Raw genomic sequence first — 72,089 nt, 5'->3', positions numbered from 1 at the left:
TTACTAAAATAATCAATTTTATCGTTTCAATTCAGTTTTTTGGTTATAGCCAAAAAATGCATACTCCTACTAATATCACTAATCCCCCCACCATAAGGAAACCCTTAGACAAAAGCTATCATGAATTTCATAACAAGTCTAAATGCTACCAGAACTTTAGCCATATCACTCGCCGAAATGACCAACTTCATGAGAGAATGGGGGCGTTTTGCCAAGACTTGTCAAGTAAAAATGAAAGTACCATTTCTATGAGGTTTGGGAAATATTTCGCAAATCAGGGTGAATCTTGCCTAAGTGGATGGAATTTTGCAACATACCGACAATATGACTCTCAAAAAGGTTACTGAGAGTATGGGTAGTAGTATTATGCATTAAAACAATTAAAAGAACAAAGGTGGGAATCACATAGCTCCTTGCATGTATGTCGTTCGTTACAAGAAAAAACACAAATTGGTAATGGATTTTTGTAACGAATTTTGCAACCAATTTTTGATTTTGCTGCAACTTTGGAATAAAATTACATAAAGCAACACTTTAGCAATGAAAACAAAATTCCTTTGCTAAATTTGTTGCTATTAGCAATGGATTTACATTCGTTGCTAAAATTTATTGCAAATCGCTATTGTAAAAATATTTAAATATAAATTTACTAACAAATTTAAAATCCGTTACTAATTTTGTAACAAATTTGTTTCTAATAGTAATAGAGTTTCTGATTCATTGCCATTTTCATAAAATTAAAAAAAAATAATTATATAAATTTTGTCAACAACCATTAAAATTGTTTTGTCAAATTAGCAATAGATTCTAAGTTGCTAATTTTATGAGGGAAAAATCCTACCATTAAAATCTCAAAAGTATATATGATTATAATTAACAACGGATTTGAAATCGGAATCCGTTACTAATAACACTGGAGTTTTTAATCCGTTGCTATTTTTGTGAAATTAAAAAAAATATATATATATATATATATATATATATATATAAATTTTGTTAACTATCATTAAAATTGTCTCTTAGTAATAGATTTCCGAATCCATTACTATTTTTTTAGAGGAAAAATAAATTTTGGAGTTTAAATTTAGCAACGGATTTTAAATCTGTTACTAAATCCATTGCTAATTCGCTTATATATTTCTTTATACCCTTCATTCCCATTCTTCATATCATTCATTCACTTTTTTTTTCCCTCTCCATTACAATCTTTTTTTCTCTCTTCTTTTATTTTCTTCCCAATTCTACAATTTTTTCTTCCTTTTCATTTATTCTTTTCACTTTATATTGATTTTTTATTCCTTTTCATTTATTCTCTTCACTTTATATTATTTTTTATCATCAATTTCTTCCCTTTTATTTCATTTTCTTCCCATATTTCTAATTTTTCTTTATCTTCTTTCATTTTCTTCTCACATCTCTAATTATTTTTCTTCCTTTTCTTTCATTTCCTTCCTTTTTATTTCATTTTCTATCATTAATTTCTTCCATGTTCTTTCATTTTCTGCCCTTTTCTTCCTAATTCTCTCATCATTTTCTCATTTTTCCTATCATTTTCTTTACTTTTATTATTCACCTTTTATTTTCCATTTTCATTAATATAATTTTCCTTCAATTCATTTTTTCACCATAATTTTTTTGAAATAATACCTTTTACTCTCATTATAATGTATCTATAATAAATATTAATGACAATTTAGGTATCAATTAAAATTTTATAAATTGGTTACAATATTAAAATAAAAAATTTATAATATTAAATAGCAATCATATTAGCAACGAATTATAAATTGGTTGCAATTAGTGATGAAAATCCATTGCTAAATCGGTTGTAAATAGCAATCGATTATTTTTTTTTGCGAATTTTTATATTTTTTAAGTTAATTAAATTGGCAACAGAAAATGTTGTCCATTGTTAATTATCCATTGATAAATCTGTAACTAATTGTAATGAAAGTTAAAATCCGTTGCTAAGTGAATTAGCAACAAGCCTCGCTATAATAGACCAAAATCAGTTGTAAATTCGTTGCTAAATCATTTAGCAATGGATTTTTATGAATTAGAAATCGAAAAAATCTCGAAAAAATCCATTGTTAATCTGCGTTTTTCTTGTAGTGAATAGGGCAACAGTTGGTATTTTAGTTTTGTCGAACTTCCCACACATGAAAGACAATAGGTTACATGGTTCTTTGATATTTTTAAAATTTAATTGATTTTAATTATTTTACACATTAATTATGCATTTTAAGAAATTCAAATAAATAAAAACACATATTTATATTGTTAATCTATATTCTATATAAATGTATGATAGGGGAGGAACATTAGCTTTACCCAAATTATCCTTTATTCTTAAAATTAATAATTACATTTTATTATTTAAATTAATTTTAAAGTTTGTATAAATTTAAAATTCTTAATTTTAGAATTCACATAAGTTTAAGATTCTTCATAACTAAATTTAATTAGCTATTAAAAATTAATATATTTAAGACAAGTGTTAAAATTTCAATTCTAATAGTATTAAATAATAATAATAGTTTCAATTCTTTTTTTTATTTAGTTTTATTAAATAATAGATAGATTTAATAGTATAGCAAAAAATATCTATGAACAATAAAAAAAAAACTAATTTCATTTTATTTTAATTGGCTAATAAAAAATAAATTAATCAATATATTTAGTGTTATTTTATAATTATAATTCTAATACAATTATAAGTCTAAATCTTTAAAAGTTTAGAATTTAATACAATTACTTTGTTTGTTTCAATTCGATCTTGAATGTCCTTTTGTATGAATTGATAGCCCATATGTTAAATTTTGCTTCGAGATATTTTAACAAAAAGAAGTGAATGAGTGTTACAAACTCATTTTGGAGCTATCATTAATGTATGTTGGAATTGTGGTGATTACTTTTTGGGTTTCTTATACGTATAAACAAAGGATGATTCCATAGTTGGCTTGCCATTAATTTGCTGATTTTGTGAATGGTCTGCATTGTAATAATCTCTTATTGGGACAATGACCCTATCAAGAACTGCTATTCTAAAATTGATGATTATTATATAGTTTCTGTAACACCCCCGTTTGCATAGCTTGGTAGATTTCACTGTTCTGGTGACCGGTGTCGATCTGGACAATTAAGGGGATTAGAACCACACTTAAGACAACTAGAGAAGCTATAAATACAAATACTTAGTAATGTTCAATTAGTTAAGTATAAACAAGAAAAATAGAACATAAGAAGTTAAACGAGCCGAGAGTCACAGCGATGGGTGACCTTCTCGGGAATGACTGCGAAGTCGATTTAAACCCAAATTTCAAACTGTAAAATGTGACGCTGCAGTCCTTAGGATTCTTATGAACACAGTGGAAAAGAGAAAATCACAAAAAAAGAACTGTTAAGCCAGTCAAATAATTAGGTCAGTGAGCCGAAAGAAATATGGAATTAATTGAAAACCGGGATGAACCGGCGAAGGGCAATTTGGTCAATTGACCCCGAGAGCTGACTCCTGACCTAACTGTCAAATAAAATCGAAGAAAAGAAAATTTCAGAATCGAGAATTAAATTAAAGAACTAATAGAAAAAAAAAGAGAAAATAAAAAAGTTAAAAAGGTGTAGGAAGATGACATCATGCATGATATCATGCATGATGCCATAAGTCATATAATTAAGAAATTAATTAAATGGATTTTTGAGTCTTCCATAAGGATAAAAACAAAAGAAAAGAAAAGAAAAAAAAAGTAAAAAGCCTCATCTTCCTCACCATTTACGTTTCTCTCTCCCTCACCATTGTAAACCTCCATTAAAGCTTGCTTCAAGCTTTGAAACCACCATTAAACCCCAAATCCTCCCATACTTGCTTCACAAAAACTTGATTTAATCACTTGAGAGGAAGATTGGTCATCAAAGAATTGAAGAAAATTGAGAGGAAGTGAAAGTTCAAAGACACCTAACAAGGTAAGTAATGCAAACTTCAAGTTTTTAGTTTAATTAGTGTATGTATAGCATCAAGAGCTTAGAAATAAACTTAAAATAAAAAAAATATGTGTGAGGGACTAAACTAAAATTCGTCCAGCAGGGAGGGGAGAGTGATTTGCATGAGTTTGATTGAGTTAAACATGTTAAGATGCTTGAATAAGTTGAAAGATTGTGTTTATATGCTTTGAATTAGTTAATTACAATGGATTAGAGTGGTTAGGATTTGAGACCTAGGGTTTTGAGGCAAAAGTTTGGATAAATTTGTAAATGGTGTCTTTGACCTAATGTGAAGTGAAAAATGGTCATTGGTGACCAAATGAGGTGTGTTAGAAGTGTTGGAATTAAAAGCCAATTCGGATTGGATAAGGTCATGTGCTGGCAGCATGACCAAAATTTCCTTTGAGGGACCAAAAATGAAATTTTACAAGTCCAATGGATATGGGACCAATTGGGGATGAAAATAGGCACTAAATGACACAATTTTCATTCAGGAAGCCTGCCCAAAAAGTGACTAAAACCTAGTGAACAAAGTGACCGAAGTTGAGAAATCGCAGGCTGCCCTACATAACTTGACCAAATGAATAGTGTTTATTCATTTGGTCATAACTCGAGCTAGGCAGGTCAAAATGACCTGAAATTTTACCAGTAGTTAGATGAGATATAGATATAAAACTTTCATGAAGAACACAAACCCAAATTATGCCATTAACCTAATCAAATTAGTGAGCAAATATGACTCACTGAATCTGCAGAACTGCAGATTACCATATGAACAGTAAAGTTTCAATGGCTATAACTCTCTCTAGAAAACTCCGATTTAGGCGATTCTTGAACCGATGGAAACCTAAGACATAGTATAACATTTCATGTGAAGAAAATTAGACCAAATTATGGACTTAACTTGATCAAATTGCTAAACAAAGTTTGATCAACAAATCTGCAGAACCAAAATTCTGCAGCATGAACAGTAAACGTAATTTGCTTATAACTTGAGCTACAAAACTCCAATTGGGGTGATTCAAAAAGGAGAATAAACTGGAGACAATAAGAAACATTTTCTATGAAGATAAGTTTTGAAACCACAGTGTCATGACCATATATTTGAACACCTCACTAGCACAACTAGTGGGGGTAATTAGTTTCGAATTTTGATTCCTTCTCTGGAGAAGTGTTAAGGTGTGCCAGTAGAAGAGGATGTGAATGGATATCCATATATTTGAGTTAGCTAGCCTTGTGATGTGATTTCTCTTTAGCCTCGGGCTATTGAGATTCTATTTGTTTCGAATGGCATGATCTAACTATGGGTTTTATGAAATGTGATTTGATATTTCAAAATGAAATTGTTTGGAATTAAAACCTCATAAATTATGTTTTGTGTTTAACTCGCATGCTCAGTTCAAATTTTGAATAAATGTGATTTAAGTTTTGCATAAAGATTATTTTAGTATGTTGTGCACCATTAAGTCCTAGTACTCAACGATCGATAGCTTTTATTGCTGTCGCAGATTTAGAGACTAGAGGAGCAGCAGACTGAGCTGCTGAAGATTGAGGATCATTCATCTTGAAGTCTTCGGGTATAATTTATACCCTAACTGTAAATATTTATTTTGATGTATATATTGCACATAAATGTATGGACATGTAAAAATGGGTCTTAAGCAGTTTGTATAAAATTTGTATAAAATTGTAATATAAATTATAGTTTGAAATTCTCTTAATGTAAATTTTGTAATGATGTATCTAAATTGTTTTGTTTCTAATGAAATATGAATGGAACTATTTTATTTAATTTGAATGAAATGGATTGCTAGTATTTTGATGATCATTGGATAGTGGATTTGAAATTTGAAAGTTGATAAATGTGTTGAGAAATTGATTGAGATTGAGTATGAAATTGAAGCAATTGTTGAGAAAAATTTTTAGAAGTGCTTTTTACAGGTATTTGAAGAACTGTTTTCTCAAAATACAGAGGAAACTCTGTCAAAATTTTTATAAAGTTTGCGTAAAAATAAAATGGGCCAAAAATATTAACTAGTTTTAATTTTAACTAAATATTTTAAGTACTTATTAGAAAATGCTCACCACTTATCAAAAGTAAGAAAATTATTTTAAAATCCCTTGTAGGGTACTTAATGAGTTATCGGTAGGTGAAGTTCGGTAGTTCATTAGGTATTCTACGGGATCATGTTATGCCTTACAGAGGAGTAAGGTGTGACAATTTCCTTATTCATAGATATTAGCATAATGCACAATGTACAATAATTATTTGGTCTCTAATTTTGCCGTCAATATTAGACGCTACTTTTAGTTACGAAATTGCATCGTTAGTAAAGAATCCGTCAATAATCGATTGATTATTTTATCGGTATAAATTGGTTTAAATTTTATTTCTCTTGACTTGCCTTTTTTGTTGGTCAAACGTTAGTAAGTCATCAATAAATTACTAACAAAATTCTGCAGTCGATAATTTTTGTAATTATTTTTAAAATTTCTTATTGTGTTCTCGTAATTAAATCATATATGTATAAGAATTTCATAGTTAATAATATAAATTCTTCAAATTTTCTATAATTTACAAATATATGTAATTTTTTCTATATTAAGAAAAAAAAATAAATGATAAATTTGATATAAAAAATAATATATTTCAAGTAACAAAAATTTCATAAAATTAAATAAAGAAAATTAAAAAAAAAATTGGGACTTAATAGAATTTTCATATATTATATAATATATGAAAAATTATATATAAAAATTTAAATAACAAATTTACAGCCGATAAAACAACCCTCAATGCAAGTAAAAAGAAAATAATATATATTAAATATTTATTATTTAAATTTATTAATATAAATAATTAATTAAATATAAAAAGTGTATTTTTATAATAATATTTATAAGTTTTTTAAATATTATATTTCAAATCATTATAAGATTATTAAAATGTAAATTATTAATAAAAGATTTTATATAAATTATTAATTAAAATATAAAAACTAAATGAGTTTTAATATTCAAATAATATAATCAAATTTGAAATTGATGTGTATTTTATGATAAATTTTAATTGAATTCGTGAATACTGAAATTATTAATTAAATTTGAGTGAGATCATTTTTATGAATACTCCCAGTGTTATCATTCCAAATTTCAAATTTTATTAGGAATAACCAATTTATCGGTTCAATTATGAACTAGATTAACTAAAATAATGAATGTCTAAAATATAGGAAGCAAATCAAACTGAATTACATAAAAAAAAAACTTAATAAAAATAATTCCAATTCAGTTCATTGATTTTTCAATACATATTATCACGACCCAACTTATGGGCCGGACTGGCACTAGGACCTGAGCCAGCATGAAGCCCCCGAGGCCCATATTAAGCCTTACTGTTCCCAAATCCATAACCAATGCTCAAAAACTTAGGCCCAACATGTAAATAAAACAAAATAAAATAAAATATTTTTATTCGAGTCAACCAACCAGATAATCTTCAAAAACTGAAGACAGGGGAGCCCCGCTTAATCCTGATACCATTACTAATAAATTGTTTAAATATCAAACAAATCTTTATTTATTAATCTCAAGAATTTAAATTAAAATGATTTCTAACAAGATCCATATTACTACTAACACATGCGGAGTTCTAGATTTCAAATTTAGAAAAAAATATAAAACAATTAAATAACCGACGTTAAACTTGCAAGGAAGAAAGCAGGTTATTCGGTAAAAGAACTCCTCCTGTAGCCTGAAAAAATAGGTGAACATGAGTGAGCTTCAACTCAGAAGAGGGTAAAATACCAATTTTAAGTATAATTTCTATAGCTATCTAAATCTAATGTATCCTAAAGAGTGGAATGCAATACTTTCATAGTTTTCATACAAATCATATCATACAGCAAAAAGGTAAATTTGGAGCACTCACATACCCAATAATATTTAAACAGTACATATATGGGAGCTGATCCCCTATATAGCTCTCTTAATCCAACATCTACCAGCGAATATCTCTCAAGCCGGACTTTCACTTGATAAACCAAATGCAAGGGCTAGCGAGATCATTTCGGAGTCGTGCCTACCCCAACTTATCTATAAAGGACCGGGTCCCAGCAAGTGTCTCTCAAGCCGCATCTACTCGTCCTATCCATATCCAACACCACACACCACACGCATGCCAATGAACACACATTGCTCCAAATTAACATAAATAACATCCATGGCACTTAATCAATTAAGAATGCAATATAAAATGTGCCTAGTATTTAACTACATAGATATATATTTATAAGTGATGCATGGGCATACCTAAACACATAATAATATTGAAATTACAATTAAAATTAATATTTTACTCACAGTACACCAGAGACGACTGTAGAGATTAGGTGAAGGAAGATGGTTGACCCTGATTACCTACATAATTTTATTGTGAATTTATTAGTGCTAATTAAAATTAAAATAAATTTAAAGAGGCAAACACATTCTAATTTATGCTGAAAATTCGGCACAGTCTCACTTAAAACCTACCTAACCTGCAAAAGGGTTCAAAAGAACTTCTATATTCACAAGTCTCACAACCACAACTCAATCACATCACAAAGCCCCTCTTGGGCCTACCCAAACAGTCAACAATCATAATTTAGAAAATTATTATTTAGTCCCTGTAACTGACCCTTTTTGCGAAAACTATCCAAATGAGCTCTAAAAATTCTAAAATTTTGTCCCGCGGTCATTAGCAATATTATTAAGTTGATACAAAAGGAATTATAATTTTTTAACCACCCACAAATATTTTATGGACTTTTTTTTATCCTCAACCTTGTATTAAGCAAAAATGAACTACTTGGAGTTTGAGTATACCTATGCCAAATCTGACCCTGGAACGTGTCCAGAATATCTGAAAATACTAGAATCGACTATAATATTGACTAGGTTTCGGGACGGGCCGTCAGGTAGCCGGGTCTGCTGAAAATTCAGTCCCGGGCATCGATGAGCTATTATCGATCCTTCGCACCTACATGATGCCCAAAAATTTTCAATAATTATCATAAAATTATTTCTAAATTTTTCAGAGTTGAAAAAGCTCGAAATTCTCACTAAGCGATCTGGACCATTCGATTATCGTCTTTTTCAAATGATGTCTGATCGGAGCGATACCGGTCTTATCTCAAAGATTTCGCCATCCTGAGTCCATCGGTGGTCTCGGATTTCCGATCCGATGGTCGGATCGCCGGGAAAATGGCCGAAATATTCGCTACCCAACATTTTCTCTCTCCTCCTCATCTTGCCGGAAAACTCCATAGATTCCGACGTGCTTGGCCTAGAAGTGGGGTCCTTAGCATCCAGGAAGGTTCGCTAGCTTCCTCCACCTCCGTCCATCGGCGCAGTGGCCAGAGTTGGCCTCGAACTCACTTAAGCGCTCTCTCTCTCTCTCTCTCTCTCTCTCTCGTTGACCTGCGCTGCCACCACCTCTCGCTGTTTGGAGCAGCTCTGGTGGCCAATGGGTGGTTGTCTTGTCAACCGGCTTGGGCCCTTACCGGAGAAGAAGGGAAAGAAAAGAATAGGGAGGGGGGGATCGGGAAAGGATGCGTGAAGGGAGGGGGGGGTGGGTGAAGGACGGAGCTGATGAAGTTTATTTTGTTTATATATATATATATATATATATATATATATATATATATATTACTTTTTGGGTATAATTTAATAGGTTTAAAATTCATTTCAATTGAGTTCTAAATAAAATTTTGTGTATAATTAGACAACAAAGAAAATAATAATAATGAATATAGTATTAATAATTATTATAATACTTATAAAATTAATAATAATTTAATTAAACTATATTATGATAATTGATTTAATATTAATGTATAAAACTAACCATTTCAATTAAAATTGGACTATTTAGTAATTATAAATTAGGTAGATACTATTAAATTAATATTTTAATACCATATATAAAAATATAAAATTTATATTTTAAAATTCAGGTCATTACAATCTTCCTCCCTTAAGAAAAATTCGTCCTCAATTTTTTGAATAAACTGGGAATAAAGAAAAGAAGATTATTAGTACAAGTGCGAGCATTACTCATCCATCTAAAACTAAGCCATTATATTTGAGTACTCATTGATCTTTTCCTGATATCTCTAGTACACATGATTGCTCCCAATGCACTCAGATATGGTATGTAGGAATACTAGTCTTGACTCCTTTCTATTACCAATTTCTGGGGCAAATATGTGACTCTGCCTACTTTACAAAGTCTCTTGAAGTGCCCATATGAAATAACTACTTTTACACGTACCTTACTTAAAATTATTACTGATTTTATTAGCCATTGAAGCTTTAGCTAGTTCTCTTTAATATTCAAAACGTTCGCACAGCCTTAACTTCATGATACTACAAGCTTCCAATTTACTTCACATCACTAATGAGGTCCTTATACTAACTCCTTTCTATCTCATAAGTCATCAGCTATGTAAACTTCCATCCGAGTGTTAAGCATTTCTTACTCCATCTATCGATATCAACAATTGAACTGGTCTCTCCTCTAACATGACAAGAGTCTATGTATTCTTAAGCTATCCAATTGACATGACTTATCATATCCTCTTCCTTTCTTGAAAAGAGAGATCCTTGACTTCCATTTGAACTTCTTACTATCTGACATGCGTCCTAACACATTGGTGCTTAGATCGAGGTTCCCCTACTCCCTTAACCTACCTTTTTACAATAACTTACCATAGATATTTCTTAGTGTCTCTCTCATACCATTCCTCTTTGTCTTTCCTTGCCTTGTACCTTTCCCTTGACACTCTTGTCATGACCCGATCCCATTAGCATTAATGGTACCCTGTTTACTTTTTAACCTTAACTTGATTGCTAACACTGTTACTTCAAGAATTTTAACTCTGCAATTAGTTTCCACCAGGATAATCACCATAGATGATTCTCTTTGTGCTTCCTTGCTAACATGACTATCAAAATATTATTATTATTCCCTCTACAATCCTTGAGCCTATAAGTTCCACCTGAAATGATGGGGTAGTGGTGGATGCGTGTTCTGCCACAATTCCCAACTAGATACTTAGTTGATTCTCCTTGATCTCCACATATATTGCTTACAGCTTTCTAAACTTTAGCCTCAAATTTATCCATTAATAGCAATTTCATCCACTAAAACTCATCCATAAATAGTAATTCCTCCAGCTTATAGTTCAGAAGGATTGCAAGCCCTTGTATCTAACTTGATTTAACTCCTGTCACTACTCTGATCTTCCTTTCATACTTAACATTAAGTATGCACTTACCGTCTTTCTCAAACCAAGAGATTGTGTATGGATTGGTGCCTACCAAACTCTCAAATAACTAGGTCTCTTTGACTCAGTTTCTGTTCCTTATATAACCCTCTAGAACCAAAAGCACAAGCTAAACTTGAAGAGAAAGAAAAATATCCTCTTATAGTCAATTACACCCGATTGTCCATATAATAACATTTACTTATGTTTCTTGGTCTTTCTCTTCAAATTTCATCATCTCCTAGCACAATTATGCTCTACCTATAAGGTATCATCTGCACGAACCCTTTATCGTACCATTGTCCTTTCTGACATAATATTTTATAATTTATTAACTTTACTTATACTCGATCTATGATTTATACCTATCATCATTTATACTGTGCCCTTAACTTTTGTTGAATCCTGAAAGATTTCTCTCACTAACAGATTCTTCCAGCACTAATTCGACCCTTACCTATGGTCATTAATTTGATCCTTGAACTTTTTAATGATTTATAACCACCTATACTTGTCACTTTTCGTTCTACCTCTACTATTGTCCTATCATTATTGCTTCACTACAAAGTGATTCTGTTGATCACACTAAAGACGTTTGCCTGACATTCATAACGAATCTCTAACTACCTTCTCACTATCTCAAAAGTCTAACCTAAAGCCTATGTGTCATTATCTATCATTCTTTCCTCTCATCATATCTAATTGATTCATTAGATTGACTTTTATTCAACTTACTACTTACTAACTTCTTTTCTCTGACTGATTAGATAATTCATAATACCATTACACACCTCCTAGCTTTTGCTCATTATTATTGTATCCCTCGCCCAATCTTCTTGATACTGCTAAAAAGTTAAAGGAATCTTGCCCCATTGCTATCCACTTCACTTTAGGAATAGGGAATAGATAGAGTATGATCCAATCATGCAATTCCAAGCTCTATATTATAACCCCTGGCACTACCTCAACTACATCATGCCATGAGTATCACATTACTAGATTCCATACCTCCATCCTTGTCATTCACCTTGCCAAGAATAACACTTAGCCTACCCTATATCTTAACTTTGTTCCTTTTATTCTGCGTTCTTCAGGTTGTCCTTTCATTTATTTCTTTTATCTAACTCAAAATAGAACTTAACTATTCTATCTCTGGTTTTATTCTTCTTCCTAACATGACAGTTGTACTTGCTAACTGTATCTTTCAAAGTCTCTACCAGGTTATCACATATTTTTGCTACTCATATTTGGTCCTTTGACCACTCTAGCTAGTACTTCCACTGACATTTTGATTATGTTGCATCAGCAATCAATTGTCCAAATTTTCATTCTGCACTTTCTCTATCCACTTACTTTCTGTGATTCATCTTCGCTAATTTATTACTCTTAAAACTATTATAATTAGATTATACTATTGTTTTGAACAATATGAAGTCAGAAAGAAACTCAAGAAATTGCAGTCATACATTTATAGTGTGATTTATATTCCTATCCTTTAGCCTATATAATACCCTTATTACCTTGAGAACTGATTCTGCAGAAATTTTATTTTTTCCATGTTTACTCAATTAGCCAAAACTTAAGATACTAGGCACCCAAACCCGTCATTCAATACAAGGGCTTTACATCCATCATGATCTAATCATTTATGGTTCCTATAATGGAACTTGTATCCTCTCCAGGATACCCAAACTAAATACTCTCTACCACACTCTACAGTCCCATCTAGGACTCTATTTTGTTGGTCACCATCATTAGTAATAAAACCCAATCTCTCTTGAAAGAATAAGACCACTTTACATCATAATTAATTGTGAAAAAGATACTACATCTACCACCCTACCACAACCACGTCTGGTTATCTGCTCTCGTATCATACTGTAAACCCCTTAAAGCATCGTTTCACAGGCTATGAACATCATCCATAGCATTCTGTCTCCTTTAGGGGAGAAAAATCGTACCCTGCGCCTTGTTGCTACACAAAGAAGATATTGTTTTTCATTAAACTTTAGGCAAAAAGCCCATTGCAATGCCAAAACTATCTAAGACCTCATATAAAAGACCAAATGGCCTCACCCTATAGGTGTTACCTTTAATTTATGACTATACTAAAACCTCTAGTCTTTCAGCAATTCCTGATGTAACTGTAGCTCATTTTAGGGTAACTGAGTCACTGAATTTAGCTACCTTACAACTGAGACCCTTCGATATTCTAGCTCTAGAGTTTTAAATCTCTACCTAGGATTTTCAAACTCTTTTGTAGTAATAGAACCCTGTTCTGGCATTACTGTACCAAAATAGAGACTATCTGCAAACATCCTCCGCATGTGCACTATGAGGAAGCATGCAGCTCTACACAATAATCTCATATAAGTACTGTAATCTGCAGCTTACAGCACAAATATCGAGAACATTGCATAGTTACTACGGTACATTCCACACACTAGATTTCCTGAATCTCTTATCTCTCTTGAGTTCACTAATACTATACATTTACTTTGATGGGGTATCCACTGATGACTACTAGTAGTGGTACCCTTGCTCCCATCTAAAGCAACTATATTACCAAAAATCACCTTTATGTCCTTGTGCCTTGCACCACGTAGGCACAATACTTAAACCCATACTGACAGAAATATAGCATTTCTTGGAGTACGTATCCTCATAGCATACCTCAACATGTCTGCTAACTCTATTTCACATTTCTATGTACTCTACGAAAATCAAGACATTAACTGAGGCACTCTTATATTGCCTGAGGTATAACGCAGAATCTAGAAACAAGGATTTACAAAAGAAGACGAAACAGGATCCTATGCTCCGCATGTGACCTCCTAACAAGTCTTCTTTTTACACTCCCAATTACATTATTTCCCATGAATCTAAAGCCTAAGCTCTGATACCACATTTTTCACGACCCAACCTATGAGCCGGACCGGCACTAGGACCTGGGCCAGCATAAAGCACTCGAGGCCCGTAGTAAGCCTTACTATTCCCAAATTCATAACCAAGGCTCAAAAACTTAGGCCAAACATGTAAATAAAATTAAATAAAATAAAATATTTTTATTCAGGTCAACCCAACCAGATGACCTTTAAAAACTGAAGTCAGGGGAGTCCCGCTCAACCCTGATACCATCACTTATAAATTATTTAAATATCATACAAATCTTCATTTATTAATCTCCAGAATTTAAATTAATACGATTTCTAACAAGGTCCATATTACTACTAACACATGCAGAGTTCTAGATTTCAAATTTAGAAAAAAATATAAAACAATTAAATAACCGATGTTAAACCTACAAGAAAGAAAACAAGTTGCTCTGTAAAAGAACTCCTCCTGTAGCCTGAAAAAATAGGTGAACAGGAGTGAGCGTTTGACTCAAAGAGTAAAATACCAATTTTAAGTGCAATTTCTATAGCTATCTAAATCTAATGCATCCTAAAGAGTGGAATGCAACACCTTCATAGTTTTCATACGAATCACATTATGACAGCAAAAAGGTAAATTTGGAACACTCACACACCCAATAATGTTCAAACAGTACATATATAGGAGCTGATCCCCTATACAACTCTCTTAATCCAACCTCTACCAACAAGTGTCTCTCAAGCCGGACTTTTGCTTGATAAACCAAATGCGAGTGCCATCGAGATCATCTCAAGCCGTGCCTACCCTGACTTATCCATGAAGGACCGGGTCTCAGCGAGTGTCTCTCAAGCCGCGTCTACCTATCCTATCCATATCCAACACCACACACCACATGCACACCAACGCACGCGCACTGCTCCAAATTACCATAAACAACATCCATGGCACTTCATCAATTAAGAATGCAATATAAAATGTGCCTAGTGTTTAATTACATAGATACATATTTATAAGTGATGCATGAGCATGCCTGAACACATAATAATATTGAAATTATAATTAAAATTAATATTTTACTCACAGTACACCAGAGACGACTGTAGAGATTGGGTGAAGGAAGCTGGTTGACCCTGATTACCTACATAATTTTATTGTGAATTTATTAGTGCTAATTCAAATAAAAATAAATTTAAAGAGGCAAACACATTCTAATTCATGCCGAAATTTCGGCACAATCTCCCCTATACTTAGGACCTACCCAACCTGCAAAAGGGTTCAAAAAACACTTCTATATTCACAAGTCTCACAACCACAACTCAATCACATCACAAGGCTCCTCTTGGGCCAACCCAAACAGTCAACAACCATAATTTAGAAAATTATTATTTAGTCCCTGTAACTAACTCTTTTTGCGAAAACTATCCAAATGAGCTCTAAAAATTCTAAAATTTTATCCTGCGGTCATTAGCAATATTATTAAGTTGATACAAAAGGAATTATAATTTTTTAACTACCCACAAATATTTTATGGATTTTTTTTTATCCTCAACCCTGTATTAAGCAAAAATGAATTACTTGGAGTTTGAGTTTACCTATGTCAAATCTAACACCTGGAACGTGTCCAGAGTGTCTGAAAATGCTAGAATCAACTGTAATATTGACTAGATTTCAGGATGAGCCATCAGGTAGCCAGGTCTGCCGAAAATTCAGTCCCGGGCGTCGATGAGCTATTATCGATCCGATCACACCTACATGATGCCCAAAAATTTTCAATAATTATCATAAAATTATTTCTTAATTTTTCAGAGTTGAAAAAACTTGAAATTCTCACTAAGCGATATGGACCGTTCAATGATCGTCTTTTTCGAACTGTGTCTAATCGGTGTGGGACCAATCTTATCTCAAAGATTTCACCGTCCTGAGTCCATTGGTGGTCTCGGATTTCCGATCCGACAGTCAAATAGCCGAGAAAATGGTCAGAATGCTCGCTACCCAACATTTTCTCTCTCCTCCTGATCTTACCGGAAAGCTCCATGGATTTCGGCTTGCTTGGCAGGGAACTGGGGTCCTTATCATCCAGGAAGGTTCACCGGCTTCCTCCACCTCCATCCGACAGTGTAGTGGCCAGAGTTGGCCTCCAACTCACTTAAGCGCTCTCTCTCTCTCTCTCTCTCTCTTCAACTTATGCTGCTGCCACCTCTCGCCGTCTGGAGTAGCTCCGGTGGCCAATGGGTGGTTGTCCTGTTAACCGGCTTAGGCCCTTGCCAGAGAAGAAGGGAAAGAAAAGAATAGGGAGGGGGAGATCGGGAAAGGATGCGTGAAGGGGGGAGGGGGGGGAGGACGCAACTGATGAAGTTTATTTTGTTTTGTTTTGTTTTATATATATAAAAAAAAATATATAATACTTTTTTGGTATAATTTAATAGGTTCAAAATTCATTTCAATTGGGTTCTAAATAAAATTTTGTGTATAATTAGACAACAAAGAAAATAATAATAATGAATACAGTATTAATAATTATTATAATACTTATAAAATTAATAACAATTTAATTAAACTATATTATGATAATTTATTTAATATTAATGTATAAAACTAACAATTTTAATTAAAATTGGACTATTTAGTAATTATAAATTAGGTAGATATTCTTAAATTAATATTTTAATACCATATATAAAAATATAAAATTTGTATTTTAAAATTCAGGTCATTACACATATTATACAAGTAAGAGTTATCAGATGTCAATATCGAAGTGAGATGGAAAAAAAAAAAATCAACATGCAAAAGCAATACACACAGTTTCCATTAAAGAGTTCTCACACACCTATAAACAATCAACAATAAACACAATATATAAGCATGAGCTGAATTGATTTTAAAATTTGAAAAATTTATAAAAATTAATTTTATAACTCAATTTTTTAATTAAATTAATCAATTTAAATTTAAAATTAATTATAAATTTATAAAAAAACTGAATTGATAAATTAAAAAATATATTAATCTAGCTTAATTTTTTTTTATTTAAAATCATTTAGTACTCAATCATATGCTTTCCATGCATTTGAGTTTCTGGAGTTGCCGTTGTATTTGGGCTATACTAAGCCTAATTATTTTTTTACATATATCTATTTCTTAAGCAATAGGATAACCATTTTTTTTTTATCTGCAATTGCATTAATAAGAGGGCAAAATTACATAATATGGGCCTAAAAACAAAAGCAAATAGAGAAAATGAAGTCCAAAGTCAAGTTCACAATCTATACACAAAGGCAACCTAGTCCAAAACTCCCATTCAAAAACTCTAAAATTGAAGAAGACTACCACCGCTATTGTTCTAACTACATCAATCTAGACTGCTGATAGGATGGAAAGTCACAAAAGTCTAAAAATCCCAAAGAGAACTTGCACAAGCACTAAAAGACCATTGGGGCTCAAACCCCAATTGGCACCTAACCTCCAGTCTCCTCCAGATCAAAACCGCTGGCATGAGCTAAAGAGTGACGTAGATATGAATCTAATTTAAGAAATGTTGAATTCTACCTACACATTTCCATTAAAAAAAAAAAAATATTGCATTACCATACATGTCATATTGCTGTATAAATTCAATTTATCACTTACTATTTACTACTTACTATTTTTATTAAAACTATTATACTTTATGCAATTATGGGTTCAATTAAGAATTTTTTTATAAAAATAATTTGTATATCAAATGAAATGTTAATTTGATTTAAATCAACACAATGAATTTAAAAAGTACAAGTTGCTTAAGAGTTTTGATCAATAAGTGAATATAGAAAGAGAAAATAGGACATTAGAATGGACTGCAAAGATAAGATGATACCATGAAATTAAAAATTTATTTTATATAAATTGGCTTGATTCAATTGATATTTTTTTTAGTATCAAAGCCAAAACAAAATTGAATTGTTGAAAAAATAATAAAAAAATGTTGAAAATTAAAATAATTAATTTTAATAGGAAAAACCAAATTTTATCCATTCGGTTTGATTTTTCAACTTAAACTGGATAATATCCTTAGTATTAATTAGCCCCATAAGTTTATAGTAATTTTTCAAAAAATATCATCTCTTTAATTTATGGTCTTTGATAAATCCGTCAAATCACCGTTAATTTGATGAATTACAGCAACATCACTATTAATTTGACAAATCTCAATAAATGATATGAATTTCTCCCTATAAATTTATTACTAATGAGGCATCACTTGTATTTGCAGCCCTAAATTTGTTAGAGAATTAGCAATGTTAGAGAATCAGTCTGATAAGAAGCCTACTGCTTCAGCCACTAAAGTGAGAGAAGCAAAGAAAAGAAGGGTGACACTAAATTCACCGTCAAGATCAATCTTAGAGGTGAGAAGCATTTCATCATCATCAAAATCAGTCCCTCATGATCTTATATTTGGTATATTCACAAGACTTCCAGTCAAATCTCTTATTCGATTCAAGTGTATAGCCAAATTTTACTCCACTACCATAACTAACCCATCATTTGCACTTGTGCATCAACCCTATCTCGAGCCAAAACCAAGCCTCCTCTTCACTTGCTCCACCAAACATCAGTCAACACAGATCTTCTTTGCGGTGAGTCAAAATGGTAATCGAGCCACTCATTTATTAACTATCCCTCCTCGTTTTTCTCGTTATACCACACAATCAGTTAATGGTATATTGTGCATGGATTTTGGCATTTGTGCAACAATTTGCAATCCTAGCACAAGGCAAGCCATTAGTCTCCCATTCCCCTTTCCAAAGAACTCATTCATTGCTTCCACCACCAACTTTTATGTAAACTTTTTGGGGTTCAATCCTAATGATAAGCAGTACAAGGTCTTGAACTCATGGGGGAATTATAAAATGGGTACTACGGAATATATGGTTTTCACATTAGGGACAAAGAAATGGCGACGAGTGCATGGTGGCCCTAATTACTTTGCTCAAAGGGAAAGCATTTGCATAAGTGGGATTATCTTCTTTAGGAGTTGGATGAGCTTAGGAACCATTAATCAAGTGGCGGCTCTAGTTTCTTTTGATGTCCAAACTGAAAGTTTTCGAGTGATCAATCTTCCTAGAGGTGCACCACACAATGTAGATACATCTTGTTTGATTCAACTGGAAGGGCGTTTGGTTATAATTGATTACCGACTTGATCGTGAGCATTATTGTTTGTGGCTACTAGAGGACTACTGTAATGAGATTTGGGCCAAGCGTTACATCACCTTTCCATCATATTTGGAGAAAAGAATAACTGGACTCAACTTTGTTGTTTCAGGAACCATTGATACAGGTGAGATTACAATGGCAGCTCAATGCTTATCCACACCATTTTCACCCTTTACTGTGTTTTACTATAATCCATCAAGAGGTAATTTTAGGAGAGTCGGAATATTTGGTCTGCCTAATTATAATGCTTTTAATATGTCTTGCAATTATGTCACAGTCACTAATTATGTCGAGAATATCTTGCCTTTATGTCAACAAGCTAGCTAGTTATTCTTTTGCAGCAAGAAACTGATCTGGCTTGAAGGATGGGGTGGCTAGCTGCTTGGCTCCTATATGTTTTCCAAATAGTATGTATTATTTAATTGCAACTTAAGAATAATGTATGTGGAATTGCTTTGGTGTTCATAGATTAGCTATGTATACTTTGTGAGGTTGTGATGTTATAATACTTAATCTACAAACTTGTTTAATAATTGTCTTTCTTTCGCTTTTAACGAATCATATAAAAATCTTGAGAAAGAAAAAATCATACTTATCTAAAATCTATGAGCTAACTACTAAGCTTTGGTGTTCCTAATGGGGCTACTAAAAGCAATCCACTTGAAATACCCATAGAGCTGCTTAGTTATTGTTTTACAAATAGGTGGGCTCTTATTGGATTATGAAATGGATGAGACACTAAAAACACAGTTCATAACTCTGCCTTAACCCTTTGTTTGGATGGCAAATAGATGCTATTTATATTTACAAATAAATGAGAAAAATGAAGGTAAATTATATTTCACAATTTCCTTCGTACGTAAAATATTTCTCACCAATTTAGAGGTAAATGGCAAGAATTAGATACTGCTATATATCTATATTTATAAACTATATACATATACACAAATAAAAATGTATCTATAGCGACAACTGTATATATTTATCGTTAATAATATAAATTAGTAATAAAAATCTATCGCTAATTACCTTATCAACAATGTATTTGTTGCTAAAACTTTTAGCAGTAATAAGCTATTTTTTACAATGTCATCGGTAATCATTTTTAGTGACAATTTATTTATCGCTAATACTTTTAATAGCAAGAAGATATTCTATACAAATTCATCACTAATAAATTTTAGTGATTAGTTATCTATCATTAATACTTTCAACAATAAGAAGCAATTCAATACAAATTTATCGCTAATAATGTATAGTGACAATTTATCCATCTCTAAATCTATAAATAATTTCAATTTTAATATTACTATATTAATATAAATTAAAATTTTAATATTATTTTAAAAGTAATTACACTTGCACTAAAAATCCTATTATAATTCTATATTCTTAATTTTATAAGTAATATTAATTCATTAAAAATTATTTAGTTTATTACAATAAATTTAATAAATAACATTAAACATCTAATCTCACTTATACTAATTTATTATTTTAATTATAATATTAAATTATAAAATTACTATCAAAAAATAACTATATTTAATTAACATAATTGTAAAATTATTATTAAAAGTTAGCTATTTAATCAAATAAAAAATTTATATTTATAATAATATATGTAAAATTCTAATCCTATTCAATGTCAAATATTTACTTGTTATAAATTAGTATCCTTTTATTTTTTTAAAAAAATAGTAACAAATAATTTTCACATCTACATACCCTATATTCATGCAATAAGGCTCAAGATTAATTAATTTTGATTTATAATTTTTTTTTTCTTTCTTCACTACATTTTTGTGTTTTTTTTTTTTTTCTAATGGGAAAATCTATTAACAAGCATTCCGCTAAAAAGATCTTCTCATATCTTCAGGCGGTAGTTCATAAAGAAAGAGAAACTTTTAGGCAGTACATAGGAAAGTACTACAATTTTTTTTTTTTTTTTGTTCCTTTCCAATATAATATTTATTATCTTTTTTTATTCAAAAAGCTTAATTGGTTTGTGAAAAACAAAAGAGAGAAAAAAAAAATTTAACCTTTGGTTTAATTTTTATTCTCAATAATTTATTGATTGCAAAATAATGATAGTATATCTTTCTTATTTAATATTTTACATGATATAAAAAGGGATATTTCTGATCTTAACTATTAATATATCTAAAGAGAATTAATGTGAAACTTATTTAGGTATAATTTTCTTTTTTTTTTTTTTTGACAACATGAGTTAAAATAAAATTAAAAACGTTTGGAGAGATTTGAGAAGCGCACTGCTTCTTATTCCGGCCAAGTTGGCATGCATATGACAAAACTCTTTAAAAAAAAACAATTAATGGCTCACGTCAAATCAATGTTTCTCATATTATAATTATTTATTAGGCAAGTTTAAAACATAAATTATCTTGATGTGACCAAGAATATAGTTATCAATCAATTGATCTAATAAATTAACGAATTAATTCTCACATTGATTTAAATTTATAATTAAATTAAATAAAAAATTAACTTAATGCAATTCAATCGATTTAACGATTGAATTAATAAACTGATATATTAATAAAATTAATATATATATTTTTTAATATTGATAAAAAAAATTGAATTCAAAATTTTATAAAAAAATTTTAAAATAAAAACTAATTAAATTAACTTATTATTTATGTGTTTGCAATTTGAACATATTTATTATTCTATAACAATATAATAATTTTAATAAAATAACTTATTTATTTATTTTTTAACATATACTACATATTTCATAAATATTATAAATATTAAAAAATAATTATACATTTATAAAAAAATTTTATGTATTATATTAATTGAATACTTTTATACAAAATTTAAAAGCACTATTAAAATTTATATAAATATAACTTAATAAATGTTAGAAATTTGATTTTAAATAATTAAAATTAAATTAATTAATTATATTTATTTATATTTATATTAATAAGAATCATATTTAATTAATTTTTAATAATATCAATCAAATTTAGTAAGACTTTTCCCAATAAAAAGAAAGACAAGTCATTTCCCACGCAAGCGTCTCCGTTTGGCATTATAATTTAATTCTACATTTTAAAAAACGTAATTTTACATTTTATTAAGAAAACATTTTTCGAAAAGCTGTTTAACAGTTTTAAAGTTTCTATAGTTACAAAATGTCAAATTCAAATTAAAATAAATTTTTAATAACTTAATATTTTTCTCAACAACTCAAAAACAGCAGCACCAAAAAGACCCCCCTTCTAGAGCTCTGCTTCAACATAACATACCTTGTTAGCTATTGGGATCAGGGTCTCGGTTCAATGCCACCCAGATAAAGTGAATCAAAGCCTCACGATAGTTTCTGCAACAGGTGGATATTGTATCATTTTCCTTTCTTTTTCCATCAAAAAAGCCCAATCAAATATGAGCATACCATGCTAAAAATTTAACAGATTAATCCCCCAAATGTGCATATCCATGCAGATAAACAAAGCTAGCAACTAGTGGTACTACATAAGAAAATTCATGACCTTCAGTCATTATTCTCATCTTGTAACCCATATTCCTCAACCCTTCCAATCTCACCAGGCTTTAGTTTGGCAGCAAGCGATCTGCAGCGACCCAGAATAACTATATCAAGTAACTTTCTCCTGACATCATATACAGGATCCGGATCAATCAAGCGACCCCTCTCATATGCTTCCCTAAGGAAGACAGTATGTCTCTTTCCTTTGGTAGACAAATAAAATATGCCTGGATGATCCAAGAACAAATCCCTTATGTTCAAATCAATCCCAAAACATTTCCTAAAATGGCTAATCTTCTCCGCTTCCACCATCTTTTCCACTGTCAAACTCAAAAATTCATGTACAATCGCAACTGACCGTTTCTCCAATCCCATCAGTCCTGCCTTAGACCTCTTCTTTTCTCCCAACTCCTCATAGGGTCCTACATATGGCAATCTCTGCCATTCCTTGACCTTAGCCCTGAAACTCTTGCTCAACCACATTCCAGGAGGGTACTGATGTTTGAAACTAAATTGCATTTCTGTTCGATCAACACTGCAATCATCCTTACAACACTCGGTCACTCTCCAATTTTCAACAGCTGCTGTGAAATGGTTGTTAGGAATTTCATCAACCAGTTTCAGGACATGTGTATTGGGTTCAGGGGCATCATACAATCTAAAAAGTTGTGGGTTTCTGGATATCACTGAGTCTTCAAAATCATCAGGAAGCCCCAGCTCCCTCCAAACCTTAAAGATAGCACGAAGTGGCAAAGACTTGGATGTGGACATTGATAACAGCCGTACCAACCTATTGACAACAACAGGCAAGGAAGCATTAACAGCCTCTGCTTCTTGGCGAGAAATTTCGAGAGCAGCATCAGTTAATTTGCAAAAAGATTGAGACAAGGTGGGATTGTGGAATATGTGGAAAATGTGAGGGTATCTACGAAGGAAAGAGGCTGCACCACGGTTGAGGTGAAGCTTCTGGGAAAGTCTAGAAAGGAAATCAAGGGAAACTGATGGACTATTGGTGGGGTTTGCGAGAATGAGGTCTTGAATGGCAATTACTTTAATAAGGTTTTTGTATTTCTCCATTAGTTTCTCAAATGAAGGGTCTCTAGCTCTTGATGCTACATACTGAGCTGAGGTTGTTTTCGATCGGGTGGTAATAAATGCGGTACATGGGTGCTCTAAAATAGATTTAATTACCTGGGTTCTCATTCTCACTCACAAATTAGCTCTGTTTTGGCACTGGATCCTTTTGTCAACCTACAATGAACATGTAAAAGGCCTCAACACCAGGAAGGAAATAATGTTTCCAGAGGGAGGTGCCTCACCTCAACCCAGCAGCAAGTTCAAGCAAGCCTGGTACCATTCAGTGCAAAGAGTATCAGCTGCCTCGTGTGTGTATATATATATATATATATATATATATGCTGCTAATTTATAATTTATATATATATATATGCTGCTAATTTATAATTTAAAATAAGCACTGATAAATGAAGACATTGACCATCTACATATTGAATTGAAGGCATATAAAAAGAATATTAGATTACAGACTCTCTAGCTTTATTGAGCAATAAGTATGGTCAACAAAACAATTTAGTTACAAAATGTGAACTTAACGCTTTAGCTGCAAGTTTTATGAGATTCTAAATATTACAGATTTGACCAAGTATTGATATATACTACTTGATCTCATGCACAATAATGCTAACCTTGCATTTTTGCTTACTCCATTCCCATGATTTGCTTACTGATTGATGCCAATTTTACTTGTTAGAGTTTGTCTTTTGAAACTGTCGGGACCTGAATACAACAAAGAAATAGGAAACAGAACAATTAAGGTAAGGAAAAAATAACTCTCTTTTCTACAATGTATTGTTGGATTTTTTTTTCTTGATGGTTCATTACCAATGAATTAGGGATTTATATAGAAACTCTTTCATTGTTTGTGAAATTATTGATGCAATCCATAAATTTACAACATAATAATAGGGATGAGAGCTGAATGCTAAGGTCATCTGTTACATGTTCTTAGTAATTTCTTGACCTGGAGTTTTTTGAAAGCCAATGTACCACACAGCAGCTCCACCCTGCAACACCAATTCAACCATCCCAGTTAGAAATGCAAGATGCCAGACCAAATTGCTTAACTATATTAAACAGAAGCATGAGTTAATTGGCATCAGATTACAGAATTGAATGCAACGCATCAGAGTTGAACTATATTACAGAGCAACTGCTTTCCTCATAGGTCCAAAGCATCAGATTTCAAAACGTCACAAAACTGAATTGAATGCAAATAATGCAGCAAAGATGAAGCACTACAAGATACCAAATTGGCATTACAATATTATTCGGAGGACAACATATTTATATGAAAGAAATGCAAGAATAATGTAAAAGCTAATTTCTCCAACATTTAACAGAAAAGCAGAACTCAGAAAGCCGGCAAAACTACTCCAAGAAAAAAGAAAAAAACATGGAAATCAAGACCAAGTATTCAAATCCACAGGATAAATTGATGGGAGTCTGTGATCCTAAGATAAGACTAGCATCACTGAGAAATCCAATATAAGGGTATATGTACAAGAACAAGTATTCAATTCCACAGGATAAATTGATAGGAATCCGTGACCCTAACATAAGACTAGCATCATTGAGAAAGCCAATATCTGTAAAAGATCAAGTATTCAATTCCATGGGATAAATTGTAGGAGTATGTGATCCTAAAATAAGACTAGCATCATTGAGAAATCCAATATAAGGGTATCTGTACAATTTCAGAATGTAATCAACCTTTCTTATGAAAGCACTCACTGAATCCTGAACTTGATTAAAATGTGAAACATTGAAGAGATCACCCAAAAAAAAAAAATTCACAATGAGTTATCATGGATAAGTGACTTGCAGGAGTCAACATTCAGGAATTCATCAGTAGGGAGCCACAGCTTCTAGAATCACTTTGTCTGATCAGTGTCAAGAAACCAAACAACCTAAAAGCTAGAACTTGTAGATAAGTAATTGATGCTATCACTCCTAGCAGCTTCATCTAGCTATGGAGACAGATAAATATGAAAACAAACTTTCTAAATCATCCCATTTTATATATGTCAATCAGATAATGACTTCTTCTAAACTAGGGCAGACAAAAATTAAGAAAATTCCCACAGCCTTACAAGTTACAAAATCACGTTTCTTATCATCAAATAAGAGCATTTAGCCTAACAAAACAAGAATTGTGCAAGAGAACTCAACCCAATGAGGCATAATCAAGCTGGAATCCTTATACAAGGGAACTCAAGTACTCAACTATGCAAAGACTACGCTAACAAATATAACAGAGCATCATATGCAAAACTAATACACCAGGTTTTCCTCTTACTGGAAAAAATCTTTATATGATCTCTAAGGTGTAAGTAAAGCTGCCCTAGCACACAGATTTATAGTGAAATTAATTACAATCCACATAAAGTCCCTTCCCTGCTTTCCTAAAAATCAAATACGACCAATAATCTAATTAGCAACGTAAGAATTGTACACAGAGTGTAAGATTAGATGGAGCGACGGCAAGAGAGACAGTGAGACGCTGATTGACAGAGAGGGGATAGCGACGGGGAGCGAGAGGGGTAGCTATGGGGAGCAGAGAGAAGTAGCGACAAGAGAGGTTTTGCTATTAAATTAATTTCAAAGAGCGTTTTAAATATAAATGAATTGAATCATCTCAATTGCCACATGCCCACATCATTATCATAATCAAGAGATGGTTATTAAGCTACAAATACCAACAGTCCATCACAATAATTGGAGAATTCATGTTGAGATAATCAAATATGTAGCACACAGAGAAGAGAGGAGAGAATTCATTTCAATCTGCTAAATATAATAGTACCAACAACACATCCCCAGAAAGCTTAAACATTAGGAGAAAAAAAAAAAGAGCTTAACCTTCACTCCTTTAATCAACGAGAAGAGGAGAGCACTGCAGGTGCAGGAGAAGATAGGCCCACAGCCATTGATGCACTAGTTGAAATGAATAGGCTTGAAGTTGCTCGAGAACATGGACTAGTTGATTTGCCAGACTTCACACTTCCAATGAGCACTTGGCGGTTAATTCCTCAATATGCCTTGTTCGGAGTTGCTGATGTGCTTACCATGATTGGTCTGCAAGAACTTTTCTATGATCAACCGGAGCAGAAATGGCTGTCGACAGAGCAGATAAAGACAGTGTAATGCCCAGATTTTGTGAGGCTGAACTGAGCTGGGCAATGGAAGACGGGGGCGGCGCCGATGCTTCAGATTGGAAATGAAAGAATGGGCTCGCCTATGTAGAGTTGCAGGCCTGGGTCTTGGCTAAAATGTAAAGCTATTCAAGTTTCGATTGGGTTTTTTTTTTTTTTTTTTTTTCCTATCAAAATAAAATTTATATTGATATTTAATTTAATTTTAATCATTATCTTTAATATGATTTTCATATAATTAATTTATATATTTTTTAATTAATAATTTATAAAAAAAATTATTTTTTATTAATTTTCTATTTTAAAATTTTAATAATTTCATAAATTTAAATAAAACAAATATTATTTTTTAAATTTAAATTCATCTCAAATCTAATAATATATCATCCAAACTCTTATTAATTGAATTCCGTTAAATTAATTATCCAAAAATATATAATTTTTTTACTATTATTTTCCCATTTCCTTTCATTTTCATTTTCAATGTGATCCTCCAGGCAATCGAGGAGATATATTAGCTCTTTGATTTGGTATATAGTCTTGAACTTCACCTTTTTTTTACTATTATTTTTGTAATTATATTATGAATTTTATATCTAGATGGCTTATTGAACCTTTTATGAGTTCTTTCTTTATTTAATGATGATTTCATGACGATACCAGCTGCTAAGGGTCCGAAAGGTCCTGAACACGATTGTTAATCATAATTAAAATATGAATCATTTTAAAATAATTAATAATTATCACCCATATATGCTTTATTTTCTTTTTCTTTTTTTAAAGTAACCATAATATTGTCAAAAACCCATGACATATGAAAAATGAAATATATGGTAATAACAAGTTATTTTTCTGTAAAGAATTTATGGACCCAGCCAAAAATTAATTATTTACTCAATGATAAATCATATTTGACTAGAATTAATTTCCATTAGAAAAATACATAAGGGAATTCAAGTCAAAATAACAATTTTTTTTTGAAAATATCAATATCAATTTAATTAGAAAGTGAAATTGCTTATAAGAATTCTAATCCCTGAAAAAAATCATAGGGAATGTTGCATTTGATTAGATTGGAAAAGCAAACTTAGTACAATTGTTAAATTTTTAATGGGTAATATTTATTAGGCTTTTCAAATTTAATTCAATAAGTAAAGCTGGATAGCTAAGAATTTAATATTTAATTACAATCAGACTTATGTATAATTATTAAATAAATATTAAATATATTATAAATTAATAATTTCCTTAAAATAATAATATATTATTGTAATTAATAATTTAGTATATTTTATACTTAATTATTAAAATAAATTTATTTAAATTTCAATATATAAATATCTTTTGAAAAACAATTTAAAATTTTTAATTAGAATTTTAAGTAATATTATTTCATAATAAAAATATTTAAAATAAAATTTTTATAATAGTAAATTTATTCATACAAATGCAAATAAGTCTAAATATATTAAAATTTTATAGAAAATTTTGTTACACCTTTTTGTGATATAAAAGATAATAAGATAAACAAATTTCAATCATTCATATTAACACACTAATAACATATTCGTGACATAAAAATCAATATATTAATTACATTGGAATAATTTTTTTATAAAAATCTATATATAAATTATTAAAATATATATGCATGAATATAAGACACATGTAATCATAACATAAATAAAATAAGAAAAATAAACATAAAATATTTATATAATTCGATTGTACAAGGTTCATTATAATAAAAAAAAGTAAGTTATAAGCTCTCGAACTCTCTAATATGATAAATTTTTTAAATCTCACTCTAATAAACAAAATTTACAATATTTATTTCAATTCATCTTTTCAATTTAAATGGTATTGTAGACTTTTTAAATTGGATTATAATTCCTACAAAATAACAAATATATCCCAATACAAAAAGCCACATCCTAACATGAACTTTTATGATAAACAAAAAATGGATTTTGTCTAGTTATAGTTTGTCTTTTCACTTTCGTCTTTTCACTATATCTTTGAGCCATAAATTTCTTAATTAGAAGAAGATTTCAATTTGAGTTCATTACTTGATGGGTACTATATTAGTAAAAACATTTTTTTTATTTCAGTAAGTTGCTTGGAAAGGCTCCCATATTATAATATATTGAGCTAGCTTGAGTGGTTTGCCTTTCTTTGCATTGAACGAATTCATGAGTCTATTAGGTGCTGTGTCATCCAAGAAAATGATGGCTTTAGGAAGTTCCAATCATCCATGAAAATAGTCTGACGACAGTCTATGAAAATTTCGTGCTTTTGCTATTTAGACTAATCCATTATTGGGTTGAAGAAGATTCATGGAAGTTGCAGTTTATAATACTTTATGTAGATTAAAATCATAAGAATTGATCGCAGATGGAGATTTGCAATAAAGTGCACTCTTCCCCTAAGGGTTTGTTTGGATGGGGTGAGAGAAGTGTAATCAATGGAAGGATAAGAAATGGAAAGGATAAGGAGAGTTATAATAAAAAAAAATCTCATTTATGGGAAAGGGTGAATTGATGGAAAGGTAAAAGAAGGTAATGTATATTCTTTATGTTGAAAAGAGGTAAATGAGGGATAAATTTAAAGGGTGTATAAATAGAAATATTCATAATTTTCAGTCTCTCCCTCCTTACCTCTCTTTGTAAGAAAAATTGGAATTTGAGAGATAAGAGAGGGCTTACTCTTATCCTTACCCTCCATTAACTCACTTTTCTCCTTCTAAACAGGGAAAAATAATTACTTACCCCTCTTTACATTTATTTATCCATCCCTCACCTTCATCCAAACAAACTCTAAGATATTGGTCCCTGATGTAAAAAAATACTCAAGATCATTGAAAAGGAACAGGGAAATTTCAAGTTACTTGCTAAAATGGCTAGTTGAACCTCTGCCAGAACAAATTATAAAAACACAACAAACTCAAACCTAGTAGATCAAACACAAAACAACCTCCTCTAGCTCCAAGCATTTTCTTGAATCCTTTAATTATCCCAGAAAAACACCTTGTAAATCATCACTGAGCCAAAGAGGAAATGGCTGAAGGTTCAGTGGTCTTTCTGCTCAATAAGCTTACAGAAATTCTCCAAAACGAGGGGAACCTTTTGTCGAAAGTTCGAGCTGAGGCTGAGTACATCAACGATGAACTAGAGTTCATGAAGGCCTTTCTAAGAGTTGCAGAGACGTTGGAGGATAGCGATCCTCAACTCAAAGTGTTTGCGAAGAAAGTGAGATATGTCGTTTATGACCTTGAAGATGCTCTTGATGATTTCAAGTTGCATCTCATTTCTGATCATGGATATGGATTCCGTGCTTCTCTTCAAAAAATTACTCACTTGGTTAAGAGTTTAAAAGCTCGGCATCAAATTGCTATAAAAATGCAACGGATCAAATTGCGAGTGATTGGTATCTCGGAGACACATCGGAGATACTTGATCAAAAATAATATTATGGGACAAGGGTCGAGCTCCTGCAGTGAAAGGCAGCCATCCAGAAGAAGGGATATTCTTCAACTTGAAGAAGCCAATCCAGTGGGCATTGAACACCACAAAATGAAGCTTATCGAGTGGCTTTTCGAAGACAAATCTGAACGTGAAGTGGTTTCTGTGGTTGGTATGGGAGGTCTGGGTAAGTCTACCCTGGTGAAAAAAGTCTATGACAACAAAGAAGTGAAGAAACACTTTGAATTTCGTGCTTGGATCACACTGTCTCTATCTTTCACATCAGAAGACCTCCTTAAAGATATCATTCAGCAACTCTCCCATGTTCTCAGGTTATCAGATCCTCAAGGTGTGGACACCATGGACAATGATAAGCTCAGGACTGTAATCAGTGAATTCCTTCAGGAACGGAGGTACCTAATAGTCCTAGATAATGTGTCCAATGCTAAAGCCTGGGACGATTTTGAGCATGTATTGCCAAACAATAGCTGTGGCAGCCGAATTCTGCTCACAACAAGGAATCATGATGTTGCCTTTCTTGCATCCCCTGATAAAGCCTACAATTTGAATCCATTGTCTCAGGAAAAGTCTTGGACCTTGTTTTGCAGAAAGATATTTCAAAACAACCCTTGCCCTCTGTACTTGAAGGATGTTTTGGAAAAAATCCTCAGCAGATGTCAGGGATTGCCACTTGCAATTGTGTCTATTGCTGGTGTTCTTGCAACAAAGGACAAAGCTAGAATAGATGAATGGGAAATGGTTCGACGTAGTCTTGGTGCTGCACTAGAAGACAATGACCGATTGAAGAGTATACTGTCACTGAGCTACAATGATTTGCCTCACTATCTCAAGTATTGTTTGCTGTATTTCAGCATCTTTCCTGTGGGTAGTCCAATTGTCTGTAGGAGGCTTGTCCGATTATGGATAGCAGAGGGATTCGTGAAAGATAAGGAAGGAATGACATTAGAAGAAGTTGCAGAAGCCTACCTGAATGAGCTCATAAAAAGAAGCTTGGTCCAAGTGGTAGAGGCCACTAGTGATGGAAGAGTCAAAACATGCCGTGTCCATGATATTCTGCTAGAAATGATAATTTTGAAGTCGAGAGACCAAGATTTCGCAGCAATAGCTAATGAACACAGCATGATGTGGCCTGGAAATTTTCGCCGGTTATCGGTACATAATGCCATGCCTAGCTTACAACAAGGCCTAACTGCCTCTCGACCACGTTCACTGCTCATGTTTTGGGGGTCAGAATCTTTACCTGAATCCCTTGTGTTGAATTCCTCTCGTCGTTTTAGACTGCTTAATGTCTTGGATCTGGAAGGCACACCTTTAAAGAAATTTCCAAATGAAGTTGTTAGCCTTTACCTTCTAAAATATCTTAGTCTGAGGAATACCAAGGTGAATTCCATTCCAAGCTCTATTGCCAAGCTTCAGATTCTGGAAACCTTGGATTTGAAGCATACCAAGGTTACAGAAATGCCTGCTGAAATTCTGAAGCTCCAAAAACTTCGCCACCTGCTAGTGTATCGCCATGAAATTGAGTCTGATGATCAGCAGATTCCAACCAAATATGGCTTCAAGGTACCAGCTCAAATTGGAAGTCTACAGTCTGTACAAAAGCTTTGCTTTCTGGAGGCAAATCAAGGCAATAATCTTTTGATGGAACTAGGAAAATTGAGTCAGCTAAGGAGGTTAGGCATTGTAAAGTTAAGGAAAGAAGATGGGAAGGCTTTGTGCTCTTCCATTGAAAAGCTGAGAAACCTTCAGGCAGTATCAATTACTTCGGTAGAAGAGAACGAGATCATTGATATGGAGAACTTATCTTCTCCTCCTCGATTTCTTCAGCGATTATACTTGACAGGACGTTTGGAGAGGTTACCAGAATGGTTATCTTCACTTGATAGTTTGGTGAAGGTTGTGTTAAAATGGAGTGTATTAAGTGAAGATCCCCTACCATTGCTCCAGCATTTGCCCAATCTTGCGCATCTTGAATTTGTGCAGGTTTATGATGGAGAGCTTTTGTGCTTTCAAGCCAATGGGTTTCAAAGGCTAAAGTTTTTGGGTCTAAACAAATTACATAGACTCAACACAGTAACTATTGAGAATGGAGCAATGCCTTGTCTTGAGAAGCTGATTGTTCAGAGCTGCAAATCATTGTTGAGGGTGCCATTAGGAATTGAACACTTGACTGATCTTAAAGTATTGGAATTTTTCAACATGCCTTTAGAATTAATCATGGCACTGCATCCCAATGGTGGAGAAGATGGAGACTATTGGAAGGTTGAGCGTGTGCCGGAGGTTTACTTCACCTACTGGTATGATGGTAAATGGGATATTATCTCTCTGGAGAGTTTCAAAGAGTCCAGAAATTCTGCTCAGTCTGGCTCAAGCGTTATTCAGCGTCCTCGGCACATCTGGAAATAAAACAGTCTTCGGCTTTAGTAGTTTTGGATGATTATTCATTTGTAATAAAGGAGCCACTGGGTTCCTTTTTCCTTGTTTCATTTCTCAGTTACCCTTATACAAGTTGTATCTTAAATATTAGTCATGAACAGTTATACAGCGTGTATCAGTTTTTGGCAAAATTAAGTCTTAGCAAGCACTTAATCACTATATACTACTAATCCAATAGCTTCCCAGGCTCTAATCTATTGGCAAGCAAGCCATGTCTTCCCAGAATAATACCAGAGAAGATTTCCCCCAAAATCATATGCTAGACTAGGAGCAATATATGCTCACAGAGAAAAACAGACTCTGCAACCCTATAAACTATCAATCAAAATTACTTTCAATCTTCATAAAAATTTCAATACTCTTAAGATCTTGGTTTTTGGTCCATTAAAGAGATTTACAATTAGAACATAAATAATACTACATTGTTGCATTGCTATTTTGCTCCAGAATTCCAAATTCATTTCATTTCAGAATAGAATCACCACAGATATTTCTCCTAAAAGTATAATAAATTATTTCTAATTGAAAAATTCTATGTTAATTACTTCAGTATCATAAAAATAGCAAATTTCAGAATTTACAGCAATAATGACAATAATAATAACATTATCTTAGATTTGTGTGATTGCATTGTTTGATTCTCTGCTCCTAGTCAATTTTTTTTTTTTTCGCATTTCAAAGCAATAAGTTTAATGTGCCAAATAACTAATGATCTATATTCCATAATCAAATCCCTAAGGGTGCATCTGCTGAACTTAAATCATCAAAAATTAATTAAAATTTCCCAAATTCAAAACAATATGAGAGGTATAGTAAAACAAGAAAAGACCCAAGAAAACTGAAATTAAGACTGATAAGAGTATATGAATTCTTACAAAATTCTTCTTCTTGATGTAAGTTTCTTGACTTCATTCCAGTCTCTGATGCAAACTAAGGAATTATTGAACTAGGAGAAGAGAAATGCACAGAGAGAAGAAACGAGAAACAGAGAATAGAGAAAATCAGTTCATCCATCAATCTTCAACAATATTTCTCTTCCTCTATACTCAAAGAATCGGTTACACTGGAACTGAATAACAACCTCTCTAACTACTTCACAGCTCAGCTAATACAATTATGACAAGCTAACTAACAACTTTGGCCCCATTTCTTCTGCAACCAAACCATCCTTCTCATCCACGGTTCCTGCTTATTGCTGATACGACCACGTTTTTATCTTCTCTTTCTTTTACTCAATACTTCTTCTGCGCTGCGTTTCACTTACCTTCTACGCTGCGTTTCACCTATCCTCTACGCTGCGTTTCACCTAGCTGTTCGGTTGGTTCTGTTCAAGTTTGTATCATTATCATCCCACCCATGAATCACATGCCCCTCATGTATAAAAATCCCCGCTCGCATGCTAACCTTTCTGTTTCAAACTCCAAGCCCAGTCAACGTCCACTACTCCCACCACCTAACCGTCACCTCATCGGCCATGAATCACACCTCAATCCCACCCCCACGACCCTTCCCTCCTCCCTTCGGATCATGCTAGCCGCCATTTCGTGGCTCCGCTCGCGCCGGATTCGCTGCCTCTTTCTCATCCTGTGTTCCCCTATTCTTCTCCCTTTCCTCTGTGCTTCCTTCCCTCTTCTCTGCGCCGTCGAGCTCTGCATCCGTACTTGCCGCCGCAGCCGGAGGAAAAAGGAAGGAAACGATGAGAAACAGCTGCGGCGATGCGAGGAGGGATTCTGCGATTGCGATCGATTAGTGGAAGAGGAAAAGGAAGTTGGGCTTTTGCAGAGGTATTTGGAAGATCAGTTAAGGTTAGTTGGATCTATGTATGAATGCGGTGATGAATTTGATTGTCCAGAAGAGGAAGATACTGCTGATTTCAAGACTCCTCTTTTGGGGTAGTGACTACTGAACCTAAACTTTTCTTTCCCATTTACTTTTTGATTGTGTAACTGAAACCTGTGATTGGGGGTTTTTGTTGATCTACTAGGATTTGTACTGAAATTTTCATTCTTTTTAAAAATTATTACACTTCCATACTTTTTCTCTGATTAGAATTGGAATTTTTATTGATGGTCTCAATCCCAGGACTGAATTAGTCTGATCTGTATTTCAATCCCTGCAAAATTGATAGATTTTTTTTTTGTGAGAAGCTGAGGGACTTCTATTTGAAACTTTGCGGAGTGTGAAACGCCAAGGCAGGCTAACAATTTCCAATCATAGATTCTGGACGGTGGACAGCACAATCCGGTTGGATTTGGACACTGGAATATGCTATGGGCTCCATTTGTGGGCTCACATCTTCACTTTTTTTCTGCTTTTTGCCCTTTTTCAACCACACTATATTATGAGATAATAATTTCTTATTCAAAGTCCCCCATAAAACAAATAAATACATTAATATATTTTATTTAAATTTAAAATATAAATTTGTGGATAAATTTATTATATATAAATATATAAAACTTATGGTGGATATAGTTTCCAGTTCCCGTTTCCCCATGGCATTTTTTGTCCTCCGCATAAAATTAATTCTTTTCTTTATTAAACAGTAATTGCATTTTTAATGGAAATTATTTTTTGAAAAAGGTTTTTTATGAAAATATTTTTTAATTATAATATTAAATTAACATATATATATATATATATATATATATATATATATTTTGATATTTTAATAAAATTATTAAAGTTAAGGGAATAAATTTCTCTTTTAAAAAAATAAGTCATTTTTCTTTTAAAAATAATTTAATTTCTTCTTTTTGCTAAAAATTTAGATAATTTATTTTTTGAGCACCCTAAACACTATAAAATGTAAAAAAATATTTTTAAAGATGATATTTTCTATAAAATAAAAGAGCTTAATCATGTGTTAAGTCGTTTAATGACAGAAATTTTTTTTGTTATTCTTATATTTCTCCTCCCTTTTCCCTGTCTCTCTTCCTCTCTCCTCCCTCTATCAATTGCGACAATCAATTAACAATGCAGGAAAACCGGTGATTCAAAAAGCTTTGTAAATTAAATTAAAGATGAGTATGGTGGAGAGGGATAGTGAATTTGTTGAACGAGCAGATAGGAATGGCTTGGGAATGCAGAGAGTGTATTTACAAATTCCGTGGTGACAAGGCTAAGCTCAATTTTGGATGGTGACCGCTACCACTACCATGCAAGAGCTCAAAATCTTCAGGCGAAATCAACTTCTTGTTGCATTTGTTTCAATCTCTCCACTTTTTTTTAATTTTATGAAATCAAATCTAGAGACTGTAAAATGGATGTGTCTTCTCCTACTCACACCCAATTAGGAAAAGTTAATGTTATATAGCATTTATTATTTAAATGATGGGTCCCACTCAAAGCTTTAAAGAATTTGGTTCTCAAAATGAGAATTTTGGTGTATTTTTTTTCTTCTCCTTACTGCTGCCAATACAAATGAATAAATAGCAGAAGGAACAACTGACAAATCCTACACTTAAGGCCACAAACGGCACAATGAGCAAAAATAGGAAATATTTGTCGCAAAGAATCTTAACAAAGACATTTGACTTATTCAAATAAAAATGAAGAATTAAAAATAACTACAACAAATAAAAATAAGTTTATGACAAAGAACAAAGGCAAGACTTGGTCCAAGAGCAAGACTTAGTTCATATACTTCCTATTCTTGATAGGAATCCTTGAAGAACGACGCAGAGTTCCATCATTACTCCCCCCTTTAAAAGGAACCTTGTCCTCAAGGTTCAGATTCGAAAATCGGACCTGTAATTCAACTGAATTTTCCCAGGTAGTATCCTCCTGTGGCAAATGTTTCCATAAAACCAGACTTTCTTGAATGGTTCTAGACCCTCTACGAATCCACCTTGTATCCAATATTGTTGCTGGTTCCAAAATGGCTTCACCATCATCCGACAGTAGGGGCAAAACATCAGAGACAGGAAAAGTGTCACCAATATGTTGTTTAAGAAGTGACACATGAAACACTGGATGGACCTTAGAACCAGCAGTATAAGCCAATTTTCCAACACGTTCCAACACTCGATAGGGCCCAAAATAACGACTTGCAAGTTTTTGAGAAGCCCTCTTTGACACCGATTGTTGGCGGTAAGGCTGTAGCTTAAGGTAGACATGATCTCCGACTTGAAATTCAACATCTCTGCGCTTCAAATCGACATACTGCTTCATTTGATTAGCAGCACGCGACAAATGAGATTTCAGTTCCCGCAAGATTTCATCTCTTGTCTGCAAGGTCTGATCGACTTAATGAATAGGAGAATGTCCCCCTTCATACCGAGGCACCCCCGGTGGATGTCTACCATATAAAGCAAAGAAAGGAGTCATACCAATCGTTCGGTGAAAGGAAGTGTTATACCAATATTCTGCCCATGGTAGGAATGAGCACCATTTGCGTGGCTGTTGAGACGCAAAGCAGCGAAGGTACTGCTCCAGACATCGATTTGTGACTTCTGATTGGCCATCGATTTCAGGATGATAAGAGGAACTCATATTCAGCTTAGTTCCGGACAGCTTGAAAAATTCATGCCAAAAATTGCTTATAAAAATTGGATCTCTGTCACTGATTATGGACTTAGGCATTCCATGGTATTTGACAATCCCATCCACAAATTTTTCAGCAATTGCTTTAGCAGAGTAAGGGTGAGCTAGGGGCAAGAAGTGTGCATATTTACTAAGTCGGTCGACAACCACCAAAATTGAATTCTTTCCAGCTGAAGTTGGGAGCCCGTCAACAAAATCCATTGCAATGTCATCCCAAACTTGATGTGGAATGGATAGTGGTTGAAGAAGCCCGGCCGGAGAAGAGGTGGAGACTTTATTTTTCTGACAAACAGAACAGGCAGCAACATATTCTTGGATCTGTTTGCGCATAGAGGGCCAGTAAAATTGAGGAGCAATTCTTTTGTAGGTGCGTAAAACGCCTGAGTGTCCACCACTAGGGGAATCATGGAATTCCTGTAGAATCTGACAAGTTAAATCAAAATTTGGGGGAACCACAACCCGATTTTTATAAAAAATCAACCCATTTCTCCAAAAGTAAGGAGAGCCCGGATTGTTGGAAGCCAATTTACTGATATTAATCATGTAAGGATGAGTGGTGATTGAAGCCCGAATCTGATCCCAAAGTGAAGTATGAGGCAGAAAAAATGCATTTAAACTTGGACTACCTCTAACCCGTGATAAGGCATCAACAACCGTGTTTTCTTTGCCTGGTTTATAAATGATTTCGTAGTCGAAGCCCAGTAGCTTAGAAACCCATTTCTGCTGTTCAGGAGTGACAATTCTCTGCTCCACCAAATATTTGAGGCTTCGTTGGTCTGTTTGAATGAAGAACTTGCGGCCAAGTAGGTATGGACGCCATGTCCGAATAGCTTGTAGAATAGCTAGCATTTCCTTGGCATATGTGGACCAGGACTGTTTGGAGGCTCCCAATGCTCGACTCATGAAAGCAATTGGTTTGTCATTCTGGGATAACACAGCGCCTATGCCGTTATTGGAGGCATCGGTGGTGACGACACAAGGCTCGTCAAAATTAGGCATGGCAAGTGTTGGAGTAGCTGCCATAGCCTTTTTCAAGTCTATAAAGGCTTTAGCTGCTTCTTCATTCCAAGAAAATTGTCCTTTCTTCAACAAATTAGTTAAAGGTCGAGCTATGACTCCATAATCTCACACGAACTTCCTGTAATAACCTGTTAAGCCCAAAAAACCACGTAATTCAGACACGTTAGTGGGTTTAGGCCATTCAAGTATAACTTTAATCTTTCCTTGGTCCACCTGTACACCATCACAAGAGATAATATGCCCCAAATATTCTATTTGTTGCTGACCAAAAGCACATTTGCTAAGCTTGATGTAAAATTTATGTTGTCGCAATAACTCAAGTCTATAAAGGCTTTAGCTGCTTCTTCATTCCAAGAAAATTGTCCTTTCTTCAACAAATTAGTTAAAGGTCAAGCTATGACTCCATAATCTCGCATGAACTTCCTGTAATAACCTGTTAAGCCTAAAAACCCACGTAATTCAGACACGTTAGTGGGTTTAGGCCATTCAAGTATAACTTTAATCTTTCCTTGGTCCACCTGTACACCATCACAAGAGACAATATGCCCCAAATATTCTATTTGTTGCTGACCAAAAGCACATTTGCTAAGCTTGATGTAAAATTTATGTTGTCGCAACAACTCAAGAGCCAATTGTACATGTTGCAGATGCACACCCCAATTCGGACTATAGATTAAGACATAATCAAAGAAAACTAACACAAATTTCCGTAAATATGGACGAAAAATTGTGTTCATCAAAGCTTGGAAAGTTGAGGGAGCATTACACAAGCCGAAGGGCATTACCAAATATTCGTAGTGGCCATTATGTGTGCAAAAGGCTGTTTTGTGGACATCAGCGGGGTGAACTCGAACTTGATGGAATGCTGCGATGAAATCCAATTTTGTAAAGTAAGCAGCTCCATGAAGTTCGTCCAACATATCTTCAACGGTTGGAATTGGAAATCTGTCCCGGATTGTCACTGCGTTGAGGGCTCTGTAATCTGTACAAAAACGCCAAGAACCATCCTTTTTCTTAACAAGCAGAACAGGGGAACAAAAGGGACTGCATCGCCTGAATTAACCTGCACCAAAGCATATCTTGGACTTGCTTTTCAATTTCCGCCTTCTGAAAGTAGGCGTACCTGTATGGTCGGACATTAACTGGATTTGTTCCTTCCTTGAGGTTGATATGGTGGCTGATAGTGCTCTCAGGAGGGAGCTGATTTGGCTAATGATAAACATCTGAAAATTTATCCAGCAATTTCCGCATCTCTGGGTGAATTCCTTCGGGTAAATCTATTGATGAAGTTTCAACGCAAATGGCAAAAAATGAGCTATGGTGTCGCAGCTCTTTAGCCATCGCCTTCAAGGAGGAAGATTTAATTTGTTGTTTTGTTAAACCTTGCAGGTGTCGCTGCTCCCCATTCCAAATAAAATCCATAGTCAACCTGTCCCAATTGCATTGGACTGTCCCCAATTGCCGCAGCCACTGTACCCCTAATACCACATCCAAACCCATGATTGGCAAGGAATAAAACGTAATTGAGAAGGGTATACCTTGCAAGAGAGCTGGAGTATTTCTGAATTTTCCACTGCATTAAAGAGGATCCCCATTTGCTACTTTCACGTTGAAGGGTCTGGTTGGTTCGACCAACAATTTGAGTGATCCGGCCACTTTTTCATTGATGAAATTGTGCGTGGACCCACTATCAATGAGGCAAATCAGTTCTAAGGATTTGATTTGAATAACAACCCACATGGTACCTGATGAAGACCACCCAGTAAGTGCGTGTAGAGAAATTTCAGGTTCACCATCTTCATCATCGTCGTCAATGTCAAATCCGCCATCAAGAAGAAGAAGTTGGGGTTTAGTACACCTGTGTTCAAGAACAAACTTCTCATCACAATTAAAGCACAGTTCTTTCGCCCGCCGATTTTGCATCTCTTCCCACGAAAGCCGTTTTATTGGTGTAGATGGTTTGCTCGTTGTCGGGGACAAAAAACTCATCTGATAAGACGAACGAATTGCCTTCTTTTGTTACAGCAACTGTTCATCCCTCATTCAAGCTAGGCTGATGGCTTCTTTCAGAGTTTTCGGTTTAAACATTCTAATTCCCTCAGCAATCTCTGGTTTAAGACCTCCCATAAACGTCCCAACAAGTGCCTTTTGTGTCCACCCTTTTACCCTGTTACCCAATCTTTCGAACTCCCGTTGACAATCTCGCAAGAGTCCAGTTTGGCGAATTTTTGATAAGGACTCATCGAAATCTTCACAGTCAGTAGGCCCAAATCGGGACCATAATTCCTCAGAGAAGATTGCCCATGTTACGCTGCCCCCTCGCCGGTGTGAGTCCTGCGAAGCCACTGCCACCATTCGTTTGCCTCTCCCCGAAGGTGATAAGAGGCCAAAGACACCTTTTCTGAGTCTGGGGTTCCCTGGTATTCAAAGAACTGATCCACCCTTGTGAACCATTCAGTTGGATCATCACCGGAGTATTTTGGAAACTCCAATTTTGCCAATTTCGCAGAAACCAGCGGCCTTCCTCCATCTCTGGATTCTTCTTGGTTGGTGAGATTTTGACTGATTCGATTGCTTATGCTGCTAGATGCATCTTTGCTTGTAAGTGAAAGTTCAGAGAATTTAGTGATGGCTGCCTTGATTTGTTGCAGTTCATCGCTAAGTCCCCGTTCCATCTTTGATAGATCCTCTTGGAGCTAGCCAAGGCCAACCTCCAAATTTTCGATTCGCTCTTTGTTTGTTGCCATGAAAAGAGGAAAAAAGAATTAGGATTGCAAGCTCTGATACCACTGATGGGTCCCAGTCAAAGCTTTAAAGAATTTGGTTCTCAAAAATGAGAATTTTGGTGTATTTTTTTTCTTCTCCTTACTACTGCCAATACAAATGAATAAATAGCAGAAGGAACAACTAACAAATCCTACACTTAAGACCACAAACGGCACAATGAGCAAAAATAGGAAATATTTGCTGCAGTAAATCTTAACAGCACATTTGACTTATTCAAATAAAAATGAAGAATTAAAAATAAGTGCAACAAATAAAAATAAGTTTATGACAAAGAAGAGTAACAAAGAAGACTTGGTCCAAGAGCAAGACTTAGTTCATATACTTCCTATTTTTGATAGGAATCCTTGAAGAACGACGCAGAGTTCCATCATTAAACATCTACGTTGGTTTCTTGAGAAAGAAAAGGGTGAGAGAAGACAAGAAAAGATCGAAATTGCGCTTAAGCTTACTAGACCAGCTTCAAGGGAAAAGCCTTAGCAAGCATGAAGAGCAAAAGGCAATTAAGGTACAAGCATTAACCTCCTTCGCTATTATATTTTCTACAAAGAGGCTAGCTGAATTGCTGGTCTTTAATTTAAATAGAGTAATTTTGACACGATTTGATTACATGACATGTAATTAAATGAATTTAAATGTAGCATAAATAGATTCAAATCATAAGCTGGTCGACCTATTTATGAAACGCTAAAATTGAAAATTTAATTGGGTTTACTCACTTAAATTGATAATATAAAAAATGATATGTTTAATTAATTAGGTTAATAGGTTTATTTTGACTCATTTAAACATACTAGCTTTTTGACACCTGGGTTGTGCATACATCTTATTATTTTTAACTCGTGTATTTTACAATTTTTAATTGAAATTTTAGAAATAATAATTTTAATTTAAAATATAATATCATTCATTAAATATATTATTTTCAATATACAGCACAATTGATTCTATATAATTTATGAAAAAAATATACAAATATAATTATCATGTTGACATTTTGAAAAAATTCAATTAATAAAAAATTAAAAATTTTAGTCATTACAAAAATATAATTTTTAATTAATATAATTCTTCAAATATATTTCCAAAAAATTTTAAAAAAAATGCCATAAACATTTTATTGAGAATATCATAAACATTTTTTTAAAATACTATAAATATTTTCTTTTGAATGTCATAACATTTCTTAATGATTGATTTATATTATCTTATAAGTAAAATAATAAGTTTAAATTAAAATCTATTTCAACTTGTATATGCACTAATCTTTGAAATATAATCACGCAAAAAATATAAATATTTGAATATTTCATTTTTACCATTAAAATAAATAAATATATATTATTAAAATATAATTTCTTTTTTAAGCAAAACATTTTTTCAATATTTTAATATATTTTTTTTATTCATCATCTATAATATGTATTATAATTTAAAAAAAAAACTACTGAATTTTAATAAATTCTATTTTTAAATTCTATTAGATTCCCATTTTAGGATTTTATTAGTTAAAATTTACTAAAATATATTGGTTAATTTATTTTTTATTCTTTAATTAAAACAAAATAAAATTAGTTCTTTATTGTCATATTAATAAATCATCATGGGTATTTTTTATAAAGCCAGTGTTCTCCCTCCCACACAAACATTAAGTATAAATAGGACTAAAAATTTTAAATTTATATAAACTCTAAAATTAGGAATTTTAAATTTATATAAATATTAAAATTAATATATGGATTATATATTAATTGTATTTTTTATTTTTCACTTATTAATTTCTTATTTTAGTTCATTACTTCTTATAAAAATTTATATTTAATTGAAACTAAGTAAAAGTAATATCAAAAATTTTAAATTTATATAAAAATTAAAACTAGTTTAAATAATAAAAATGTAATTATAATTAATTTGAACAATGAAGGGTATTTTTGGCAAAATGAATGTCACCCTCTCCCCTCCCACGTTAATATATGGTATAAATAGATGGATTGTGACCCTTATTATTTACATATTAAAACTACATAATTTTAGTTATGGGGTATAAATATAAGGAGCTAAACTTAATCCTAATAATCTCATTTCATTTCATTTGAATGATGTTTGGATATTTGAATAATTATTGAATATTACGTTGCTATTTATATATTTTAATGATGTTGCTTAATATATATCTTAGCATAATAAACAGGTTAAACTAGGGATGGCAATAGGTCAAGTTTTCGTGGGTGTCCGATCCAATTAAACTCTAATATGATGTTTTTGGATAGTATATAATTAGGTTTGAGACGGATTTAAATTTGGAGAATAATAGCCATAACAGGTTTGGGTCAAATTTGAATTTCGCAAGCTAGATATCCATTACCTAATTCTATTTATATAAATACTTAATTAAATATGAAATATATGTTTTTCATAATAATATTTGTAAATTTTTATATATTTTATTTTAAAAAATTAGAATTTAAATATTTTATAAAATTATTAAATTTTTAAAATATAAATGTTGATAAAACATAATTTTTTATGTAAATTATTAATTAAAATATATAAAATTAAACGGATTGGAGTATTTTTCAGATAATAATTATTGAGTTTGAGATAGATTTGAATAATAAAAATAAATTTTAATTGAATTTAAAATAATTTTAAATTTTGAAAATATTAATCGGGTTCGAGTACGATAATTTCATAAGTAACATATCCGTTACTATCCCTAAATTAAACGTGTTACATGGTTAAACGTGTCATGTCATATAAAATTTATAATAACTTATTTATTTAAATGGATTAAATATGTTGTATCATGACACATTAATGATTTATTTATTTAAATAGATTATACAAGTCATGTAACCTGTGTTGTAAATATATTTATGTTGGAGTTGAGTATTTTGATACTATTAATTAAATAGCTCGTATCCATATGAGCTTTTTTTTTTTTTTTATATATGTGTAGGTTAACATAATCGGTTTATGAACTGTGTACACAAATTGCACTACTTAAAACTAGAAAAGCATGAATAAATAATATGAAAATTAAAAAAAAAATAACACGATGAATTCGTTAAATATATTCTAATTTAATCTTGGTGAGCATCGGGGTTGCTTTGTTGGTGATGACGAGGGTGACGGTAAAGAGTGGACTGGGGAAAGGAAGGGGTTGGGGAGGGGGGAGAGAGAAATTGATTAGTTCAGTTTAGTTTGAATTGAAAAATTAAAAATTAAAATCTAAATTTTAGCAAATTAAATCGAATTAAAGAGAAAATTAAACCAACTAAATTAAAACTTTTAGCAAGTTAAAATGAACTAAATTTAATTTGGTTGGTTCAATTTAAGCTTCGTTTTAGGCTTATTTTTTGAACTTATTCTAACTTATTTCAGTTATATATATTTTTTAATTTTAAATTAAGACATAATAATAATAAATTGATAATAAACTATTTGATTCAGTTTTATTATTTTTTAAAAAATCAAACCAAATCAAATAGATCTAATTTCTTGAAGTTAAAAATCAACTAAACTATTAAAAAATTAAATCAATTTTTCAAATTAAACCTGTTTAATTTATTTTTTCAATTTGAACTTAATTCTACTCACTCTTATAAAGGAGAAGGACACTAAGAAATGTATTAGTTTTTTTTTATTAATAATTAAAAAAAACTTAAAAAAGAATGAAAAATTAAGTATTTTTAATATAATGATAAAAAATTTAGAAATAAAGTAGTTAATAATCACAAATCTTAAGAATTTCAGTGTAATTTACTAAAATAATAAATTGTATATAATACAAGTTTAATCTCACATGAAAAATGACTTAGTAATCATTGAGTTTAATATTTTATATTAAAATTTGTGTATAAATATATGAATATAAAATAAATATAAATATAAATATTTAATAATAAAGTTCACTCAACACTGTTTCTCTCTATTTAATGGAGAGAAACTTTCTTTCCTTTTCTTTGTTGCTGAAAGTCTTAGCTCTACTTTTCGCTGGAGTTCTTGCGGCCTCTGCCCCATCCGGGTACGAGATGGTTTCCCTTGCTCTGCCTGGAAGTGAATTAGACTTTCCCCACCTTTGGGTGGATTTTTTGGGGATAAATACGTGATTTTACTTTGTTTTGCTGCATATCTATACGATTTGGGGAGGGATTTGGTTTAGATCTGCTCTATGATGGTACTGTTTGAGTTTATCTCTGAGTTTGGGTTGTGCTTTTAGCTATGGGGATGGGTCTTTGAACTGGTTGAGTTATGAAGGAATAGGTATCTTAATGGTTCGAGTGTTAAGCCCTTTCTATGGCTTCCCCCTTCAACTAAAACAGACTGAGAAATCTATGGGCTCTGCCTCTTCTTCTACTATTTTGTCCTCATGAACTCTGGATCCTTGTTTCATGGTGGTGTTCTTGCTGTTTCTTTAGAGCAGAGTTTGGTTATCTTGAACCTTGGAAGCTATAGAGCCTAGGTTTTCATGGTTAGGCAATAAATGCATGTGCAGCCTAGTGGCTGCTCTTTGGTGTGCAGAATCTTCCTCCATCGACCTTTCAAGGAAAAGATGCATCAAAGGCCTGATGGCAGCATGGCTCCTGCAATCGCAGGGATAGCAAGGGATCAGGATTTTGCCGATAACTAATTAGATTAAACCCTAATAAAATATGTTATGTTTGGACAGTATATAATTAAATTTTTTATATATTATAATTTAAAATTTAGTAATCTTGGTATATTTAAGTTAAATTTAAATTTTATATGCGAATTATTTTATATAAATATTTAATTAAATATAAAATATTTTTTTATAATAATATTTATAAATTTTTATATATTTTATTTTGTGAAGTATTAAATTTTAAAAATATAAATTATTAATAAATATAATTTTTTATATAAATTTTTAATTAAAATATATAAAATTAAATGAATTTAATTATTTTTTAAATAATAATAATAATTAAATTTAAGATAAATTTAAATAATTAATAATAAATTTTAATTAAAATTAAAAAATTTTAAATTTTAAAAATATTAATTATATTTAAATAGAGTAATTTTTATGAATTCTCTATCCCTGTCCCTGTAAAGATGCTTCGAGTCTATAGTTTGAGTGGTAATTCGACTTAGCTATGATGCTTCGGTGGGTTGGGTTTATTCAATTCGGTTGGATTATAGGGTCCGTTTTTCTATAAGGCATGGGCATTGTGATTGGGCTTTAAGCCTATTATTATAACTCTTTTCTCAAGGCTGGTTAAGCCCCTTCTGTAATGAAACCAATTTATTTAAACTGAAAAGATGAATATCATTCATAAAAGAGATATATGTAATGATTATTTGGCTATTTGTATATCATATTGAGCTTACAATTGGCGCTTTCATCATCACCTGTAAAAGAAAAGTTCTCAGAATGACTCAATCTAAACAAAGAAGTAAAGACAAAAAAAAAAAAAAAAAATTCTTCCCCAGAAAATTGACAATAAAATATATAGTGAATAATGTTTTATCCCAAGTATCTAAAAATAATTAATACCAACTCAATTTTTTATAAAAATAAATTTAATAATTATTAAATTAAATATTTATATTAAAATTAATTAAAAATATATAAATATTTAATTTATCAATTATTATTATTATTTTATTTTTATTAAATATCGAGTTCATAGCATTCGTCCAAAAAACAAACGAACACCAATGAGAAAACGACTACTAAGGTGGGTATAAGCTGTCATCATTACCTGAAAAAAAGACTCAATCTAAAAAAGCCAAAAAAACACCAAAAAAAGCCTTCGGCACAGAAATTGACAATGGGATGGCAACAGGTAGAACTTTTAATTTTTAAGTTTATTTAATAAATTAATTGAATTTAAACTAAATAATATTTGATTTACTGAGGAACTTGAGTCAATTTATTTATAAATTCGTAAATTAATTTATGAATAAACATATTAAATAAATCTGTGAGTAAATTTATTTATAATAATATTTGTATTAATTATTTTATTTTATTATAGTATAATATTTATTATTTTATTTAAAAATATTTTAAAATAATATATTATTTAAAATTATGATATAATGAATGTATAAGATGTAATTATTCAATATAATTATTTAGAATTTAAATTTAATCTTTTATAAAAATTCAATTATTTTTTATATAAGAGTTAATTAAAATTACTTAATTTAAATTTCATAATTATAAATCTAAAACTTATTTCATAAATTAATCAAGTTACTCGAGACTGATTTCAATAAAAAGCTCAATTTTATCGGCTCATTTAGAATTCACTTTTTAAACGAGTCAAATTTAAACTTATAGATATTTATCTCGAGTTTGAATAAATAAATTCCTACCTCATCCTATTTTAATTCTCAAGAAACTTATGCTAAGGACCCGTATAGTTTACCTTTTATTTATTTTTTAATATGTGATAAATTATAAGATAAATTCTATTCAGATTTAAATAAAATTTTTAATCTACGCTCAAATTATAATTCAACAATTGATAGAAAATATATAAAATATTTAATAATTGAATTAATTTTTTTATGAGATAGAAATATGAGAGATTATTAGATATTTTTGATATGCATATTTTTTTTTATAATTATGTAAAATTAATATTTATTTTAAAAAGTGAATTATTCACCGTTTTATAAGAGGATAAAGACTATTTTGATTTGCTTCGAAAATGTGTTATAAAGTAATTTAAAGTAAATATATGGTACATCAGTCCAGTTTAATTAAAAAAATAATTAAATTATTTAAATTATAATAAAATATACTTTATCTTAATTAAGTTATTCTTTAATACATTTAATTGAGGGAGGTGATAAAATAAATTATTAAGAATTGTAATAATTATTATATTTAGCAAGAAAAAAGTAAAATCTAAAAAAAAATAATTGATATTTTTTAATTTTTTAATTATGAAAAAAAAGAAAACATTTTCTATAAACAATGGTAGGAAGACAAATTTTACCTTGTTTGGTATTGTATTTAGAGTTCAAAATTATTTTTTTGATTAAAAACACTATTTTAGATGCTGTTTAAAAAATAATTTAAAAAAGTTATTTTATTATTTTAGTATTTTTATGATTAAAACTTATCAAATTTAATTTTAAATTATTTTTTAAAATTCTTTAACTAGTGTATCTAAAAAAGTGATTTCTCCCATAGCAGTTCTAACAATAATATGAGTGTGATTTTCTCAACAGCAGTTCCAACAACAATGTGAGTGCAACTTCTCTTGAATCATAGAAGCCAATAATGACAATGACTCCATTAATTAGAAAAACATATGTTTTGTTAAAAATTATAATGTATGTTTTGTTAAAACTATTATATTTACGTCAAATGACAATATTTAAAGCAGCTAAGTTTTTCTTAGTGCTGCCCCATAAGATTTTAAAATTGTTATATTTATTCCAAGTGACAATATCTAGTAGAATTTATTTATGGTAAATTTTCTTCCGGTCATATAGAATTTCAAATGAATTACATTGATGTCAAATAATAATTTTATTGATAGTAATTTTTTTTAAAAAAGTCAACTGAATGGACTTTATTGATATTTATTAAATTTTATATAGTATTTATTGAATTTATTAAATTTTATATAGTATTTATTGAATTTATTGATAGGAATTTTTCTTCCTATCACATAAAATTTCAAATGAATTATATTTATGCTAAATGACAATTTTATTGATAAAATTTTTTTAAAAAAAAGTTTCGAATTGAATTTATTAATATTTATTAAATTTTATATAGTATTTATAGAATATTGATTTTCTATACTTTAATCAATTTTGACATTTCTAATGTATACAATGATAAATATTTTATAATATCCTATGTGGGTGTAATATATAATTGTTATTTAATTTTAATTTAATTTTTAAATTATAATCTAAATTTAACTTTTCTATCAAACAAACGTAGGAAGACAAATTTTACCTTGTTTGGTATTGCATATTTAGAGTTCAAAATTATTTTTTGATTAAAAAAAAAATAATTTAAATATTTTATTATTTTAGTATTTTTATGATTAAAACTTATCAAATTTAATTTTAAATTATTTTTAAAATTCTTTAACTAGTGTATCTAAAAAGTGATTCTCTTGAATCATAGAAGCCAATAATGACAATGACTCCATTAATTCAGAAAAACATATGTTTTGTTAAAAATTATAATGTATGTTTTGTTAAAACTATTATATTTAAATGACAATATTTAAATAAGTTTTAAGATTTTAAAATTGTTATATTTATTCCAAGTGACAATATCTAGTAGAATTTATTTATGGTAAATTTTCATATAGAATTTCAAATGAATTACATTGATGTCAAATAATAATTTTATTGATAGTAATTTTTTAAAAAAGTCAACTGAATGGACTTTATTGATATTTCAATTAAATTTGATAAAGTATTTATTGAATTAAATTTTATATAAAATTTATAATTTCTAAATAGCAATTTTTTTAATATGAAAAAATTACCTAAAATTCTTCCTAACTAAAAGAAATAAATTTTAATGAGTGGTATCTAATTTTGATAAAAAAAAAAAGTTTTATAGAATTTTTTAATATTTATTAAATTTTATATAGTATTTATAGAATATATTTTAATTAATAGAAATTAATTTTAATTTTAATTTAATAATTTATAATCTTAAATTAAGTGAGATATATATTTATTATAGTTAAATTTAATTTAATTTTTAAATTATAATCTAAATTTAACTTTTCTTAAGAAAAGCATTAGAAATATTTTCAAAATTAGAAAATAGTTACTTTCATTTTAATTAGAAAATATTAAAGTTTAATTTTAAATACATTTACTTTAAAAATATTTACATATCATATTTGAAACATTTTTCTTAGCTAAAACAAAATGTTTAATTTTAAATTTTAATTAATATTAATTAGGTTTAATAACAAAAAAATCAAGGGATATTTGAATTTTTGTAAAAAATTAATGATTGAATTTTTGTAAAAAAATGTCTAATTATTAAAAGTAATATTCATCCACTAATTTTTAATTTTCATTCCTCAATAACCCATCAAGCCATTCATGCAATCTATTCTTCATTATTTCATTGAAAAGAACTAATAACCTATTTTCGTTATATCGCAAGTTCAAGCTTCTTAATACTTCCTTTTCCTGCCCTCTAGATAAATAAAGACACTCTTAAGATTAATTAAGATTATGCTAATAAAGATTAACTAGAGATAGAAAAAATTAAGAATTAATTAGATTAATTTATTAATTATACCCAATAAATACATATGCTAATTTTATATAGGTTCCATTTTCGCTTTTCTAATGAAAAGGTGAACTATATTTTTGTAAAAAAAAATTAAGAGGAAATAAGATTTTAAATATATCACATTTATGTCAAGTGGTAATTTTTAATTAAACTATTGCTGACAATTTTTTCTGTATTTTCTAAATAATTATAATATATAATTATCATAAAATTTAATTTCCTAAATACAATCCTTAATTAATTTGATATTTTAAATTTAAATGATCGAAAAACATTAATTACAAAATATAATTTTCATTCATTATAAAATTTTTTAATTTTTAATTAGAAAACTTTAATAACAATAAAATCAAAAATTCAGATTACTTAAAAAAAAATCATTTAATTAAATATTTTAAACACATTTACTGTAATTAAATTTAATATTTAATTACTGATAAATTGACAAATAAAAGACGTTTAGTTTCAAAATTTAATGAATATTTCAAAATTTAATGAATATATATATATTCTCCTACCTCATGCCGTTTTAACTCTTAGGAAACTTAGGCACAATTTGGTTTAAAATATTTATTTTTCAAGAAGTATAATATAAATGTATTTGATGTATAAATTAATTTCTTAAGAAGTAGTTTGTATTTAAATTATAAAAAATAATAATGTCCATAAAATAATTTAATGTTAACAAATTAAAAAATAAATTGATAAATTTATTATACTATTATACTTAATTAAAGAAGGGTAATTTATCAAACCCTATCTAAGTTACTTCCCTTGTACAAGTGAAATAAAATGTTTTATTTCCTAAAAGGTTAGTTTGATAATGTAAACTAAATAATACTATTTTTGTACTTTTCAAAATTTTCTATTTCTTTTGTGGACTTACCCTTAACCAAACAATACCTTAGGCTAAGGATACCATATGTCCAATATTTATTTATTTTTTAATATGTAAAAATTATAACGGAGATTCTATTTATTTCCAAATAAAAAATTTAGTATGCTTTTATTTGAACTAATAAAATGTTCAATAATATTATAATCCAGCAAACGATAGATAACAAATAAAAATGTTGAGATTAACAATCAACGATTTATTTTATATATATATATATATATATATATATATATATATATATATATATATATATATATATATATATATATGCGTGTGTGTGTGTGTAGTTTCAATATATACATTACCTACAAAATTTAAAGTTGCAGTGCAATTTCTTCTGAGTTTGAAGCCAATGGCAACTACTCCATTAATGGAAGACGTCACAGTGGATGGATCCGTTGACTACAAAAGCAGGCCGGCCCACCGATCAAGCTCCGGTGGATGGAGATCAGCATCATTCATCATAGGTAGGCCAAAGTGAATTTCTATCTTTCTTTCTTTCTTTCGACTCATAAAATCAACAATCAATAAAAAAAAAAAAAAGTGAAGCGATTGCTAAAACCAATTAATCTCTGTAGCTGTGGAAGTGGCGGAGAGATTTGCGTACTATGGGATATCTTCCAACCTTATATCTTACTTAACGAGTTCTCTTGGCCAGTCCACCGCAAGTGCGGCTGAGAGTGTCAACACTTGGTCGGGCACGGCAACTCTTCTGCCGCTTTTAGGAGGGTTTGTGGCGGATTCTTTTCTTGGCCGCTACCGCACTATCTTTTTTGCTTCTCTCATCTATATCTTGGTTAGTATCATTCTTCCTTTGATTAATTACTCTCTTGTAAGATGAGAGTTTCCGATTCTTGAGTCATTACTTCCAGATTTACAACTCATCATCTGAGAATTTCCATTAGAAATCTGAATTTTCTGTTTTCCATTTTTTTTTTCACTTTATTTATTATTTTGTAAAAAGAAATTTAGAAAAAAAAAGGGGGTAGGAGCAGGAGAATATAAAAATATCACGTGTGATAGCGTGCTCTGAATCACGTGGTTGTATTTTCAACGGGGTAATGATTTTGGTTTTTGAAAATCTCTTAATCCTGATATGGTATATGCAACAAGAACTACCTTAGGATTTCAAGCAAGTTGCAAAGAAATGTTCATTTCAGCATTGTATGAATTGCCAATGTTTCAATAGTGGAAATGACTTCCAGGGACTTGGCTTGTTGACTCTATCAGTTGCCCTAACTTCTACTGATGTTTCTGAATGTGAGAGCACCAAAAATGGCACATCATGTTCTCCCCCTTTGTTCCAAGTAATCCTATTCTTCTTCTCTCTGTATCTAGTAGCTGTTGGGCAAGGTGGGCACAAGCCTTGTGTTCAGGCTTTTGGAGCTGATCAATTTAATGCACTAGATCCAAAGGAGAGTGGAGCAAAGAGGTCATTTTTCAATTGGTGGTATTTTAGTTTTTCAGCAGGCATTAACTTATCACTTATAGTCGTAGTTTACATCCAAGAAAACCTTAATTGGGTTTTGGGATTTGGAATCCCCTGCATTGTGATGTTAGCCGCATTACTTGTTTTTTTGCTTGGAAGTAGAACTTATAGGTATAGTATCAAAGGAAATGAGCAAAATCCATTTATAAGAATTGGTAGGGTAATTGTCAGAGCGGCCCGGAATTGGCGAAGTGCTCCTTTAGGCTTAGCTGCAGAGGAAGAAACTTACATGTGCGATCAAAGTTCTGAGCAATTCAAGTAAGAGAACACAGGGATTTTGTTTTGTGGTTCAAAAAGTACTTAGTAACTGAAACTGCTTTACTTCTATAGAAAAAAAAAATCTCTAACCTAGCAATTTTGTCTACCATGGAAGGTTCCTCAACAAAGCATTGCTCGCCCCAGATAGTATAATGGAAGGTCAAGAGAAATGTCGTGTCAGCGACGTCAACGAAACAAAGGCATTGTTAAGACTTATTCCAATATGGGCTACAAGCTTGGCATATGCAATTGTGTTTTCACAAACAACTACTTTCTTTACAAAGCAAGGAGTTACAATGGACAGAACAATTTTCACAGGATTCAAAATTCCGGCTGCTTCACTTCAAACCTTTATTGGCTTTGCCATTATTCTCTTCATTCCTATATATGATCGTATTTTTGTCCCTCTAGCTAGATCTTTAACTGGGAATCCCTCTGGCATTACTATGCTTCAAAGAATTGGGACTGGAATGATTGTATCTGCTCTTTCTATGGCAATTGCAGCTTTAGTAGAGAAGAAAAGACTTAAAGTTGCTGAAGAGTATGGGATGGTTGATGAGCCAAATGCGACAATTCCCATGAGTATTTGGTGGTTGGTACCTCAGTATGTATTATGTGGTGTTGCTGATGTGTTCACCATTGTTGGCCTTCAGGAGTTTTTCTATGATCAAGTTCCAGAGGGATTGAGAAGTGTAGGTCTCTCACTCTACCTTAGTGTGATAGGTGTAGGAAACTTTCTAAGTAGTTTTCTTGTCTCTGTCATTGACAAGGCAACAGGTAAATACGGACATAGCTGGTTTGCTAACAATCTTAATAGGGCACATCTTGATCATTTTTATTGGTTACTTGCTGGACTTACTGTAGTAGGATTTCTTGCCTACTTGCATTTTGCTAGATCATACATTTATAAGAGGGCAAATGAAAGTTAAATGTGTTATTAGACTGCCTCTCCTGCTACTTTGAATTGTGATTGGCAGGATTTGTTAAGAATTATGTTGAAAAGACTAGAATTCTATGGATCTTAATCCATGTACATGCATCAATCTTTATAATCATACTTGATCATTGGTTAAAGTATACTCACATTTAAAATAAATTATACTCATAATCTCACAGTCCAAATATATCTGGTTTTTCGCAAAGAATTTCTCCAAGAAAAGTACAGAGAGATAGAACCTTTATATAACAGCTTTAACTATAAAATTTCACCGAATATTGCTTCATTATTATCTAATAGGGTTAGGTTTTTACTCTTTTACTATGAATAGAGTTTCAAATTTAGGATCTTTTTAGATATTAACACTATAACTTTATTTACTATGTGGTAATATCCACATCAACTTATGTGGGTATAGAGCGAATTGACTCATTATGGATGACTTCGGACCTTGATAGAATATCAAGGTCTATCAAGGTCTTGTTTGGCATTGAGGTTCTGTACATTTTATAAAAAAAAAAAAAAAATACTATTTTAAATGTTATTACAAAAAATAATTTAGAAAAATTATTTTATTATTCTCAAGTTTTTATATTTAGAAAGTTAATTTTAAATCAATTTTTAATACCTTTAACTATCATATTAAAAAAAGTATTTTTTTTCTCAACAGTTATTTTTACAGTAAAATCAAATAAGTCCTAAATCTTGATTTTTAGGTGAGGATTTCAATTCCATTGCTTTTAATTCTGAAAACCAAGGGGTTGCAGCTTTCATGCAGTCGCAAGTTTGGGAGTTCAAGTACTAGATGGAGGATTGTAGTCTAATTGATCTTGGTTTTACTGGACCTAACTTGAGGAACGGCTGGTTGGAGTTTTGTGCAATATGAGTTTTGGCATTCAGTTTCCCAAGGCTTCTTCCGCGTTTGGGCTCAAATCATCAGAATCTTCTACTTGGGCGAGTAAAAAATTATTCACAAGAAAATAATTTAATTGAATTATCGTGTAGTTATATTTAATTTTTATTTTTTTTAAAAAAATTTATTTTAAAATTAAAAAGAATAAATTTTTTTATTTTAAATATGAGAAATCAATCCAATTGGATTTTTATAAAATTTTACTTTTAAAATAAGGTTATTTTTCTACAGTGCGCCCTCAAATTTATAGATTTTTCACTGCTTGAATTGTCATGATAGATTCAATAAATTTCTAAAGTAGATTTGGGGTTTTTCAAGAGATTTATAATGTCGTATTGAATCTTTTCTAACGATGCTTCAATTATACCAAAAAGAGAGAAGAAAGATAGAGACAGAGAAAGGAAGAGATGACAGAAAGAAACGAAGATAAAAGAGCGAAGAAAGATGAGATGATAGACAGAAAAGCTCAGTTTGGCATTGAATTTCTGAAAATAAAAGTACCATTTTAAATGCTGTTGAGAGAAAAAATTTAGAAAAAATTATTTTGTTATGTTAGTGTTCTTATGATAAAAACTGATTAAATTTAATTTTTAATTATTTTTTAATACTCTTTAACTAGTATATTTAAAAAAATAATTTTTTCAGTAGTAGTTTCAATAACAATACCAAATAAGTCGAAGATGGGAGAGAGACAAAGGGGGAGCGGAGAACTTGTGTTTAATTTTAAATTAAAACTTGACTATTTGTTCTGACGAATTTTAAACGAAATTATTAAATTATTAATAAAATTAAATCTCATGAATATAATTATAAGTTTTAAAAATATGAAAATGAATTTGTGTATTTTACCAAACTTCATAAACTACACTAAAAGGTTAAAAAAAAAAAAAATGGAGAGGTGTCTAAGACAATCTTTGGTGCTTACTCTTACCAATGAGAAACATAAACAAAAGCAAAGTTCTAATAGTAAAAAAAAAATATTAATTTTAACTAATTCTTTTTCTTATCAATTTTATCATAATTTCTAATTTTTATGTCAAAATATTATTATTTTAAATAATATTGCTAACGATTTTAAATGTTATTACCTATTGATGTAACGGTTAATATAGTGAAAATATTATTATTTTATAGCCAGTTGCTAACTTGCCATAAACTTTAAATATTTTGAATTATAACCAATTTTATTTAATTATACTCAATGAATTAATTTTGACTTAACTTAGTAAGAAATTAATATTCTCTTATTTCATATAATTATTAAAAATTAATATTTATATAATTTATATTTAAAAAATAATTTTTCTTCTTTTTCTCCACTCATATATTCTTAAATACACATGGAAATAGATAAAATTTTATTATATTTTTAAAAATTATAAATTGATGTAATAACGTTGATCGATTCACAGTTCTGAATTTGCTCGGAATCCGGACCTTTGAGGGTCAGGCTCAGTCCCTCTCCCCAAACTTTGAACTAGACTGGACTGGACCGAAACTGGCAATTCAGATCGCTGGTTTGGTGCGGTTCGCCTGTTAAATTTGCTGGTGAATGCAGTGCGGAGTGGTGGTTAAGGAGAAAGAATAAGTATATTTGGTGTAGAGGAAAGAGAAATTTTTGAGTAACTTTAACATAAAATCAGAGAAATCAGATAAACTTCAAACTAGTAATCATGGCAGGGCCCAATTTGAAAAGGAGAAAGAAAAACAGATGAGTAGGAGACATGGGTGCAATACTATAGAGCCAGATGCCCGAGCTCTTGAATGGATGGAACACCGACGGCCCCGTTCCTCCTGGGAAGAAAGTAAGGCGGGAGGGGAGGACCGTAGAACTGGTAAAAAGTGTTTGATGATGTTTCCTTCACAATTCATCAATCATATCAGATCAGAGAGGTCTAAATGAAATTACATGAGTTGAACTTGTAATTAGAATTAAAGAACTCAAGACTCCACTTTCAACACCAAAATGTATAAGAAGATAAGCAATAAGATGTCCAAATCAAGCTAGTTCTTGATGATGAAACTATTGAAGTTACACGAGTTGAACTTATTATTGGAGTTACTTGATCAATGGCTAACCTAATTGGCAAGTGACTATTTTCATATTATTGATCATAATTGGTTTGGCGGAGTGAATCCCACAATCCTAATGTAGAAACCTAGACACAAGGCAAACACAGTGAACTGACTGTATTATGCATCAACTAATAAGGATACCATCAAACTAAGGGGGCCTCGTTCAGACTATCATTTATTGGAGCAATAAAAATGACCTTACATCTTCCTTAAAAAATGGAGAACAATAACACTGCGATTTGCAAGTACATTCAGAAATCAGTAAAATGAAAATGGACATTAACTTTTAAGTTAAATGCCATGGACCCTCTAGTTAGACAATCATCATAACCTAAACTGACTTTGCAGTATATAAGCTACCCCATTCAAGAGTGAAACATGAAATTAATGGCCTGGTGACAGAGAAGGAATGGTCCTTCATAGTTGAGTGAAGAGTCAAGAGTCCTGCAATTCTGGTCCCAACCACAGAATGCCATATTCAAAGCTCTTCCAATTTGTCATGAATGGCATGCAACAATAACAGAGATCTTAGAAACAGAGTTCATTACCTCCCACAATTTCATCCCTTTAATGTATAGCTCTAGGTTGGTTTCAAAGCCAGGTGTTCGCAAGAACACCCATTAAAGAAAAGCCAATCTAGACTTCAAATGTGAAAGGCAATTTGTATTATGTTTAACCTTAAAAGAAGATAAATAAGAGGAACAAACAAGAAGTATTGAAGAAAATAAAGTAAAACTAGCAATTTGGGCTAGCCAATGCCCAGTGGGGCTCCCTGTTCCTATTTCCTAGACCCCAGCTCCATTACTAAGATGTCCTGAAAACTGAAAAGTTAGACCATTCAAAAAAAGGGAGGTCCTTGAACAGGAGAAAAGGTGAAATTTCCATATCATATACTGCTTTTCCTAAGCAAAACCAATGTACAAGGTGCAAAAGGGACAGCAATTTTATCTTTTAGCTTCACTAAACTATCAGCAATTTTATCTTTTAGCTTCACTAAACTATCTATACTAGAAATGCTTCGACTTCCAAATCATCAAGCTGAATGATTTACTCTGCTCTTTGTACTGTAGTCTTAAACAAGAGAACGTACAACTTTTGATCCATTGAGAAATAGAGAAACCCTCCAACTGAATGTGTCACAAAGGATCCAAAACTTGTCCCCACAATGCAGTGCCATGCCGGCCCATAAACCCCATCAAACTCCTGCAGATGATAAGAAAAAACAGACCTTCATCAATTATCAATGACCAAACTCACAGAACCACAGCACAAAAACCTGCAAAAGAAATAAAATATTTACCAACCATAAAGTAATTTGTATAATTACCTTCTTGAGAGTGAGTGCAAGGGTCTTGGAGGTGAACTTTTCAAGACTGTCACAAGTCTTCCTTGCACAATCAACGGCATGGATCTGCATAAATGGAGGCATATCAACTGAGACCAATTTAGCACCATTATGAGCTAGAAAATCAGCCAACTCCACTTGTGAGCCACCGAAGGATCTTCTTCTGCCACCACGTAATGAAAATGTCATCCTCTTAATATCAAGCCCTTCAACTGGATCCTTAACTTCCTTATTATCCTTCACTGTGGCATGTATTTCCTTCTTTTTTTCAATCACTAGCATTTCCTGTCCTTTCTTCTTGTCCACCAACCCTTTAGATGATACTTTCTTGACCTTGTCTTTAGAATCTTCCTTTGTTGCAGCGACTCTGCTATCTTTTTCCCCAATTGATTCGATTCTTTTTTGGTATTGGTGCTTTGGCTTGAAGATTGAAAGCCTGGAGCCATCAAAATCAGCTGAAAGACTCATGGATTTAGCTTGCAAATGGGTGTCTACGCAAGGCGGTAGTGGATTCTTGGCAGGTTTCTGGGTAAATGTACTGAGTTTACGATTTGGGTTGAGTTTTGACAAGGGGTTTGACATGTGGAAATGTTTAGAAGGAATTGTATGATCTGGGTTTTTGCTGGTTGGGTGTCTAGAGATGGGTTTTGTGAGATTTTTGAGGTTAGGATCCATGGATGATGGATGGGAAAAGGGTCTGAGAATGCTAAGATGCGCCTGCAGGTGGCGTCGTGTGGTGTGCCATGTTATTATCTTAGGGGTGTGTGTTGCAGAGTTGGAGCAAGGAACATGGAAATGAGGGAAATGGAGGTGAAAAGCTTCGGTTTTGTGCCTGTCTGGTGGACCACATGGATCTAGATCAACCCAGCTGCCTGGTGCCATGGAATAAAAATGACTCAATTATTTTATATAATATTGTTGCTGTTATTTTTTTTTATCCTGGTCAAAGTAAATAATTTATGTGAAATGTTAATAGAATCTTATGCATGCATATGAATAGGAAGTAAATATTTTAAAAATTACACAAGAGGTAAGATAAAATCTAAGTAGATGTATATGAAAGTCATTGTGCAACTAATTTAACAATTAGCCCTCATTCTTCTCCCACTTTAGCGGTTCATCAATATGTGCAAGCCAACCAAGGCAGTAAATATTTATGCAACCGCATAACAAACTATGAGGTACAGGTACAGGACTATTTAATTTAACTATTAAATATATTGACAATTAAAGTTGTGTAGTTTTTAGTGTGAATCAAAAAATCAAATTTAGTCATTTCGATTCAATCAATTTGATTTTTTAATTTTATTCGTTCTATTCGATTTGAAAATTTGAACATATTTGATTTTTAGTTCGGTTCGATTCGATTTTTTATCGGTTAAAACCTATAAAACTGATTAAACCAAATAGTAAAATGGTTCAAATAATTTTTCAGCCCAATATGCATAAGCCTCAAAGCCCAAGATGCATAACCCAGCTAAAAAAAATAAAAATTCTAACATTTTCGGTTTAATGCAACAGAACCAAATCAAATCGATATTTTTCGGTTCGCTTCTCCTTAGGTGATCGGTTCGGTTCAGTTTGTATTTTTAAGTGATTCGGTTTTTCAGTTTTTAATATTCGGTTCGGTTCAAAACTGAACCGACCAAATACTCTCCTCTACTAATAATTATATTTTGTAAAACTATGTATAACTATTGTAATTAATTTATAAAATTACTAATAAAAGTATATATATTATGTAATTATTAATTTATTATAAAACATATATAAGAATTAAAAAAATTTTAATTTTTTAATATATATATATACACACACTTATTTGTATATGATATAATATTACTATAATATATTAATTTTTAATATATTGAGTTCTAAATTTTTTTATTTAAGAATATAAATAATAAAATTTTATAAAAATTTCATTTTTAATTATAATAAAGTTAATTTATATTATAATATTTTAAATTTTTTATTTAAAAATTTAATAAATAACTAGCTCTAAATAAATATTATGAAAAGATCCATAGATATTATTTTATAATATTTTAAAATAATGTTAGCAACACATATTTTATTGTTTTGAACAATGCATATTTTGATGGTAACAATAGTAATATCTATAAGGAAGGAATAACGTGTCAATCAAATCACTTATTGTTTTAAAGTAATAGTGTTTATATATATAAAAAAAAAATATACAGAAAATGCTTAAAGAAATATTACTATAATAAATTAACAATGGCAATAAAATCTTTTACTGCTTTTAAAAGTATTGTTCATAGAAAAAAATTGATAAAAGTGTAAAAAAATATTTATAATTTATCTTTATAATATGTGCATTTTAATTTCTATTGAAATAATTCTAATATATTATCATCAAGTTAATTGACAATTTAAAATAAAATTTAGTAGAAAAATTAAAACAAAAATAAAAAATAATTATAAGATAAAACTTACAAATTTAAATAAGAAAATAAATTAAAGTGATTATTTTATTTATATATATAATTCATTAATATAGTATTATAAATTAATTAAGGAAATAACAATATATTAATAAAAATTTAAATTATAAATTATGCAACGAATTTATTAATTTCATAAATAATAAATAAAATCATGTATTATTTTATTTATTAATGTATGTCCTTATCATTTATTTATTTTCATACATTGTAATAAATTAATAAATTTTAATAATTAGGTAAAATAATGGCATTAGAAGAGAAAAAGGTCATAAAAGAATAAAATTAAAATGCTTTCAGTTTCAATTGATATTGATAAATTATTTTAAAAGTTATGCACTCATCTTCTTTAGTTAATTCTTTTTACAAGAATTATTTTTTTTTTAAATATGGAAGTTATGATTTTTTTTAAAAAATATTTAATGATTTTAATTATTTTTTTATAAATTTTTATTTTATGTTACAATAAAAATATTTTTCACATATTATAATAAAGTAATAAAGTTTATTAATTAAGTAAAAAAATAGTCTTGGAAAAAAAGTGTCACGACCCAACCTATGGGCCGGACCAGCATTAGGACCTGGGCCAGCCTAAAGCCCCCGAGGCCCGTAGTAAGCCTTAACTATTCATTTACCCAACTCTAAGGCCCATTTGGGCCCAATTCCAAGAAACCAACCGGACAGAGTCCGGCCATAAAATGGACCTATCAACGGAGAGTTTTTGACTCACCCGACCTGTAAACACAATAAACAATCCATTGGGGAGCTCAGCTCACCCTCCACATACTCATATCATCATAATGATAAATGGGAGCTCAGCTCCCTCATCCAGTCCATCAAACATGCATATAATAATTTTACAGGTCCACAATAATAATTTAGTTTACAGACCCAAATCAAATAAACATTTCTAACACATGCGGAAATTCTAGGAGTAAATAAAATTACACAAATATTGATAAACAACCTGCGAGGAAAGGAAGCAGGTTAACCTCAAAAATATCCTCCTGTGGCCTGGAAAAATATTGAACAGGAGTGAGCGTTCGACTCAGAGAGTAAAATATCAATTTTAACCATAATCTCTATAACTATCTAAAACTAATGCACCCTGTAGAGTGAAATGCAACATCAACAACATTTTCACATCATAACATCAAAAAGGTAAATTTGGAGCACTCACGCACCCTGTAACATCAATCATAATATATGGGAGTGATCCCTATACTGACTCTCTTAAATCCAACACAGTGCCGTGAAGAACTCAGCTCGGACTTCCACTTAATAACCAAATCGGGGTCCCAGAGAAGAACTCAAGCCGTGTCTACCCCGAAGGACCGGGTCCCAGCGAAGATCTCAAGCCGTGTCTATCCGTCTTATCCATAGTCCACACCACATCACACGCACGCCAACGCACGCACACTGCTCCAAATTACCACAACAACATCCATGGCACGCTAACAGTTATGAATGCAACATAAATCGTGCCTAGAGTTTAACTACATAAATATATGCATAAAAGTGATGCATGGGCATGCTTGAACATATAATAATATCGAAATTACAATTAAAATTAATATTTTACTCACAGACTTGACGATGGTCACTGAGACGGCTGGGCGGAGGAAGAAGGCTGTCCCGGCTCACCTGACAATTTTATTACAATCATTTAATAAATTTGACTCAATACAAACAAAGAAAAAGACCAATACGTCCTAAGTCGTGCCGAAAATCCGGCAGAGTCTCCCCTATACCTAGGACCTACCCAACCTGCAAAAGGGCTCAAAACACACTTCTATATTTACAATCCATATGTCCACAACTCAATCACATCACACAGCCCCTCCTGGGCCCACCAAATCAATCATCCATCACAATATGTAAAATTTCAATTTAGTCCCTATAATTGATCATTTTTGCAAAAATTGCCCAAATAAGCTCTAAAAATTCTAAAACTTTGCCCCGGGGTCCTTAGCAATATTACTAAGCTATTGCAAAAAGAATCATAATTTTCTAAGCTACCACGAATATTTTATGGATTTTTAATCCTATTTAAGCACTAGAAAATTACGAAAAAGCAAGGTTCGGGTTTACCTTTGCCAATTCCGACTTCGGAACGCTCGACGTCGACAATGGGGGGCTAGCCAAAACCTCGGTCCAATTCGGAGACTTTTCCGGTAACGGGTCTGTCTGGCCGGAATTTCGCAGACCCGGTCAACTGTCCAATTTCCGCGAATCGCGGATACCTACACGAAGCCCATAACACGAGGGTTAGTACATAAATTTTTCAGAATTTTCTAAGCTCATTAAATATTCGGAAAAATACTGCGAAGTTCCGTGGGACCCACCGAAAAACGGTGTCGAAAAAATTTGAAATTTATGTCGCCGCGAAGCTCTCGACGAGTGGAGCGTGCTGGTACTCTCGGTTTTTTCGTGGGATTCACGATTTTCGAGAAATCTAGTCCAAAAGTCGAAATGGGCTAAAAACTTCCCGAGCAAAAATTGGACAAACCGCTCGATGGATTTCGGCGTTCTTGATGTCTATAGAAAGCTCTCGCTGAGTAGATGATTTTAGACACAAGACCTGGTCCAATTGGTGGCCGGATCGGCCGGATTTTGGCCGGAAACGCCAAGCGCAACGAGGAGGGAATTGCGCGGTTTCCGCCATTTGGGGCGGTGGGTGGCCGGGAGGTGGGTGGCGCGGCCGGTGGGGTGGCAGGAGGTGGTGGCGGCGGGAGGAGAGAGAGAAAAGAGAGAGAGAAGGGGAGGAGGTCGACGCGCGTGGGGAAGGAAAGAAGAAGAAGGAAAAGGCTGGTCCGATTCGACCGGTCCGATCTGATTCCGCCGGTCCAATTCAAGATACAAAATTTTGAATTTTTACTCTGCCTCGGGACCGAAAACGAGGTCCAAAAATTCCGAAAAAATTTCAGAAAACTCAGAAAAATACGTAGACTCCAAATATATTTTTAGTTTTGCCACGTGGTCTTTAAATTAATTTTTAAAAATCATCAAAGTTTATATTTTCGGAAAATCGAACCCGATTTTTAAAATCCGAAAAATCTCAAAAAAATTTCTAAAATTTAAATAAAATTAAAATACCAAAAATGCTCATAAATTTAAAATTTTGGGGTGTTACAAAAAGCATAAGAAATAAAATTAAAAAACTTTAAGTTTCATTTGGTATTGATAAATTCTTTCTAAAAGTTATAAATTATTCTTTTTAAAAGTTAGAAACTCATGCATGTTTTTTCAGTTAATTCTTTTATATATGAAAATTGATAATTTTTTTAAAACATGAAAAGAAAAACCTTAAAAGAAATAAAGTCATAAAAAACAAAAATAAAACACTTTAAGTTTCAATTGGTATTGATGATTTTTTTTTAACTTGTGAAATCATTTGTTTAGTTAATTATTTCTATGAAAATTGATCATTTATTTTTAAAATATGGAAGTTAGATTTAAAAAAAAAAAAGGTTTTTTTTTATGGTAATTCATTTTTTTTATAAATTTTTTGTTATGGATTATAATAAAAAAATTAATTAAGTAAAAGTTAAATATAAATAAGACAGAATTTTAAATTTTTATAAACTCTAAAATTAATTTCAATAATAAAAGATAATGTATATAGTTATAAATAATATAAAAATTAAGAATATTTTTTACCATTTATAAGTTTGCCCCCTTTACATATATTATAGATTATATATTATTTAATTACTAAAAAAGAATTCAAGAGTACAAACATAATATTATTAATAATTGAATGCATTTTTATAATTTTTTTATTTATTTATAAAATTTTAATAGAAATTAAAATTTTAAAAATTGAAATATTAATAGATAAAAAATATATATCATAAATATAATGATTAAAACTTAAATTATATATTTAAAAAAACATTGTTATAACTAAATATTAATTGTTTTCTTTAATATAATTATAAATATTACTATATTTATATATTTAAATAATAATATAAAACTGATGAATGATCATTTGTATTTGATATTATGATTTTTTTTATTATATTTTAATATAAAATTAAAATTAATTTTTATTTTAAATGATTAATCATTCAAACAAAATCTAAATAATTTTTATAAAATGTATTTTAATTTAATAAATTTATAAATTAAAATATTTTATTATAAAAAACTTATTTGAAAATAATCATAATTAAGAAAAAAATCTAAGCACTTTTTAATTTTATTTAAAATTTTAATTTACCCATTTTTATCAAAATTATAAAATTAATGTTAGTTTTGTTCTATTTACCTAAATTAGTCAAAATTTAAATTCAATTTTAATAATTTTATTAATATTTTTAATAAAAATTATTTTTGAATTATTATACCAAAATTTAATTTAAGAATATCAAATATTTTATTTTTATTTTAATGAAAATTAAATAAATGAAAATTTATTTATTCATAAAAATAAATTTCATTATATTTATATCAATCCAATTTAAAAAAAAAAGCTATAAATTTGTAATTAATAAAGTAGTTGTTAGCGGTTGTTCTACTTGAATTAGATTTTATATATATAATGAAAATATTTTTATTCAGAAATTAAAATAAAATTTAATATTATAAGTTTATAAATGTTATAAATTATAAAAGAATTTAATTAAGTAGAATTAAATATAAATAAGATTAAAAATTTTAAATTTATATTAATTTTAAAATTAATTAGATAATAAAAAAATATTATAAATATAAATAATAAAAATAATAAAGGGTATCTTAAGAAATCCTAATGTTTTCGCTCCTTCATATATATATTTAAAGTGCAATACACATTACTATTTTTATTATATATACTCGTGATTTAATTTTTTATTTAATTTTTTATCTGTTTATATATGATATAATATTATTATTATTATATTATAAATATTATGTTTAATTATTTAGATTAAAATGTTAATTTTAATTTTTTTAATTAATTATATACATAAAAATATTTATTAATTTAAAATCATTATATATAGAATAATTACAACATGATTATATACTTAAATGTAATATAATAAAAAATTATAATAAGTTTTAAAAATATAAATAGGTAAAGATGTTTAAAAATTAAAATAAATTAATAAAAAATACAAGTTAACTCATTGAATTCAATTTATTAAAATTTTGTTATTTTATTATTTAAAAAAAAATAAGTTTGATTTGCTTTTATATATATATATATATATATATATATATATATATATATATATATATATATATATATATATATAACGAGGTTGCATAACTAAATTAATGTGAAAGAAATTTATTTATAAAATTAGAAAATAAGATAATTTTTAAAATGTATTGTGTAGTTTAGTGAATTATTATTATAATTTTTTTTATATTGATATATTAAAATTTTATATTATCATATTATTTAATATAAATAATTTTAAAACTTATTTAATATATTTAATGAGTATTTTTATTTTTCAAAATTATAGATTATACTATATATGTTATAAATACATTATAGATTAAAATATAAATATAAATTTAATAATGATTTTTAATGAATTCATATTAATTGTATATTTAATAATCTCAACTAGTCAAAATTTTTTCTTCTAATCCTTTTTATATTTTCTTTTGTTTTTATTATTGTAAAAATCTAAAACATATAACTGAAAATTAATATTGAGAGGAGCATACCTTTTCATATAAATATATACAAAAATATAATTAGAATTTTTATAATCTTATAGTCAAAATCAACAATCTAACAAAAATTAATTAATAAATTAAAAATAAAAAACATGTGCATGAACATGATGATATTAACAAATTAAAATTAGTCTACATTTAAACTAAATTGACTTAAGAAAATTAAAATATCATAAAATTACATGTAAAATACATTTTTTTAATGTAAAAATGATATTAATCATCCCAAATATTGTAGGATGCATCAATATTAATCATAAAAAAATGAAAAATCAATTTATTTTAACTTATATAAGTATCATTAAATTTGCATGGCTATTGGTTTTATTTAGTATTCACAATAATAACAAAATCCTAGTATAACTACTCTCCTAAGAATTATACTTGTGACATGCAAAAGCTCAAAAAATTTAAAAACTTATAAATAGATTTTATTCGTTAAAAAAAAAGACACAAAAATATAGTGAATAAAAAAGAAAAAAAAAATCATATTATTAGTTAATTGAACTTAAGTTTTATTGCACGAAAATAGAGTGTGTAAATATAAAAGTTATCTATTACTAATATTTTAAGACAATAGCTACAAATTTATGACAAATAAAATATTTTTTGTTGAATAGATTAGAATTTTATAAATAATCAAAACAATTAAGGGTATTTTGGAAATTCAAACTTCCCCCTCATTCGCGTGCGCGCATGTGTGTGTATATATATATATATACTAAAATGAAAAAGTTGATCCCCTCAGTTTATTTTTTTTAACTTATCTAAGTTCAACTTATAAGCTCAAAAATTATTATAAATAAATATATCAATTTATTTTTTGAGTTTATAAATTAACTCGGCTAGTTTAAGACAAACACCCTCTAAGTTTATAGGGAATCTGTGTTTCTTAATTTTATGTGGATGAATTCAATAGACCAAATCAAACTAATGGTTAAATAAAATCCAATCTAGTTGAAATTTGAAAATTAAATTAAATTAATTAAAATTTAAAATAAATCAAAAAAAAATATTCAAAATAATTGAATAGAAAAATGAATAATATATCAGATTTGTTAGTTTAGACTCAATAATCTCAGTCTCATAAATATAGTTATTGTGTTTTAAATCATGCCTTTTACTATTATTCTTTTGGTCTATCGTATTTAAAAGTTATTTTGTTCATATATAATTATTTGTCATTTTAATAAAATTAATGAGTATTAATTAATTTTTTCTAATTTTACCCTTACTTCTACTAAACACAATTAATTTAGAAGCATGATGAAGCTTAAAAAGCTCAAGTAGGGGTGAATATCAGTTGATTTAATTCGATTTGGAAAAATGGAAAATCAAATAAATCAAATTGTATGGTTGTCCAAATCAAATTGAATTTTTTAAAAAACCTAAATGAATTGAATTAAACTAGTGAGATTCAGTCTATCAGTTAGGCCTTTATATTGATTTTTTTTTAAGAGATTTTTTAGGGCTTTTTTCAAATCAGACCTAATTGAAGTTATTATTCATCTTTTTTCCAAGCTATCGCTAAATCCAAAGAATTAGTAACAAACAATGTACCCAAATTCAAAATTCAAACAAAAATTTATGAATTCAAAAAGAAAATCCAAAGAATTGTTTGCTGTGATTTTAACTCAACTCAACTCAACTAAGCTTTTATCCCAAAAAATTGGGGTCGGCTACATGGATTCGTTTTTTCCACTCTAAACGATTTTGGGTTAAATCCTCAGAAATTTGTAATGCTTCTAGGTCATGTTGTACTACTCTCCTCCAAGTCAATTTAGGTCTATCCTTTTTTTTTTCTTTCTATCCTTTAACCTAATGTACTCTACTTGTCTAACTGGAGCCTCCGTATGTCTACGGTTCACATGACCAAACCACCTCAATCTCCCTTCTCTCAACTTATCCTCAATTGGCACCACTCCTACCTTTTCTCTAATACTCTCATTACAGACTTTATCTAGTCTAGTATGGCCACTCATCCTGTAATAGCCCGATCCTTCTCCAGTTAGTATTGTCCGCTTTGGCCCATGGGCCTCACGGATTTGTCCCTTGGGAGGTTTCATTCCCAAAAGCGCGCTGACCAGGTGAGGAAGACTCCCACATATATGGCCCAAATCTTTTCTTCCCGTTTCCGATGTGGGACACGAAGTTTCCACCCCAGTGCGTAGCTGGTTGAACAAGCATGTCCCAACCCCATCCCTGGGTCATGACAAGCCCACCAGCTTCCGCCTGGTGCGTCCTCGCACCACACACCGTACTAGAGGGAGTCCAGCTCTGATACCAAAAATGTAATGGCCCGGCCCACTAGTGATATTGTCCGCTCTGGGCCGAAGCCCTCACGGTTTTAAAACGCGTCACTAGGGGTTACGAACCACCAACTTATAAACCCAGCATCTCTCCCGTGTTTTGTCGATGTGGGATTTGCCTAGGGTGTTACACATCCACCTTAACATTCTCATCTCTGTAACTCTTATCTTAGACGCATACGAATCCTTCAATGCCCAACACTCATTACCATATAACATAGCCGGTCGTATAACTATACGGTAAAATTTTCCTTTCAACTTATTGGGAATCTTGCGATCACATAAAACTCCTATGGCACGTCTCTACTTTAACCATTCGACTTTAATTATATGACTAACATCCTCCTCACATCCCCCATCTACTTGAAGGACTGAGCCGAGATATTTAAAATGATTACTTTGGGGCAATACCACTCCATCCAAACTAACTCTTTCTCTATCACCAGTTTGGCATTCACTGAACTTGCAATGTATGTATTCTGTCTTCGTTCTACTTAACTTAAAGCCCTTTGACTCTAGAGTACTTGTCCAAAACTCTAGCTTTCTATTGACTCCTTCTCGCGTCTCATCTATCAGACTAATATCATCCGCAAACATCATGCACAAGGAATACTCTCTTGTATATGTTTCATCAATTCATCTAAAACTAATGTAAAAAGGTAAGGGCTTATAGCTGATCCTTGGTATAATCTAATTGAGATCGAAAAATCTCTTGTGTTCTCTCTCACTGTGCGCACAATAGTAGTTGCTCATTCATTCATATCTTTCAACACTTGTATGTACCTAATAGATACCCTCTTTTGTTCTAACACACTCCATAGGACATCTCTTGGAACACTATCATAAGCCTTCTCCAAATCAATAAAAACCATGTGTAGATCTTTCTTCACATCTCTATATTTCTTCATCAAGCTTCTAATGAGAAAGATCACTTCCATAGTTAAACGACCGGGCATGAAGCCAAATTGATTGAGAGAGATAGAAGTATCATGACGTAGTCGATGCTCCACAACTCTCTCCCACAACTTCATAATATGGCTTATGAGTTTAATTCCCCTATAGTTTGAGCAACTCTATATGTCTCTCTTATTTTTAAAAATAGGTACTAAAATACTCCTTCTCCATTCATCAGGCATTTTCTTTGAGTTTAGAATCTTATTAAATAATTTAGTTAACCAAGCCACTCCCATATCTCCCAAACACTTTCACACTTCAATTGGTATTCCATTGGGTCCACAGGCTTTACCCACTTTTATTCTCTTAAGTGCTTCCTTTACTTCTAAAGATCTAATCATTCTAGTATAATTCACATTCTTTTCTATCGTTCTATAGTCTATATTCACGCTATTACCATTTTGTCTATTTTAAAAGAGATCATTAAAATAATTTCTCCATCTTTCTTTAATGTCCTCATCTTTCATCAACACTTTTTCTTCTTTATCCTTAATGCACCTAACTTGATTGAGATCTTGACATTTCCTTTCTCTCCTCTTTACTAATCTATAAATATCTTTTTCCCCTTCTTTAGTTCTAAGTTTCTCATATAACTTTTCAAAGGTCTGTGCTCTTGCTTGACTAACTGCCTTTTTTGCCTCTTTCATTGCTATCTTGTACTGTTCATATGCCTCATTATTATCACATTTAGGTAATTTCTTATACCATTCCCTTTTTCTCTTCACTACCTTTTGTACTTCCTCATTCCACCAACATCTCTCTTTTGAGGGTGGTCCATGTCCTTTAGACTCTCCAAGTACTTTTCTAGCTACTTCTCTAATCTTTGATGCCATTTGTATCCTCATATCATTGGCCTCCATATTCAGCTTCCATGCTTCGGACTCGAGAAGCTCATTTTTGAACTTCACTTGCTTTACTCCTTTGAACTCTCACCACTTTGTTCGAGCTACACTATTTCTTCTAACCTTACTTGAATTGTTCCTAAACTTAACATCCAATACCACTAACCAATGTTGACTTGTTAAAGCCTCTCATAGAATAACCTTGCAATCCTTGCATAGAGCTTTATTTGTCTTCCTGGTTAAGAAGAAGTCGATTTGGCTTCTATGTTGCCCACTTTTGAAAGTTACTAAATGTGACTCTCTTTTTATAAAGTAGGTATTTTCTAGTATTAGGTCGTATGCCATAGCAAAATCCAGGATGCTTTTTCCCTCCTAATTTCGACTGCCAAAACCAAAACTGTAACACCCTCTTTGTAGCAACTCCGTACATTCTACTGTTCCGGTGACCAGTGTCGGTCCGGACAGCTAGAACGTCCAGAAAAATATTTAAACTAAAGTGAGGAACTATAATTAACTCAAATATTAATAAGAAAATTTAGGAAAATTCTAGAAATAAAATACAACCAAGTTAAATGAGCCGGTGCCCTAATGATGGGTAACCTAGTGAGAAGTTACGGTTCTCGCAACTAGGAGCCTTAGACCCGGGGGAAAAATTATAAAATAATTTTTGGGACTACAGAGAAGGGTCATTGAGGTTCTTATAGCATTAGAATGCTAAGGAAATACTTAGAAAATTTTTTTGATCAGTACAGACAATTTTGGCCCGTTAAGCCAAACGGAGGGCATTTTGGTCATTTCGCCTTCAGAGGTGATTTTTGGCCGACTTATCCAGTTAAGTAAATAATTATTGTAATGGCCCGGCCCACTAGTGATATTGTCCGCTCTGGGTCGAAGCCCTCACGGTTTTAAAACGCGTCAATAGGGGTTACAAACCATCAACTTATAAACCCAGCATCTCTCCTGTATTTTGCCGATGTGGGATTTGCCTAGGGTGTTACAATCCACCCCCCTTATGGGACTCAGCGTCCTCGCTGAGGTTTGCCCCACCATCGTTCAAGGTTGCACGCGGAGTAGCTCTGATACCACAAATGTAATGGCTCGGCCCACTAGTGATATTGTCCGCTCTGGGTCGAAGCCCTCACGGTTTTAAAATGCGTCGATAGGGGTTACAAACCATCAACTTATAAACCCAGCATCTCTCCCGTGTTTTTCCGATGTGGGATTTGCCTAGGGTGTTACAATTATTATGACATAAAATGTGAATAAATATTGCT

General features: G+C 30.9%; 6 protein-coding genes, 1 long non-coding RNA gene and 1 other non-coding gene across 20 annotated transcripts; 4 read left to right on the top strand and 4 right to left on the bottom strand.

Annotated features, from left to right (window-relative positions):
- Nucleotides 1-7,474: 7,474 nt before the first annotated feature.
- Nucleotides 7,475-16,624, bottom strand: LOC131171073 (uncharacterized). The gene is made up of 3 exons (XR_009141818.1): nucleotides 15,752-16,624; nucleotides 15,241-15,297; nucleotides 7,475-7,732 (listed from the first exon to the last, which is right to left on the bottom strand). It is a non-coding gene; the product is annotated as an uncharacterized LOC131171073 (long non-coding RNA).
- A 1,812-nt stretch (nucleotides 16,625-18,436) lies between these two features.
- Nucleotides 18,437-19,681, top strand: LOC110651634 (F-box protein At1g30790-like). The gene has a single exon (XM_058130564.1). The coding sequence runs from the start codon at nucleotides 18,437-18,439 to the stop codon at nucleotides 19,679-19,681; it is 1,245 nt and encodes a 414-aa protein (XP_057986547.1).
- Nucleotides 19,682-22,528: 2,847 nt separating this feature from the next.
- LOC110651630 (protein ROOT PRIMORDIUM DEFECTIVE 1) lies at nucleotides 22,529-34,170 on the bottom strand. Of its 13 annotated transcripts, XR_009142014.1 has the most exons (7): nucleotides 33,900-34,170; nucleotides 26,814-27,218; nucleotides 24,916-24,958; nucleotides 24,581-24,671; nucleotides 24,194-24,221; nucleotides 24,066-24,125; nucleotides 22,529-22,709 (listed from the first exon to the last, which is right to left on the bottom strand). XR_009142014.1 is itself a non-coding variant. In XM_058131196.1 (5 exons), exon 5 carries the CDS (start codon nucleotides 24,075-24,077, stop codon nucleotides 22,881-22,883), a length of 1,197 nt encoding a protein of 398 aa, XP_057987179.1. In that variant the 5' UTR covers nucleotides 24,078-24,125; nucleotides 24,194-24,221; nucleotides 24,581-24,671; nucleotides 24,894-24,958; nucleotides 26,814-27,218; the 3' UTR covers nucleotides 22,529-22,880. The 13 variants fall into 13 exon arrangements, 10 of the variants coding, with proteins under 10 accessions (XP_057987179.1, XP_021662700.2, XP_021662705.2 ...); XR_002494224.2 differs by having other exon boundaries at nucleotides 24,066-24,221; nucleotides 33,900-34,168; XR_009142015.1 differs by lacking the exon at nucleotides 24,194-24,221 and having other exon boundaries at nucleotides 33,900-34,168.
- Nucleotides 29,876-32,994, top strand: LOC110651633 (disease resistance protein RPM1-like). The gene has a single exon (XM_058131194.1). The coding sequence runs from the start codon at nucleotides 30,163-30,165 to the stop codon at nucleotides 32,992-32,994; it is 2,832 nt and encodes a 943-aa protein (XP_057987177.1). The 5' UTR covers nucleotides 29,876-30,162.
- Nucleotides 34,171-34,365: 195 nt separating the features above from the next.
- LOC110651632 (uncharacterized) lies at nucleotides 34,366-35,384 on the top strand. Its single transcript, XM_021807015.2, has 2 exons — nucleotides 34,366-34,916; nucleotides 35,172-35,384. Exons 1-2 carry the CDS (start codon nucleotides 34,381-34,383, stop codon nucleotides 35,173-35,175), a joined length of 540 nt encoding a protein of 179 aa, XP_021662707.2. The 5' UTR covers nucleotides 34,366-34,380; the 3' UTR covers nucleotides 35,176-35,384.
- A 6,424-nt stretch (nucleotides 35,385-41,808) lies between these two features.
- On the bottom strand, nucleotides 41,809-41,932 carry LOC131171670 (small nucleolar RNA snoR77). The gene has a single exon (XR_009142328.1). It is a non-coding gene; the product is annotated as a small nucleolar RNA snoR77 (small nucleolar RNA).
- A 9,877-nt stretch (nucleotides 41,933-51,809) lies between these two features.
- On the top strand, nucleotides 51,810-54,226 carry LOC110652611 (protein NRT1/ PTR FAMILY 5.10). Its single transcript, XM_021808225.2, has 4 exons — nucleotides 51,810-52,009; nucleotides 52,121-52,338; nucleotides 52,748-53,289; nucleotides 53,405-54,226. Exons 1-4 carry the CDS (start codon nucleotides 51,895-51,897, stop codon nucleotides 54,216-54,218), a joined length of 1,689 nt encoding a protein of 562 aa, XP_021663917.2. The 5' UTR covers nucleotides 51,810-51,894; the 3' UTR covers nucleotides 54,219-54,226.
- A 3,845-nt stretch (nucleotides 54,227-58,071) lies between these two features.
- Nucleotides 58,072-59,462, bottom strand: LOC110652610 (uncharacterized). Its single transcript, XM_021808224.2, has 2 exons — nucleotides 58,543-59,462; nucleotides 58,072-58,418 (listed from the first exon to the last, which is right to left on the bottom strand). Exons 1-2 carry the CDS (start codon nucleotides 59,440-59,442, stop codon nucleotides 58,263-58,265), a joined length of 1,056 nt encoding a protein of 351 aa, XP_021663916.2. The 5' UTR covers nucleotides 59,443-59,462; the 3' UTR covers nucleotides 58,072-58,262.
- Between the last annotated feature and the right edge of the window lie 12,627 nt (nucleotides 59,463-72,089).

This window comes from Hevea brasiliensis, chromosome 12 (genome assembly GCF_030052815.1).
Source record: "Hevea brasiliensis isolate MT/VB/25A 57/8 chromosome 12, ASM3005281v1, whole genome shotgun sequence".
Classification (NCBI taxonomy): Eukaryota; Viridiplantae; Streptophyta; class Magnoliopsida; order Malpighiales; family Euphorbiaceae; genus Hevea; species Hevea brasiliensis.
Note: the sequence above shows the minus strand (reverse complement) of the source record. Positions and strands in the feature narration are given on the sequence as shown.

Coding starts and splice junctions, on each gene's coding strand:
- LOC110651634 (XM_058130564.1), top strand. CDS start 18,437: ATGTTAGAGAATCAGTCTGATAAGAAGCCTACTGCTTCAGCCACTAAA.
- LOC110651630 (XM_021807013.2), bottom strand. CDS start 24,077: ATGAGAACCCAGGTAATTAAATCTATTTTAGAGCACCCATGTACCGCA.
- LOC110651633 (XM_058131194.1), top strand. CDS start 30,163: ATGGCTGAAGGTTCAGTGGTCTTTCTGCTCAATAAGCTTACAGAAATT.
- LOC110651632 (XM_021807015.2), top strand. CDS start 34,381: ATGAATCACATGCCCCTCATGTATAAAAATCCCCGCTCGCATGCTAAC.
- LOC110652611 (XM_021808225.2), top strand. CDS start 51,895: ATGGCAACTACTCCATTAATGGAAGACGTCACAGTGGATGGATCCGTT. Junction 52,339..52,747: donor CTTCTCTCATCTATATCTTG/GTTAGTATCATT, acceptor AATGACTTCCAG/GGACTTGGCTTGTTGACTCT. Junction 53,290..53,404: donor CAAAGTTCTGAGCAATTCAA/GTAAGAGAACAC, acceptor CTACCATGGAAG/GTTCCTCAACAAAGCATTGC.
- LOC110652610 (XM_021808224.2), bottom strand. CDS start 59,442: ATGGCACCAGGCAGCTGGGTTGATCTAGATCCATGTGGTCCACCAGAC. Junction 58,419..58,542: donor TTGCACTCACTCTCAAGAAG/GTAATTATACAA, acceptor TATCATCTGCAG/GAGTTTGATGGGGTTTATGG.